The sequence below is a fragment of the Oreochromis niloticus genome, linkage group LG20 (genome assembly GCF_001858045.2).
Source record: "Oreochromis niloticus isolate F11D_XX linkage group LG20, O_niloticus_UMD_NMBU, whole genome shotgun sequence".
NCBI lineage: Eukaryota > Metazoa > Chordata > Actinopteri > Cichliformes > Cichlidae > Oreochromis > Oreochromis niloticus.
The window spans coordinates 35,488,950-35,556,736 of record NC_031984.2 but is presented as its reverse complement, the minus strand read 5'-3'; the positions used below and the strand labels follow the sequence as shown (position 1 = coordinate 35,556,736).

Sequence of the window (67,787 nt, the reverse complement as noted above, 5' to 3'; positions counted from 1 at the left end):
TAGCTAATGGTATTTTAAAACCAAAGTATTGGGTTAAAGTTACCTTGCTCCTATAAAAACTATGACCATTAAAAATCTTTTACCAATGTTAATGTCTAAAATAGGTCAGTTCTGTTAGGATGCTTGGGTCACTGACCCAGAGGCTTTGAGTTCATTATATTATTTATCATTTCTAGTCTTTGGTTTCTTTGTTAGAGTTCTGTCTTATAGTTTATGTCTCTGTGTTCTCTAGTTGCTGTCTCCCTGTGTTCAGTCAGAGTCTGTGTGTGTAGTTCAGTCTGTTATGTTTCCTGTTTTACTTTGGAGGTGCGTGTCTTATGTTAATGTGTCTGGTTTTGTTTCCCCTGTTTCATTAGGCCTGATTTGCCCCAGCTGTGTTTCCCTCCTGTTGCCCATTTCCTGATTGCTCCCTCTATGTATTTAAGCCCTGTGTTTCAGTTTGTCATTGTCGTGATCTACCCTTATATAGCTGTGTGTTTTGTCTGCCCATGTAAGTTATTTGGATTCTTACTTTTGTTCTGTTTGAGTTCACGTCTGTCTCTGGAGTCTGCACTTTGGGTCCTTTTCCTGCCTGCACACAGCCGTTCCATAACAAGTTCCTCTTTTGAATTTATTGTATAACAAAAACTGTTTTTATAGCTAATACATAACCAGAAATTGTAAAACGGTTTAGATGAGCTATTTCAAAGGTATGATATACAGAAAGATTGACCTCACTCACTCACTGAGATAAGAGAGTTTAACTATAAAATCCCTAAACCCAAAGCTAACCTAGAAAGACGACAACTTCGGAGGACATCGGACTAGGGCAGTGTGGTACAACAGCCAGGAGGCAGGAGGAAGCTTATGCAACCGAGAGATCAGCAAGCTGGCTTGATAGCCAAGCCAAAAGCTAACAGACTGATCCTGTCTCTTTTTCTGGTCCACTCACTGGACAGCAAGGTGGACAAGGGTTGGGGTTTTCAGGAAGTTGAAGAACTGTGCTGTACTTTGACTTTTGTGAACATTGCTAAACAGCACCAGATGTGGCCTTCCAGATCGATGGCATGCCACGGTTTGGTGCGTATCAAGACCATCTGGCAGGGAAATATCCAGGATGAGGACTCCTTGTGTACATAAACAAATGTTGGTTTTTGGTAAACAGTCAGGGTGTTGAGGTCCTGAGAACATTTGACTGTCCAAAGCCAGCCACACTGTTTTGCAAGTTTACAGTAGTGTTTTTCATGATTGTTTACATCTAGAAGTGGTAAAAGTAGAAGTACAGACACGTTTATTATGAAATGCTCCAGTAAAAGCTCCACTGGGTTTTCTTGTGCTGCTGCTGCTCTGAGGGTTACTGCTCTTTATGGGTTACACAACTAAATTAAATATAAATGTTGTTCATTCGTGCTGTTCAAGCTGGTAGAGGTGCTGACTGAAATCCTGTACACCTCTCTTTCATAGGAAACAGTACCTGCCTAGCTTAACCACCATAATCACCCTCATCTATATTCAATTCAATTCAATTTTCAATTCAATTTTATTTATATAGCGCCAAATCACAACAAAAGTCGCCTCAAGGCGCTTTATATTGTACAGTAGATAGCACAATAATAAATACAGAGAAAAACCCAACAATCATATGACCCCCTATGAGCAAGCACTTTGGCGACAGTGGGAAGGAAAAACTCCCTTTTAACAGGAAGAAACCTCCGGCAGAACCAGGCTCAGGGAGGGGCGGCCATCTGCTGCGACCGGTTGGGGTGAAAGAAGGAAAACAGGATGAAAGACATGCTGTGGAAGAGAGACAGAGGTTAATAACAGATATGATTCGATGCAGAGAGGTCTATTAACACATAGTGAGTGAGAAAGGTGACTGGAAGGGAAAAACTCAATGCATCATGGGAATCCCCGGCAGCCTACGTCTATTGCAGCATAACTAAGGGAGGATTCAGGGTCACCTGGTCCAGCCCTAACTATATGCTTTAGCAAAAAGGAAAGTTTTAAGCCTAATCTTGAAAGTAGAGATAGTGTCTGTCTCCCGAATCCAAACTGGAAGTTGGTTCCACAGAAGAGGGGCCTGAAAACTAAAGGCTCTGCCTCCCATTCTACTTTTAAATACTCTAGGAACAGCAAGTAGGCCTGCAGTGCAAGAGCGAAGTGCTCTAATAGGGTGATATGGTACTACAAGGTCATTAAGATAAGATGGGGCCTGATTATTTAAGACCTTGTATGTGAGGAGCAGGATTTTGAATTCAATTCTGGATTTAACAGGAAGCCAATGAAGGGAAGCCAAAACAGGAGAAATATGCTCTCTCTTTCTAGTCCCTGTCAGTACTCTTGCTGCAGCATTTTGGATTAGCTGAAGGCTTTTCAGCGAGTTTTTAGGACATCCTGATAATAAAGAATTACAGTAGTCCAGCCTGGAAGTAATAAATGCATGAACTAGTTTTTCAGCGTCACTCTGAGACAGGATATTTCTAATTTTAGAGATGTTGCGCAAATGGAAGAAAGCAGTCTTACATATTTGTTTAATATGTGCGTTGAAGGACATGTCCTGGTCAAAAATGACTCCAAGGTTTCTCACAGTGTTACTGGAGGCCAAGGTAATGCCATCCAGAGTAAGAATCTGCTTAGATACCATATTTCTAAGATTTTCAGGGCCGAGTACAATAACCTCAGTTTTATCTGAATTAAGAAGCAGAAAGTTAGCGGCCATCCAGGTCTTTATGTCTTTAAGACATTCCTGTAGTTTAACTAATTGGTGTGTGTTACCTGGCTTCATGGATAGATAGAGCTGCGTGTCATCTGCATAGCAGTGAAAATTTATGCTATGTCTTCTAATGATGCTGCCTAAGGGAAGCATGTATAATGTAAATAGAATTGGTCCTAGCACTGAACCCTGTGGAACACCATAATTGACCTTAGTGTCTGAAGAGGACTCTCCATTTACATGTACAAATTGGAGTCTGTTAGATAGATATGATACAAACCACTGCAGTGCAGTACCTGTAATACCTACAGCATGTTCTAATCGCTCTAATAGGATATTATGGTCAACAGTATCGAATGCTGCACTGAGGTCTAGCAGGACAAGCACAGAGATGAGTCCACTGTCAGAGGCCATAAGAAGATCATTTGTAACCTTCACTAAAGCTGTTTCTGTGCTGTGCTGAGCTCTGAAACCTGACTGAAACGCTTCAAATAAGCCATTCCTCTGCAGATGATCAGTTAGCTGTTTGACAACTACTCTTTCAAGGATGTTTGATATGAAAGGAAGGTTGGAGATTGGCCTATAATTAGCTAAGACTGCTGGGTCTAGAGATGCTTTTTAAGTAAAGGTTTAACTACAGCCACCTTGAAGGCCTGTGGTACATAGCCGATTATTAGAGATAGGTTGATCATATTTAAGATTGAAGCATTAATTAATGGCAGGACTTCTTTGAGCAGTTTTGTAGGAATGGGGTCTAAAAGACACGTTGATGGTTTGGAGGAAGTAATTATTGAAGTTAACTCAGAAAGATCAATTGGAGAAAAAGAGTCTAACTTAACATCGATGGTACTAAAAGTAGCTGTAGATAATATTACATCTGTGGGATGATTATTGGTAATTTTTTCTCTAATGATAAAAATTTTATTTGTGAAGAAGTTCATGAAGTCATTACTAGTTAACGTTAAAGGGATGGTTGGCTCAGTAGAGCTCTGACTGTTTGTCAGCCTGGCTACAGTGCTGAAGAGAAACCTGGGGTTGTTCTTATTTTCTTCAATCAGTGACGAATAGTAAGATGTTCTGGCTTTGCGGAGGGCTTTCTTATAAAGCAGCAAACTATTTCTCCAGGCTAAATGATGATCCTCTAAATTTGTGACACGCCATTTCCTCTCCAGCTTACGAGTTATCTGCTTTAGGCTACGTGTTTGAGAATTATACCACGGAGTCAGGGACTTTGGATTTGAGGCCTTAGTTTTCACAGGAGCTACAGTATCCAGAGTCGTACGTAGTGAGGAGGTAAAATTATTAACAAGATAATCGACCTCTGTTGGAGTAGCGTTCAGATAGCTGCTCTGCTCTATGTTGGTACAGGGCATTGAAGATGATAACAGTGGGTGGATTATATTCTTAAACTTAGTTACAGCACTTTCAGAAAGACATCTACTTTGATAAAGTCTACTCTCCACTGCTGTGTAATCAATTATTGTAAATGTAAATGTTATCAGGAAATGATCAGACAGCAGAGGGTTTTCAGGAAACACTGTTAAATGTTCAGTTTCTATGCCATATGTTAAAACAAGATCTAGAGTGTGATTAAAGTGGTGGGTGGGTTCTTTTACATTTTGAGAGAAGCCAATTGAGTCTAATAACAGATTAAATGCCATGTTGAGGCTGTCATTTTTAGCATCTACATGGATGTTAAAATCACCCACAATAATTATTTTATCTGAGCTGAGCACTAAATCAGATAAAAAGTCTGAGAAATCAGAGAGAAACTCTGTGTAAGGCCCAGGTGGACGATAGATGATAACAAGTAAGACTGGTTTCTGAGTTTTACAGCTGGGGTGGACGAGGCTAAGCATCAGGCTTTCAAATGAATTAAAAGTCTGTCTGGGTCTTTGGTTGATTAATAGGCTGGTGTGAAAAATTGCTGCCACACCGCCCCTCGGCCTGTGCTTCGAGATTTCTGGTAGTTAGAATGACTCGGGGGTGTTGATTCATTTAAACTAACATACTCATCCTGCTGCAACCAGGTTTCTGTAAGGCAGAGTAAATCGATTTGTTGATCAATTGTTAAGTCATGTACTAACAGAGACTTGGAGGAGAGAGACCTAATATTTAATAATCCACATTTCACTGTTTTACTCTTTGGTTCAGATGTGGATACTGTATTGTTCTTTCTTTGTGATTTTTTATGTTTAAGTTGTTTATTGCTGGTTTTTGGTTTGTTTTTTGTCTTTTTGGGAGCTGACACAGTCTCAATGGAGATGGGTTTTTGGGGGGGTAGCAGGAGGAGAGAAGCTGCAGAGAGGCGTGTAAGACTGCAACTCTGCTTCCTGGTCCCAACTCTGGATAGTCATATTTTGGGGGGTTTAATAAATTGGTCCATATTTCTAGAAATGAGAGCTGCTCCATCCAAAGTGGGATGGATGCCGTCTCTCCTAACAAGACCAGGTTTCCTCCAGAAGGTTTGCCAATTATCTATGAAGCCCACATCGTTTCTGGGACACCACTCAGACAGCCAGCAATTTAAGGAGAACATGCGGCTAAACATGTCAGTCCTGGTCTGATTGGGGAGGGGACCAGAGAAAACTACAGAGTCCGACATTGTTTTTGCAAAGTTACACACCGATTCAATATTGATTTTAGTGACCTCCGATTGGCGTAACCGGGTGTCATTACTGCCGACGTGAATTATGATCTTACTGTATTTACGTTTACCCTTAGCCAGCAGTTTTAAATTTCCTTCAATGTCGTCTGCTCTGGCCCCTGGAAGACAATTGACTATGGTTGCCGGTGTCTCTAGCTTCACATGTCTGAGAACAGAATCACCAATTACCAGAGTTTGACCCCCGGCGGGTGTGTCGCCGAGTGGGGAAAAACGGTTAGACACATGAACAGGTTGGTGGCGTACCTGGGGCTTCAGTTTAAGACTATGCTTCCTCCTCACCGTCACCCAGCCGCCCTCTTTCCCCAGCTGCTTGGGGTCTGCCGGGGAACAGCTAGCGGGGCCTACGCTATCTTCGGCTGCACCAGCTACGGGGGCCTGGCTAGCTACGGGTGAATGAAGGGTGCGAAGCCGAGTCTCCAATTCAGTAATCCTGGCCTCCAGAGCTGCAAATATGCTACATTTGTTACAGGTATCATTACTGCTAAAGGAGGCCGAGGAGTAACTAAACATCTGACACAATGAGCAGGAAAGTGCAGGAGGGACAGGTGAAGTAGCCATGGTGCTAACGAGTCGGCTACGAGCTAAGCTAAGCTAGCGAAACAGTAAAGAGACAGTGAGTGAATACTTTGGCTATAAATTAGGTAGTGAGTACACAGAAAGGGTGATTCAGATGAAGCACGTTAAGATTATACTATGAAAAAGGGATGTATCAAAAGATTTAAATTAAATTGCTAAGCAGAAAAGCTACTCAGAAACACCACTGTGTTTGAGCAGGAACAGGAAGTGATACTCTACCACAAAGCGAGCGAACACCAAGTGACAGCGCCACCAAGAGTCAGTAGCAGTAATGACTTACAGTAGTGAACTGGAGTCGGGACCATCAATCGGGACCTATATCATTATAGGATCTTTACCATACAGCATACAGCTTCTTGAGGTGGCTGTTGTTGTGATTTGGTGCTATAGAAGTAAAACGTGAACTGAAATTAATTTATTTTAATTGAATTCCCAAAAACGACTGAATGACTAAAAGCTTTTGGCCTCATTATCATAATGTGCTTTTAACGGCTGGTTATAGCCTCGATAAAGGACAGCGATGTCACTGTGGAGCCACACCAGTATACCTACAGGAAAAACCATGCCACAGACAATGCCATATCATCAGTAGTTCCTGCATGTTTCACAAACCTGAAAAGTAAGGACCTGTATATATGCCTGCTCTTTCTTTCTTCTATCTTCTTTCTTCCATCAAAATTCACAACATTTACTCCTCTCCCATCATCTTCAGCACTAGACCTCCCCATGCTGGAGACGAGCAGCTTTTAATGCGGGCTCCAGCTTTGGTTACCTTGGTGTACATCTTTCTGAGGACCTTACATAGAGCCACAACACTGGACCCCTGGTTAAGACGGTACTGTCTCAGGAGGCTGATGCACACCAGATGGTTGGTGGAGAGGATCCTGTCCTGTCTGGCATGGTAGCTAATATGTGGTAGAGAAGAAGGCTAAGTTGAGGGTGGTGACAGCAACATGAAGGACGTTGGCAGCAGCCTCCCCACCATCACAGACATCTACAGCAGCTTCCTGTATCTTGAAAGATGCTCCTCACCCAGAATACACACCTGTCCCCTCCCATCAAGTTGGAGGCTGTGAAGCATCAGGAGCAAAACTCGGATTTTTCCTTGTTTTGTTACTCATGTTATTTTGTACTTTGTTTTATTTTAAGCAAACCACCTTTAGTTTATTTTTAGTTTCTGAGTCCCGTTGTTTGGGTCCTACTCCAGCCTGCAACACAGCCACGCTCACAAATATGATATGGACCAAGCAGACTCATGTTTGGCTTCAGAGGAAATGTTTGCCCAGCTTCTGGAATACTGCCAGGGTGTAGTTAATGCTAAAGACATTTACAACCTGTTCCTGGACATTTCCCAACATGGAATGTTTGGCACAAACTGTAGCCAAGCTGTGAGCCAACCTCCTTCATAACCTGTTCGATAAATTCTTGAGCTAAAATGCCCAGCGACTGTAAGTCTGGCCAGGACATCCCCAGAGACAGGGCTAGAGCCCCCAGTTAACTCTGGCCCCCTGGAGAATTCAAAGCCAGAACAGCCACAGTCCCTGTCCCAAGTTAAGCTCGCTGGGTTCTCTGCTGAGCCGCCCCAAGCCACAGGTGCGCCTCCTTCGCCATCACCATTGCAGGCTGCCATCCAAGCCACTTGAGGATCTCCGTCACCATCATCAGCCACTGGCCTCCACAGTTACTCCGTCTCTGCTGATGGCCACTCAGCAAACCTCCAGAGTTTCTCCATCTCAGCTGTTGGCCTCCTGGCAGACCCCCTGAACTGTGTTGCGAGCAGTTTTGATTTTATTCCCAGTACACCCCCAAACCATCAGAGATGCAACCCTTCGAACTGAGCACTGATGACAAGATGGTCCTCTTTTCTGTAGTCTGGAGCATGCAGCATCCATGTTTCCCCTCCCCCAAATTACATTTGTCTGACCGCAGAACTCTTTTCTTCTTTGCCTCCGTCCATTTTAAATGAGCTTTGGCCCAAAGAAGACAGCAGTATATATAGTACACATGCTGCCTGTTTCAGTTGCTCCTGCTTTTTTTCTCCACACTTTAACTTTTCTTTCTCTTTTACTTATTATTTGGAGTGCTAATTTGTTTATGTTTTTCTCTTTTACGTAATTTCCTCAGGGACTAATAAAGTATTCTGATTCAGTGTGTGTGGATCATGCTTCTTCTTTGCATCATACACTATATTGCCACAAGTATTCACTCACCCATCAAAAATCAAGCACCTAGGCATGTGGAAATCTTTTACAAAGACTTGTGAAACAGTGGGTTACTCTCAGGAGCTCAGTGAATTCCAGCGTGCTAGTCAGGTCTTTGAGTCTGACGTCATCAGCTGTTTCCGGGTCCAAACTCCGCTTCAGCTCCCAAAGTCAAACTAACACTGTGGCATTACTGAGAGCTACAAACTGTCTACAAACTTTCATCTGTAATAAAATGATCAGTGTGGCTGCTTTACCGGGTGTAACAGTTAAGTTTAACATCCAGGCATGAAATCCATGAAAACAGGATTTATGAAGTTTAACAGAGAAGCTGTGCAACAATTTAATTCAGTTCATCCATTTATGAAATCTCCTAATATTCCACAGTCAGCCGTTGGTGGTATTATAACAATGCTGAAGTGAAGTCAGCCTTGAATTGAGTACTGATCTGTTGCCAGTTGAACTAATAACTTGCTAAATTTTCCCGTAGTGGCTTCTTTTTAGGACTACTCCACTTGTTTGTTCCCTCTGATGTTTTTCATGAGAGTTATATTGTCTCAGTTGAAACATTTGATATGTTTTCTGTGTTAAACAATGTGAATAAATTATCGGTTCATGAGATGTGCAAATCATTGGATTCTGTTTTATTTACATTTTACACTGTCCCAACATTTTTGGATTTGGGATGCAGATGTTATTAAAAATGTGTTAGCATAGCTACTGTATATGGTTTATACATATATGAATTTTGGGCTTTTATATTTTTATCCATCTATTGTTAAATTCTTAGACAGTTATTGGCACCATGACAGACATCAGGCAATGACTTCCCCTTCCCTTAAACTAAAACTGACAAATTACAGTTGCACGAGCTGTTTCTTTCATTCTTTCATTGCCCAGTTTTCTCATTTAAAACATAGATTGTAGTTTTAGATAATTAGATTCATGTTATGGTTATAACTCAGTTTGAAGTTTCTTTTTATGGAAAAGTATGCAAAGGAGATAGAGCTTCACTGGAACTTGGTTTGCTTGAGAAATGAATGGTCACTGTTCTGGTATCGCAAGTTAAAAATAGACACAAGCTGGTAATGTTTGAAACATTCAGTGTCTACCAACAAGTTAACGAGTTAACTGAAGCTGGCTTATTGTTTATGGAAGTGAATTTTGATGGCTATTTTTGGAATAGTTGTGAATGATTAGCAATAGGTGGAAATGACTAAGCTGTGGGCTGGAAGAAGGTCAGAAAGAAACTACAGAGTCATAAGAACAGAAAACAGAAAAAAATACATCTGTCAACAGTCAGTTTCTTTGATATCTTTAATATCTTTTTATCTTTGTGGATTTCTTGATGAGCAGAAATAAATACAATTAGTAAGTACAAAAAATGTCAACACACATGCATAATGATCTCCAAATGCAATACAAACAAAGGCATTGTGTCTTAATTAATCCACTTCTTAAACCAAGCCTGTATCTTTGATTTGGACTGGAGACTAGCTGAGGTCTTCCAACAGCAATTCAATTCAATTCAATTCAATTCTGTCACGGCCCGTGGCTCGGCATCCAGGGAGCTGTGGGAGGCTGCGTTGGCCACACCGTCGGGCTGGGCCGCCTCCAAACCACCTGCGTCCCATCTGAGGCAATCACCGGAGGACTACTTCAGCCAGCTCTGACGGCTACTCCTCGCCAGTCCGTAAGTCTCCTCCCGGTGTGACCAGCATTCGGAGTGGAAGCCTGTGGCCTGCCTGTCCTCCTGCCTGACTGCCTCCCTCGATAGGACTCCCTTCATGGGCACCTCTCCCCTCCAAGCTCCACGGTCCTGCTCTACCTGTAAGCCTCAGCAATTTATGGAGTCTAGCTGTTTCGCTCCTGGCAACCTGCTTGCTGTTAACTGTCTCCCCTTTCTGTTGCAGTTTCCCCACGGTCCCGATTACAGCACTCCTGGGCTCCACGCCCCCCCCCCGGCAGCATGAGCCTTAGTTTTTCGTTTCCTTAGCTTTGTTAAAAGATTCCTCAGTTAAATAAAACTTGTACATAGTTCTGAGCTTTGGTGTGCTGAGTCTGCTTTTGGGGTCCTGTTACCTGTACACTCCGTGTTTTGTGACAAATTCAATTCAATTCAATTCAATTCCGTTTTATCTGCATACACTGAATCACAACAAAAGTTCCCTCAAGGAGCAGTCATTCAAAGAAAACAATCAGACGACCCCCTATGAGAAACCACTTTGCGACAGTGGGAAGGAAAAATTCCCTTTTAACAAGAAGAAACTTCCAGCAGAACCAGGCTCAGGGGCAGCCTAATGCCTCAACCAGCTGAGGGTGAGGGGAGGGAGACAGTATAAAAGAGAGCAACAGATTAATAATAACTAATGGGTAAATGTTGAATGGTGTATAAACACATAGTTTTGCACATATTTCTATAAGTCATTGCATCTGCTTTCCATTTTCATAGCGTAATATAAACCAAAGGAACTTTTTTGCAATACCATAACTAGGTGTCTTCTTATGAGTGTTACGTTTCTTCATGACTCATCTTTTTTAATTCACATACATGGAAATGCAGTTATACAAGTCAAAAACAGAAATTGTACAATTCTAGCAAGCTTGAAAGTCATCTTTACTTTTCATCAGAGTCTGACCTCTCGATCCAACATTTCCTTAGTTTTCATGAAAGAGCCTCCACTGTGTTTTACAAACGGCTGTAGATGCTCACTGTTGTACCTCTTTTGTGACCTCGTGCATACCTTTTGACAACTTGGCTTCCTCACCTTGTAGGACCCGTTGCTACTAATTTTCAGTCCAGTTTATTGTAAATATTGTTTTCAGCAAACGTTGTAAAACACTTTCACATTGTAATGGTTCTGTGTATGAAACAACTGAAATGAAGCAACTTATTGCTTCATTCATTCAGCCATGTTTCAGTGGAAAAGCAGGCTCATGTGGGGTTGAGGAGCTGCTTAAAGCACACAGCTGAGAGTTGTTTCCAGCAGTGCTTTGGCAATAAGCTAAATGATGACGGGAAGTTCAGAGGATCATCCATGCCTGACTGTTTTTAGTCACATCTTGTATCAGATGCTGCGTTTCTTACTTACGACACAGCTTTGGACACTGGCTTCACTCACCACCAGCCAGTTGCAGCACATGGTTTCCTCCCCACTATCTCAGAGTGCTCCCTCATCTGATTGTTCAGGGTTTATTATTGTAGGGTCTTTACCTTACAATACCAAGTGCCTCAAGGGAAAAGTTTATGTGATTTTGGCTAATTAAATAAAACTGAATTGATTTAATGACATCCTTAGTTTTGTCATTAGCATATGTCTTTAGTGTATCTGCCTGAAGTGATGCTGTTGGGAAATGAAGGTTTAAAAGACTGCAAACAAAATGCATCATTACATGCAGTTCATGAGCTAAAGTACTGCGACACCTACACTCAGCGAGTGGCAACTGTAGTCTGTGTGTGTGTGTGTGTGTGTGTGTATGTGTGTGTGTGTGTTGGGGGGGCAGAGGTCAGCCAATATTTTTTTGGCCAGTGTTAATGACCCTCTGCACTGCCTTCCTGTTCTCAGTAATGGCCCCTGTGTACCAAACACCAGGCAGGAGGAGAGCAGAGCACGCTCTCCACGGAGGAGCGGTAGAAGGCCAGCAGCAGCTCCTGGTCCAGGTTATTCTTCCTTAGGTCACGGAGGAAGTGCAGCCACTGCTGGACCTTCCTTATCAGGGCACTTGTGTTGTGGTTCCAGGTGAGCACAGCAGATGTGGGTGCATCTCAGTCAGAGCTCCATCCAGGTTTCATCTTCACCACCATCAGCATCTAGGCTCCTGTCCTACTTCGTGTCACCATTGGGATTCTGATCTGCCACGATGGGTCATTGGAGTCATACAACATCTTTATCCCATGTTCAGTTCTTTCAAGTGATCTCCCCTTATTGAAATTCTTTCACTAGACCCACAAAGACACAGTGCAGCTACTTCTGTAATTCTCTGTACTTTTCCATCAGCACTCACACACTGCATCTGTAGTGCTCATTTCTTAGCATGAAGCCATACAGCTGCTCACTGATTCTCTTAACCTAGTTTCAACAGTTCTTTCCTACAGCTTCATAGCTCACATCCAGTTGTGATATACGCTAAACCAAACCTGAACTGATTGTAAAGTGTCATCTTTAGAAGGAGAAGGAGCCATGCGCATTAATATTATTATGGTATGTGCACACATCAGTTAAACACAGGCTAATTCATTTAATTGTTGCATGCCTGTTGTTCATAAGAGTCCATAGTCTGGGTGAAATACTGTAGAGGCATTGTGGACCACAGCCTTTTTGACCTGATGGCGCTTGCTGTCTTTCACTGGTCAAAGAACACGTCTACCTGTTCTCTTTACGTCATGCTAAGTTAGAGGTGTTTATATTTAATCATAAATGTGTAACTGTTGCTTTTTAAGGAAGAAAGAACTACTTAGCCCTGTTTGCTTTTACCTTGCAACCGAGTGCTTTTTTTTACTCTCTTATTTTTTTAAATGGTATTATTTTTGGTGTCTGTCTGAAATCCCAGTGATGTTTGATCAGTTTGATCCAGCAACCTCTAAAATCTCCTGAAATGTTGTGTGTTTCATGGCTCATGTACCTAACCTGATGTTGACGGCTTGTTTCAGTTTTGTTCTATAAAACTGCAAACTTGGATTTTTAATCTTGCACAACATGAAGGTCAAATTTTCTTTCTATGACTCAGCTTAAGGAATTCTTTCACACTTATGACTCGAGCAGCTTTAGTCCAACAGTATAAAGAAACACAAAAAATTAATAGATCGAGAAAAGATATTTAACCATTATGTTTCATCATGTTTCTTCATCAAGCATCTGCTAGTAATGAATCATACCCCATCAAGTGGCAGTGCCCAGTGACAGCACGTCATTACTGGGTGGGTCATACAGGTGCTTAAACACATGGTTGGAACAGCAGCCAGTTTGAACCTTGTCCATGAATTGTACATCTAAGACTAAAACCATCTGAAAAAGAAGATGAGATTAACATTCACTGTAGAAGCTGCCCATCAACTTAGAATAAATATACTGAACAATAAGAAACACTAAAAAACACTAAAAAACATTGCATCCATTAATGTCTGTGAGGTCAAAAACTAAGTACAAGTGCAATAAAATGTCCACAGAAAGAAGAGTTGAACAAAGACATAAAACATATTGTCAGTTTTCTACAGTAGCTCAGTAATTCGGCTGATACTAACCTGACTGAACTTCCACTGCTGAAAATGGGCCAAGAAGCAGAACACCCTCCAATAATCAGCAACTAAAGAAGGAACTAATAATGGCTGGACAAAATTTCTCAACACAGCATTAAAAAATTGCATTATATCTTTTATCATTGAATTCATCTATTGCATACAAGCCCCAAAAATTAAAGCACAGTGGTTCATATGTTTGTTTAGTATCTTAAATGCTGAGAATCATGTTGGTGAAATAACAAAGGACCTAAATGCACGTCGTCTGTCTGACAGCATCACATCTGGCATATGTATTATCTTTCTCTGTGTAACAAATTAGAAAAGCGCAGATTTCTTCCATAAAAACCATGTGAATTGTTCACTGCTGCCTGTGCCAATTTCATATGATAGCCCTCCAGCTGAGAAGCTGGTGAAATGTCAATTAGCCTCCATCCACCTCCACACGGTGCGCTCAGCTTCATGGGGTCCAGGGCTAATCGCTCATCATTTACCCCTGGTACCTGTCTGCAGGGAGGTGAGCTAGGGGCAGCGGTATGCACACATGTGGCTCATCACTTCAGATCACATTAGTTTGACTGGGGCTAAGCCAAACCTTAACCCAACTTTATTCTAATCTAAAGTTGAGGAACTTGCATTTAAAAGTACAAATATTTTTCATTTTTCTACTTTTATTGACACAGCTAAATGTCATTTATATCATTTCAAAAAATGCAAAATCACAAAATTTTCGACCCACAATCAGGTCTGAGGTCGGGGGTTAGCATTTTCTGAGACTAAAAAAACCCCCCAACAAACAAAAACTTGACAAAATTTGAGTTATTGTGTTGAAAATTTAAAATAATAAACCTGTACTTGTACCTGTGCTGTAAACATACGAACATCTGTCACACTGTAACTGACCTTTACTCTATATATCCACTTCCATCATTGAATAAATACTATTTGTGCCAATTCTATGTTTGGAATTGAGGTAGGTGATGAAAGTACGACTATGGCTCAGAAATAAAAATGAGCTAAATCAACTGAAGAGTCACTAATATGGTATTTCCAAACCAACTAATCACCATGTACTGTACTTAGAGGGCTGATAAAGTTGAGAAGCGCTTATAGGGATCAGCTATCCAAATGCCAGCTTCCGAAATCCTTTCTCATTTGTTCTTGAGTAATTACACATTTATAGCAAAGGGTGTTGATGCGTATTGTCACAAAGTTATGGCAGTGAAAGCCAAACAGATGTGATGTTCCATGTTGTGAGTAATTCAACTCTAAAATGAAGGTCTGACATTGAGCAGCAGAGAGAGCTTCAGAGGAGTTTGAACGCCTACAGCAGTCAGGTTAGACTCTATTCCCACGTGTGGGAACATTAGTCACACCTCGTTAATTTCCCCAGCACTGATGACGGAATCAGGTCGCGTATAAAAGCTGCACCTGTCCACCGTTGGACAGCCAGTGGAGCAGAGACGGACTGAGTGCGCGTACGTCAGCTGGTCCTCACAGAAAAGAGCAAGAAAAACAAAAGAAAATGAGTTTGACTGTTTCTGTTTGCGGCGTGTCTCTGCTGTTACTGCTTCATTTCGTAGGAGCCAAACACGTTTCTGACCTTCAGGTGAGTTTACCTGAGCTTTCAGCGGGTGTAAATGTCTCCTTTATAATTATGAGCTATTTATTGCTGAATCATTGCGGGTTAGTTTCTCAGCACTGTGCAGAAATGGCAACTTTATTCTAAAAGCTTCTTTATTTCATTTCTCCTCAGAGTTTCAAGCAACTTTTAGAAGAGGAGATCAACGCCTCACCGTTACTCCCCGCAGACGAGACTGAGGTGGAGGGGAAAGACCTGCACACGGGCAAGTCGGTGTTCGGAGCTCCAGAGGAACAGTCATGGGACTCCTCTGACCCCAGTAACTCCGCACTGATGGCTAAACAGAGCCTCCTTTCCCGCATCTTCAAAGACCTCGTGAGGACCTCCAAGCGCTCGTGGAGCCGGTACAAGAAGGGTGGGATGAGGAGCTGTTTCGGGGTCCGATTAGAGAGGATCGGGTCCTTCAGTGGGCTGGGATGCTAAAGGTAAGAAGCAGAAGGCTTCCCGTTTATCGCTATTTGGAATAGTTGCAAGACAGAAAAAAAGACAAAGATAATTTCGATGTCTTTCTTTTCCTTGTGAGAAACAGAAACAATGCGCGGAAAACGTAAGAGAATTTTACACCTACAGCAGTTTGCGCCATGAAATGTTACATTTTATGGAATAAATGCAGTTAAAATATTGTTTTAATGCAGAGGTATTTTGCGTTCATGTGTAACTTGATATGATTTGTTAATATGAATATAAATCGATGGTAGAACCAATATTATGGTCCCTATGAGAAAGATTTAGGTCCAACAAATATCATTTTCTATTTATGCATTTTTCATAAATTATACATCAACATTCGTTCGTATTACTGGAGATTTGGTATGTCATTGTGTGAGAACAACTGGGCAGTTCTAGCAGGTGAGGGTGGCTCTTCACTGGAACTAATAACGTGTTGTTCTGTCAGCAGGCGGGGACCTTCAGCGCATCAGTGTGACCACGCAACCAAGAGCCGAGCTCCCCTCACACCACAAGCTTTTGACTGACACTTTAAAGGGCGGTTGATTCAGACTCTGCTGTACATGGTTCCTATTTAAAACTGTGATTTCCTTTTTCAAATGTGAGCTGTTAAATTATTATAAATGTATTTATTATTTATTTTTTGCTGTTGTATAAGAGTTGCCTTGTAATAGAATGTACTGTAGTAAAACAGTTATTTTGCATAATTGCCGAGTTTTGCATTCAATTCTTTCCTGACACAACTTAAAGCAGCTCCAGACTTTCCCAGGAAATATTTTAATGAGCTATATACACGTGAAATAAAGGTGTTTGTGATATGGGGAGCCGGTACGTGAAGGATTTGTTTGGTTTGTTTCATTTGATCATGTGATCACCTGATAGGAAACAACATCACTTCTGCTGATTTTACTGCTTCCATTAGGAGCATATAGACATTTTAAAATGTCTATATTTTTAAAATATAATGAATATATTTTTTAAAATTTCCCTGAATGTGCTCTGACTCTCATCCCATGATAGCTGAGCTAGGAGCCATCCCACCCTGAACTGGTTAGCAGGAGACAGATGGATGAAAATAAAAAGCTGCTGGGTTAGGCTTCACAAGTAGTCCATAGTCAAAGCTCTCATATTTGAATATTCGAGGTACAAGATATAAATCACAGCTTTCAGAGAAACATGTGGTTCCACGTGTGACTGTGACTTTGTTTCAATGGACTGTGACGCTGTGAACACGAAGCTTTTTACACACCACCAAATGTCACAATGTCTTCTTAAAATTAAAATAGCACTTCTACCAGCAGTAGAGCAGAATGAAAAAACAAACAAACAATTAATGTTAAAATTCTAAACAAATCATAAAATGACTCAAACACAGCTGCACTGAATTTCCACAACTTTGTTGTAGTTTTCTCCACACCTCTCAGAACCAAAAAGAAACCAATAAAAATTTCTCAAATGATGAGCAAAAAATACAAAAATGAAGTATTTTTTGAAATATATTTTTTGGCTTTATTAGACAGGAACAGTGAAGGCTGACAGGAAAGTGAAGGATAGAGGGGAGGACAGGTCGGCCAAAACCCGGGCCGGCCACTCTCAGCTATGTGGCATATGGTCACCTGCTCATCCAATGAGCTAAACTGGCGCCCAAAAATGGCAAATTTTTTTTATTGTGTGACCATAGTTAGCATATATATAGTAGCATAAAAGCAAAACGTTTGACCTCCCAAACCATACAGTAAAGATAGCAAGTAAGTAAAGGTCAGAAACTTGTTAATTCATGTGTGATGTCAGTGATTATTTCACAGCTAAATTTGCTCTGTCACTGCTCTATTTCTGTACTGTTTGGATGCAAGCAAAATGTAAAATAAATTATCCGGAGATCAACCTTTTCTATCTTGTTTTAGATATTGTCAAATGGCTTTACTGCATGAAACTTCATTGTGTTTTGTCTGATACATTATATAATTTTATGTGAATCATGTAATATTCTGCTGTACAGTAACAAGTAACTACAGGGTGGGCCATTTATATGGATACAGCGTAATAACATGGGAATGGTTGGTGATATTAAAGTCCTGTTTGTGGCACATTAGTATATGTGAGGGGGAAAACTCCTCAAGATGGGTGGTGACCATGGTGGCCATTTAGAAGTCGGCCATCTTGGATACAACTTTTGTTTTTTCAATAGGAAGAGGGCCATGTGACACATCAAACTTATTGGTAATGTCACAAGAAAAACAATGGTGTGCTTGGTTTCAACGTAACTTTATTCTTTCATGAGTTATTTACAAGTTTCTGACCACTTATAAAATGTGTTCAATGTGCTGCCCATTGTGTTGGATTGTCAATGCAACCCTCTTCTCCCACTCTTCACACACTGATAGCAACACCGCAGGAGAAATGCCAGCACAGGCATCCAGTATCCGTAGTTTCAGGTGCTGCACATCTCGTATCTTCACACCATAGACAATTGCCTTCAGATGACCCCAAAGATAAAAGTCTAAGGGGGTCAGATCGGGAGACCTTGGGGGCCATTCAACTGGCCCATGACGACCAATCCACTTTCCAGGAAACTGTTCATCTTGGAATGCTGGGACCTGGCACCCATAATGTGGTGGTGCACCATCTTGCTGGAAAAACTCAGGGAACGTGCCAGCTTCAGTGCATAAAGAGGGAAACACATCATCATGTAGCAACTTCAAATATCCAGTGGCCTTGAGGTTTCCATTGATGAAGAATGGACCCACTATCGTTGTACCCCATATACCACACCAAACCATCACTTTTGTTGTTCCAACAGTCTTGGAGGGATCCATCCAATGTGGGTTAGTGTCAGACCAATAGCGGTGGTTTTGTTTGTTAACTTCACCATTCACATAAAAGTTTGCCTCATCACTGAACAAAATCTTCTGCGTGAACTGAGGGTCCTGTTCCAATTTTTGTTTTGCCCATTCTGCAAATTCTGTGCGCCGATCTGGGTCATCCTCGTTGAGATGCTGCAGTAGCTGGAGTTTGTAAGGGTGCCATTTGTGAGTAGCTAATATCCGCCGAAGGGATGTTGGACTAATGCCGCTCTCCAGTGACATGCGGCGAGTGCTACGCTGTGGGCTCTTGCTGAATGCAGCTAGGACAGCCACTGATGTTTCTTCATTAGTGACAGTTTTCTTGCGTCCACATTTTGGCAAATCCAACACTGAACCAGTTTCACGAAACTTAGCAAGCAGTTTGCTAACTGTAGCATGGGAGATGGGTGGTCTCGTAGGGTGTCTTGCATTGAAATGTGCTGCAATGACCCGGTTACTGCGTTCACCAGACATCAACACAATTTCGATCCGCTCCTCACGTGTTAACCTCTTTGACATGTCAATGGCTGTGAACAAAGAGAAACTTGTAAATAACTCATGAAAGAATAAAGTTACATTGAAACCAAGCACACCATTGTTTTTCTTGTGACATTAGCAATAAGTTTGATGTGTCACATGGCCCTCTTCCTATTGAAAAAACAAAAGTTGTATCCAAGATGGCCGACTTCTAAATGGCCACCATGGTCACCACCCATCTTGAGGAGTTTGCCCCCTCACATATACTAATGTGCCACAAACAGGACTTTAATATCACCAACCATTCCCATTTTATCATGGTGTATCCATATAAATGGCCCACCCTATATATCTTACAAAAAGAAGAAAAGAAGTGCTTCATGACTGATGGCTGATCCTGCGAGTGGGCAGGTAGAAGTACAACACACAGAAACAGTGAGACTGGTGAAATATGTGGCCTGACAAACACACAGTCAGTCAGGATTAAATGCCAGTCCCTCAGCCAACTAACATCTAACAGTTGGAACTGAATAGAATGGCATTCATATCATGCTTTCCTAACTTTTATTGACCACTCAAAGGGCTACAACCAAATATAAACAATAAAAAAGGTGCAGTTTGTTTTCACTCATTTGAATAAACATTTATGTGATATTTGTGTGATGAAACCAACTGAATGTTTACATTTACATTGTGTTGAAAACTACAATTATAAAATAAAACACCCATGAGTTGTGACAAAAAGTATTCGTTTGTGGTCAAGTATTTCTTACCAAAGAGGAAAGAAAGTACGTTGTACCTTCTTATCACTTAACACAGTTGTTGCTTGACCGTTATTAGAGCCTCACTTAAAGTTGCTACCGCAGTCAAGGGCAGAAGCTATTAGTGAAACGAAGCTAATTAGTAGTGAAGCTTGTCAGGTGGGCATGCATACACTCGTAGACTATTAAATGCATCCTTTAACTACTACTTCTCATTTTTTGGACCCACTTCCCCATGACTATTGTTCCAACACAGCACAACCACTCCGAACCATGTCAGGGCCTTTTTAAATTGTATGATTGTTTTAATCAGTTAGACACAAATACCTCAAATAATAAGAGTGAGTATCTGCTCAAACACTGGATCAACCTTCTGTTGTCATTAACTGGACGATTTGCAACAGTCAAAATTAAAGTCCACAGAATAATTATCTGTTCTTAATGCCCCCAATAACTCTCACAGACAACTGCTTTAAATCCCTCAATGCATGAGCAACAAAATTCTATCAGAAAAGCAAGAAACCCCAAATTTCCATAGCAACACTACAAAATAGTAATTGGCACGATAGATTAGAAGCACTACAAATTTGAATTACTATGTCAAAGTTACTGTAATCAACTAAAATATTTAATCAAATGGATACAAAAGGAAACCTACAATAACTCACGGATAGATGTAGATCTTAGGAAGTCAGAAATTACAAGTTGGTGACATCCTGGTGGAAAGCAAACAAAATCATTAAATTGTCACCCTCACCATGTATTATTGTCTAAAGTCTATCCTTTAAGCTCAGGTCCTCTACCAGAGGCCTGGGAGCTTGAGGGTCCTGCGCAGTATCTTAGCCGTTCCTAGGACTGCGCTATGCTGGACAGAGATCTCTGATGTTGTTCCCGGGATCTGCTGGAGTCACCGCACCTAGTGCTCCAATTACCACTGGGACCAGTGTTACCTTCACCCTCCACATCTTCTCGAGTTCTTCTCTGAGCCCTTGATGCTTCCTTTTTTCCCTAATGTTGCTGTCATTCAGTATTGCTACTTCTATTACTATGGCTGTCTTCTTCTGCTTGTCGACCACCACTATGTCCGGTTGGTGAGCCATCACCATTTTCTCGATCTGTACCTGGAAGTCCCACAGGATCTTAGCTCTGTCGTTCTCCACCACCCTAGGGGGAGTCTCCCATTTTGACCTTGGGACTTTCATTCCATACACAGCACAGATTTTCCTGTATAGTATGCCAGCCACCTGGTTATGGATCTTGAGCTGAGCGCTTGTTTCTGTGCTGCCATAATTAGTGCCTAGTTCAGCCACTGGTAGAATTTCTGGATTTCAGCCACTTCCTCTACATACCGTCTAGGGGCCTTTCCTTCCATGATGACTCTTCCTTTTGCTCCGCTTCTTTCTTGGGTTTCTGTTGCCAGAGTTATTCATTAAGCAAGTGGTCAGTTGTTCCCATCTTCCTGCAGCTTTCCTAGCAGCCTCTTCATGGTTCCTATTTGGCTCTGGGATTCCCAGGTACTTGTTCTTATTTTAGTGTCTGCAATGTTGCCTTCTGGTAGAATGATCTCCTCAGTTCTGACTACCTTCCCTCTTTTTGTTACCATCCAACTACACTTCTGCAGTCCAAACAACATCCCGATGTCATTGCTGTAGATCCTCACGGTGTGGATCAGTGAATCGATGTCTCATTCACTCTTGGCATACAGCTTAATATCATCCATGTAGAGGAGGTGGCTGACCACTGAGCATTGCTGTTATGTGTTGCATCCTTTTCCCATATGCTCTTCCAGCACTGCTCCATCTCAAGCCTTGGTGGTGGCGTTCTCATATTGTTCTCTTGCCACTGAGAGTACACCTTGGATGGTTCTGTGGAGAACAGCTGGTTTATTGTCCTGCCCTCTATCTCTCCGGTGTACCTCTTCAAGAGGCTGGCCAAGGCTGTGAGTCTTTGCTTGGCAGTTTCCATGGCCTCAGGTATGAACAGCTTGCTGTAATTCTTAGGCACCTTCTTCATCGCACCTTTCTGCAGTTCCGATAGTTGGCTAACCTCCCTCCTGGCTAACTTGATCCTAGCCTCTGTTCTATTTCTCCACGGAGGGTACTGCTCCTTGTGGCTATTCATTTTGTAGCCAAGCATCTCACTGATCACTGCTGCCGTGGTGTAGATCAGCTGGTTAGTCTCGGTAATGGTGGCAGTAGGTATCGTCCGTAGTGCTGCATTCACATCATCTAGTAGACCTTCAGAGGGTACTTCACTTAATCTCGTCAGGTTGGTACACAGCTGACAGCCCTATTTGACAACTGTTCAATTATTGTCAGACCCCTAACAAGATGGCGCCTGTTATTGGCAATGCCACTGTCAGGGTCTCTATTTTTCTGTTTTTTATGGCATTACATATTTTGCTGCTGTCTGTGTATGAGATTACAGCTACCTACGTTTAAACCTTATTTCAGATTAAGTTAGCAATGGAGTCTATGGATGAAAATGGGAAACACTTTGGAGGCTTCCCTTCACCATTTGGGCGATCAGCTGTTACCCATAACCTCCAATGGTTGCTTGTGTTATGCAGACTCTTTCCCTGACAAAGAGTCGTCAGGGGAAGTGAGGAAGGAGAGTGGGCATCCAAGTGAGATTACAGAAATACAAGAGTAGCGGTGATTTAGCGTCCTTCTTGGCGCTCCCGGTGTTGGATGTTTTAGCTAAAACGGACCTCCAGCTGAATGTATGGCTTCTCCGCAGAGGTTTTGGCAGGACACCGTGTTTGAGACCAGTTTTCCCACACCATGTGAGTGACCATTTCATTGTCCCACGGCTTATGAGAAACCATATGAAGTCCTGGGGAGTGTACAGGGCACACTTGCACCAAGCCCCTTAGGATTTAACCAGAGATGCTTCAGCCTGGCCGATTAAGACGACAATATTAAACTCCTGTTCAATCTCAGTGAATAGCATTGTCTCTCCTCCAACTCCGTGTACACCTGTCTTTTCAGATATGGATTGCAATGACTTTTAAAGATTTTTCCAAGATAAGATCAACCTTAGAGGAAACATGTCTCCCTTAGATAGCCCCTTCAACTGTGATCTCCCACACCCCATAATTATGGAATCTTTTCACCCAGTTTTGTTAAAAGATCAGAAATACTAACTCAAATGAAACCCTCAACAAGTCCAGCTGATGTCTTACCTACTTCTCTGTTTCTTAAAGTTTTTGACACCACTGGGCTCTCTCTGGTCACATTGAAAAACTGTTCCCTGCTACCTTGCTCTGTCTCCAGGTGCTTTAAACAGGTGGTTATTCAACCTCTGCTGAAAAAGCTTAACCTGGATTTGACACTTCAGACAAGCTACAGACACAGCTCAAAACTTTTTTCATTACTACAGTATCAGAAAAATCATTTGGTCACAAGTAAAGAAGGCACTGGAGAAGGATAATATTCTTGATAACTTTCAACTGGGTTTTAGAAAGTTACACTCCACAGAAACAGCTCTCATCAAAGTCACAAATTACCTTTTGATGGCCGCAGACATGGGTGACCGGTCAGTCCTTGTTTTATGGGACCTTAGCTCAGCCATTTACTGTTGATCATCAGATCATAATCTACCGCTTAAATCATATGGTAAGGATATCTGAATCTGTCCTAAAATGGTTCCCCTCATTTCTGGCGGATATAACACTTTTGGTTTCAGTAGGAAGCTTTCAGTCAGATGAAGCTGAATTTTCATGTGGAGTTCCACAAGGATCGGGTTTAAGCCCCTTGTTATTTTCATTATATATTCTGCCTTTAAGCCTTATCATTAGTAGTTCCAAAATTATTTCCTACCATCTGTATGTAGACAATATCCAACTGGACATCTCCTTTAAACCCTGTGAATTAAACAAATTAGCTGTTCTAATGGACTGTCTTAGTGCGATTGATGGTTGGATGACAAACAAAAGACTGTGTGTTTAATTCTTGCTCCAGAGATTATCAAGCCCTAAATCAGGCAACATCTGGGTTCTTTCTCATCCACGGTAAAAGCTAATGCTCGGAATCTCTAGTTAATTTTTTTTTTATCAATCTCCGTCTTTTGATATTCATATCAATTCTGTGACCTGCTCTCACTTTTTTCATTTAAGAAATATCGCCAAACTCATGAGTATTGTCTCCAAAGGTGAACTGGAGATGCTTGTTCATGCCTTCATCTCCTCCCGATTAGATTATTGTAATGCACTCGATTACTGGCTTCGCTGGCTGGCTTCGCTGCCAGCCTCTGTCACACCAGTGGCTCTGTTTAGATGATGGGCTCCTCTCCGGCCCCAGCCACTACTGGAATAGGTAATGCATGATTAAATGATGCTTGTCGGTTGTGAAGATCAGCCTCCCCTGCATCCACACCCTGAACCCGCTGCTCCACCCCACCACTGCTGGATTCACCTTCTTATTTGGATTCAGGGCTGAACCTGCTCTCATCTGCAAGGAAATTTGAGGTACCAATGGTAGACCTGCTAGTTCTAGTGTTTTCTGGGTCCATTCATGACAGTTTTGTCTGAAAAATGCACTAGTGGCTCACTGGTGGTCATTTTGTAGGACTCTGGCAGTGCTTCTCCTGCTCCACCTTGCCCCAAACCCAAATACTGTGATGATCCTTTCATTTTTTTAGAGGAGTTTATTCTGAAGTTACTTTGTTTACAAAAAAGTGAGATTTTTGTTGTTGTTGTTATTAATGAACTTATTGTTTTTCTTGTTTGTGTTCATTCAATTAATGAGGATTCTGTGACTTGGTGGTCCAAATGATACTGCTTCAATAATAAATACAGTTTTATTTATTTACACTTGCCAAAATCCCAGCAGTGAGTTTGACAGTTACTATAACTGCATGAAATATAAAAGACTTCCTGTACTTGTCTGTGTGAAAGCAGAGCTGAGCAACATCAGTCTTTTAGAGACAGTACTTCACCTAAATTCATAATCATTTAATTCACTGCTATATTTGATTAAAGTTATCACAAGGCAGTGACTTGTGAGTGATATGTGTAGTGTTTTGTTTTTCCTTTGCTTCTCACAGCAGGTCAGCAATGACAGTTCAGTTTATTCTCATACATATTCTGGATGCAACATCAATTCAAGAAAACACCGACAATTAAAAATGTTGTAATTATCCAAAGGTGACAGACTTTAAAATACGCTTTCAAGAAAAGAACATTAGGCAGTGTAAACATCACATCAGCAGATTGGACTCCTCATTTTTGCCACTATTCCTGCCACTAAAAGATGATCTCTCAGAACAATTATCAGCAGGCGACCGTACAACTATTACATATGTGTCTTCATTTAGTAACACTATCATGTTGTCACATTAGTTTACTACTTCCTGTAACTCAGTGACAACAGTGTCCCGTGTGAGGTGGGAAGGCTCTGGAGAATGTTTCTCAAGCAAAGTAGCATATGGAAGCAGCTATGTCATAAGAATACTAGCATACAATGCTTTAAAAGGAGCATTTTCCGACAGCTCGTGTTATCAGAATTAGGTGTCAGGCATGCCGGTCCAATTCCTGGCATACCTATGTGTGTTAACCTTAAGTATAAAAGAGAGTGCTGCTGTTGGCTCCAGCATCCAAACACCTACAAGTCAAAGAAGAAAAAGAGAATTTATCCATTCATCCAACTACTAACACGAACAGCAGCAACTCAGAGCATCATGCGTCTGTCTTCTATGTGGCTCTGTAGCCTCCTTCTCATTTTAAAGCTGCAGCTGACTAGCATGTATCCCATCAGTACTGGCTTGACTGACACTGACATGGACATCTTGAAGGTAAGTCTCCTCACACTAACTTTTTCTTGAAAAGGTTGAGTCTGCCTGGGAATTTTAGGCAATCTGTAGCAGCAACCAGAACAAGGAACTCAATTTTATTTATAGACTTTAATGTTAGTTATTCACGTAAGATGTTGAACAACATCCTGCATTTCCTTCCATAGCTGTTCCCAATATTTAGCCTTGATATCTCATGTGATAAAGCATAGAGTCTGATCATTTTCATCTTACCTGTGCTCCAATATTGCTTCTAATAATCTCAATAAACTGAGACATAAATTGTTGACAAATACATTTGAGTGCCTCTGTCTATCCTCATGGCATAGTTAAATTGCCATGTTTATTATTTAAGACCCAGTACAACTTTCATCTGTGTGGATCTTTAAAGGTGCTCCTCAGCAGACTGGAGGAGTCTGTTTCAGAACAAATGGCAGTGGACCAAAGTGCCCCTGGACAGAGGGATCTTCTAGACAGCCTGAGCACAGAGGACGCAGGAGATGGACCTCAGCCAGACGCTGGACTAGATGAAGCTGAAATCCGGGAGTTTCTTTCAGCCAAGAACCTCAAGAGTGTCCGCAATGATTCATCTAGGAGATCTTCTGGTTGCTTTGGGCGACGGATGGACAGAATAGGCTCCATGAGCTCTCTGGGTTGCAACACTGTGGGAAGATACAGTAAGTTACAGTAACTTCACTACAATAAGGTTAGAGTAATGTAGCACAGATTTAACTCTTACTCTCTTACTCTTCTCTTGCAGATCCAAAGCAAAGATGAAGTCTTACCATCTAAATTCCAAAACTGCAACGTCTCTACACAAAGATACTTTTATTTAAAGGCTATTTATTTACTAATATTTATTAAATACTGTTGCTCAGCAGAATATTTAAAAAAAATGGAACCAAAACTGTTCCTTGTGTACTGTTGAATGTTTTAATAAATGTTTACAAATGCAGGTCATTGGCCCTCATCACTGACCATCAGACACAGCCAGCATATTTCAAAAAGACACTAATGTACGGGAGACTTTTCCTTTGAACTGTCAAATATAAAAACACAAACTGAAACATGTAGTGTCGTCTTAATGAAGAAGCTCTTGTCATTCTGAGTAACTAGCAGGAGCAGGGAGCTCTATGCAGGACGTTTATATACAGAATTCATTTGATAACAGATTTATTTTAATGTCTTCATAAAAAAAATGATCTGACACAGACCGCGCATGAACATTAATGAATATCCTGAACTATTTATTGGTGATAATGATTTTCCATTCCCATTTATTTCACTGCCAGTGCATTACTGGTGATCAGCTGAGTAGTTTAGTGCATACGGTCTTAGCTTGGCACCTGATTGTGTCTTCGAGGTTGTTTAAAGGCTTTCTAACAAGGAAATGATGTACAGTGAATTACAGTACAGCTGAGCACTCCATCATCAGTGCTCCACTGATTAAAGCTACAATTACATCATCATCAGTGAATTTGAATTTGCTGACATTTTTAGAGGGTTCAAACCACCTTTCATGGCCACATGGTTTAGATGGCTGTTTGACTGATTGATATATTGATTGTTTCCAACAGATGTAGAGTGGCTTGCAAAAGTATTTGGCCCCCTTGAACTTTTCCACATTTTGTCACATTACAGCCACAAACATGAATCAATGTTATTGGAATTCCAGGTGAAAGACCAATACAAAGTGGTGCACACGTGAGAAGTGGAACGAAAATCATACATGATTCCAAACATTTTTTACAAATAAATAACTGCAAAGTGGGGTGTGCGTAATTATTCAGCCCCCTTTGGTCTGAGTGCAGTCAGTTGCCCATAGACATTGCCTGATGAGTGCTAATGACTAAATAGAGTGCACCTGTGTGTAATCTAATGTCAGTACAAATACAGCTGCTCTGTGACGGCCTCAGAGGTTGTCTAAGAGAATATTGGGAGCAACAACACCATGAAGTCCAAAGAACACAGCAGACAGGTCAGGGATAAAGTTATTGAGAAATTTAAAGCAGGCTTAGGCTACAAAAAGATTTCCCAAGCCTTGAACATCCCACGGAGCACTGTTCAAGCCATCATTCAGAAATGGAAGGAGTATGGCACAACTGTAAACCTACCAAGACAAGGCCGTCCACCTAAACTCACAGGCCGAACAAGGAGAGCGCTGATCAGAAATGCAGCCAAGAGGCCCATGGTGACTCTGGACGAGCTGCAGAGATCTACAGCCCAGGTGGGGGAATCTGTCCATAGGACATCTATTAGTCGTGCACTGCACAAAGTTGGCCTTTATGGAAGAGTGGCAAGAAGAAAGCCATTGTTAATAGAAAACCATAAGAAGTCCCGTTTGCAGTTTGCCACAAGCCATGTGGGGGACACAGCAAGCATGTGGAAGAAGGTGCTCTGGTCAGATGAGACCAAAATGGAACTTTTTGGCCAAAATGCAAAACGCTATGTGTGGCGGAAAACTACCACTGCACATCACTCTGAACACACCATCCCCACTGTCACATATGGTGGTGGCAGCATCATGCTCTGGGGGTGCTTCTCTTCAGCAGGGACAGGGAAGCTGGTCAGAGTTGATGGGAAGATGGATGGAGCCAAATACAGGGCAATCTTGGAAGAAAACCTCTTGGAGTCTGCAAAAGACTTGAGACTGGGGCGGAGGTTCACCTTCCAGCAGGACAACGACCCTAAACATAAAGCCAGGACAACAATGGAACGGTTTAAAACAAAACATATCCATGTGTTAGAATGGCCCAGTCAAAGTCCAGATCTAAATCCAATCCAGAATCTGTGGCAAGATCTGAAAACTGCTGTTCACAAACGCTGTCCATCTAATCTGACTGAGCTGGAGCTGTTTTGCAAAGAAGAATGGGCAAGGATTTCAGTCTGTAGATGTGCAAAGCTGGTAGAGACATACCCTAAAAGACTGGCAGCTGGAACTGCAGCAAAAGGTGGTTCTACAAAGTATTGACTCAGGGGGCTGAATAATTACGCACACCCCACTTTGCAGTTATTTATTTGTAACAAAAATGTTTGGAATCATGTATGATTTTCGTTCCACTTCTCACGTGTACACCACTTTGTGTTGGTCTTTCACCTGGAATTCCAATAACATTGATTCATGTTTGTGGCTGTAATGTGACAAAATGTGGGAAAGTTCCGAATACTTTTGCAAGCCACTGTATAACAAGTCACACTGACTCCACCACACTTTACACGTCCCCAGCTTGTTCAAATAAATTCCCCTTTTAGAGATAATAAAGGGGGAAGAAAAATCACATGTGATTTCTTGTTACAGGCACCGAACAGGAAATTAACCCTATAACGCCCTTTGTATCATATTTGATACATGAGTTTCTGAGACCTCTATCTCATCAACATGATCAATACTTGCCATAATTTCAAAATGTTATGGACAAAATTCTTTTAGTCTCTAAAATTAACATTGTTGTTAACAAAAAGTTGCCAAAACCACCAATGTATCAAATGCGATACAAAAAATATATAATAAACATATCATGCACAACATTATATAGCAAAAAAAAAAAAAAAGGATTTGTGGATTTTGTTATAAGGGTTAATAAACATCTCAGTTCCAAAAAAATCTGAATTTTGTGGCTATTTTTTGATGGGTTGGGTCTGATAACCCATCTTAAAAATCTCTTCGTCTAGAAACATACTAGACACATGCACGACTAGACGAGTAATCATTGCTATTGTAACGAGTGGGCACCAGACGTACTACTCATTTAATCTAATTGCTTTCATTTTAATGGATGCCCAATGGCAGCAACTTGAAATAAAAAACCAAGAAGCACAAGCGTCCGGATCAGTCCATAAACATAAGAAAACAGTCCAACACAAAACAAGATCATTCATGAGTCCACAATAAGGTCAGGGGGTCGACCCGGAGGTCGACAACACAAGGGCCACAACAGTTCAGGGGGCCAGCCCTGCGGACAGCAACGGCGGCAATGCAGATGAATCAAATCCAGGGGCCGACCATGCGGAATGCAGTGGCGGAGACAAAGCAGGTCCGGAGGCCGACCGCGAAGCTAGCGGTGGCGACGAACTCTCTCCAGATGCCGGCCGCGAAGCCAGCGGCGGTGACGAGCTCTCTCCGGAGGCCGACCTCGACGGCCATAACACCCAACTAGAGGCCTGGAAAGCGGCCGGCAGAGGCGAGGTGGAACAGGCCGAGCTGGACCTGATGATGGTGTGGCAACCGCGGCAGGGCCAGACGCGGCTGGGCCAGATGTGGATGAAGACACAGAGGCTGGACCAGGCGGCAGCGGAACCTGACGCCAGCGTGGCGGCTGCGGAACCAGGCGGTGATGCTGCAGTTGACGGTGTGGAAGTCGGAGGAGGTGGAGCAGGTGGTGGCTGAATGGATGACCCAGAACCATCAGCAGACATGGGGATGTGCTGGCTGGGTTCTCCCGAACCCCCAGCTGACGTGACATGAGGCTGGTCGGACTTCTCGGGCCCTCCAGCTGACGAGGCATGAGGCTGGACGGGCGACTCGGGCCCTCCAGCGGAGATAGGAGGCTGAATGGTTCCTTCTGACCCTCCAGCGGAGACAGACACTGAAGCAGCAGGTACGGAGACCTCTGGCAGTGTAGACACTGGCTGGGGCTGAGCGACTTGGCTCAGGCAGAAACAGTGGGATGCAGTCCTCAGAAGGCTGAAAGTGTTCTCCAACACCCCCAGCAGAGGACGGAGGCAGAAGGGCAAAGTCACTGGAGCTCTCAGCAGGGGATGACGGCTGAGACTGCTCAGTAAAGTTCTCAGGTGAAATTGCTGGAGCTGGTGGCTTAACCTCTAGGGGTCCAGAGTTGGCTGGTGACTGACACCAAGCCTCTGGGGAGGCCCTGGAGGGAGTTACTTCCTCGAAGATGACCAGCTTTTGAGAACCAGCAGATGTTGTGGTGAAGTATGTTCCCTGCTTAGAATAAGACGGTGAGGATGGTGACTGAATGAATGAGTGGGCAGGCTGCTGAACTAGTGGCAACTGAGCTACAGGTGGTGGAGTGGCTGACTGAACTGCGGGCAGCTGGGCTGCTGACTGAACTGATAACTGTGTTACAGACCCAACGTTTGACTGTGGTGAAGGTGTGGATGGGAGAATATGGCCAGGAAAAACTGCTTCAGTGAGGTTTACAGCTTTCCCTGAATGGACCAGTGCAGGTGAAAAAGCGTCCCAAACATTTTCATTCTCTAAATTCATAATGCTAGACTCAGTAACTCCAGGCTTAGCAACAACAGAGTTGGCACAGTCATTAACACAGAATGTGGGCTCAGAAAAGGCAGTCTTTGAGGCAATGGCCATGGATAAAACGGAGAAACCACCATTATCGCGCTGCTCTTGTGGCGACCTGCAGCAGGTGTTTATTGGCGTTTTCTTTCTCTTTTTCTTTTTCTTTTTAACTTTGTTTTAACTCTGTTCTTAACCGTGGTTTTAACTTTTTGCCGAGATGGAGATCTTCTACACCTTAGTTTTATTGTTGTTGGCGATATTCACCTGGAGTCATTCACTCTCACTGACAATCACTTATACACGCGAGGAACTACTTGGATTACGGTGGTCCTGTTTGTCTATGTACGACTCTTCTAATGCTCGGACAGATGTGATTCTTGGTGAGGATTTATTTGCCCGGTCAAAGACTAATTTTGGAAAGCCCCGCCGCTTGAGAAAACGCGGAAAGAAAGGCGGCGTGCGTCAGCGTGTAAGAAAACTTCGGAGGAAGAATCGTGTTCCTCTGCCTTCTATGATTCCGACCAGTGTCCAATCTCTTAGGAACAAAACGGATGAATTACAAGGAAATGTGCTTCATCTACGGGAATACAGTGAGGCTTGTCTGATGGCGCTTACAGAGACATGGCTGACCGATATGGACAGTGACACTTCACTGCGAATCAGCGGCTTTGGGACCCCTGTGAGATTGGATCGGAATTGTGGAGTAACACGCAAATCTCACGGAGGAGGGGTATGTTTGTATATCAACCAGGGCTGGTGTAATAATTTTACTGTGCGGGAGCGGTTGTGTCTTCCTGACATCGAGCTCCTTTCAGTATCTGTCAGGCCTTTTTACTTACCGAGGGAGTTCCCTCAAATTTTTGTCACTGTTGTTTACATTCATCCTAAAGCTGACGTTAAAACTGCTGCTGACGCCATTTTTAAAGTGGTACACAATCTGCAGACTCTTTCTCCGGATGCTCCTAATTTTATTCTTGGTGATTTTAACAATTGTAATCTTAAGAAATCACTGAACAATTTCTTTCAATATGTCACTTGTCCTACAAGGCATAACAAAACGCTGGATTTGTGTTATGGACCAATTAAGGGGGCATATAAGTCTGTAGCTGGACCGGCGCTAGGTTCTTCGGATCACAGTGTTATTCATCTCCTCCCTGCTTACAGATCTGTGATTAGGAGGGAGAAGGCCTGTGTGAAGGGGACTAATGTCTGGACAAAAGACAGTTGTGTTGCCCTTCAGAGGTGTTTTGATTGCACTGACTGACTGGTCCTTGTTTCAAGAGAGCACTTCTGATTTGGATGAACTTACCGATGTAGTGTGTAGCTACATCTCTTTTTGCAAAGACTCCATGATTCCAGTCAGAGAATCTAAGACTTTCCCTAATAACAAACCGTGGCTCTCTAAAGATATTAAGGATCTGATTCTTAAAAGGAAAACTGCTTTTATCGAGGGAGACGTTCCCACTGTGAGAATATCGAGGAAGGAGGTGAGGGCTGCAATAAAGATTGCCAAGATGAGGTACAGAAATAAGACTGAGGCAGAACTCAGCAGTAACAACCTCAAAAGAGCTTGGCTTGGTATGAAAACAATGGCAGGGCTACAGACGAAAGGTAAAAGTAGCATTACCTTAGAGGGGTTTACCTCTGACAAACATCTGGCAGACAGTCTTAACAGTTTTTACCTTCGTTTTGAGAACTATGACTGTTCTAGGCAGACCAGCACACTGAGGGGAAAGACTATCACTCCCCCATCAATTTGTATTGATGAGAGGGGGGTAGCTAATCTTTTTAGACACACCAAAAGCAAGAGTCCTGGACCTGACAACATCTGTGGACAGGTACTGAGAACTTGTGCTGATCAGCTGAGTGGGATTGTTCACCATATCTTCTCACTTTCTTTAGAGCTACAGACGGCACCTAAGATTTGGAAACATGCTGTCATTGTTCCTGTTGCTAAGGGCAGTTCTCCTAAGGTAATGATTTTAGGCCTGTGGCTCTGACTTCTTTAGTGATGAAGACATTTGAGAAGATAATTAAGAAGGAGATTTTAATGCAGGTTGAACACCATCTTGACCCCTTCCAGTTTGCCTATAGAGCAGGGAGAGGTGTGGAGGACGCTGTTGTCACACTCCTGCATCTCTTGTATAAGCATCTTGAGGACCCCCACACCCATGCAAGATTATTATTTGCTGACTTTTCATCTGCATTTAATACAATTCAACCCTTCTTACTTGCTGACAGGCTTTACAATCATTTTAAGCTTGACACTAGTCTGGTCGGCTGGGTGACAGACTTTCTGACCAATAGGTCAGAATGTGTGAGGGTGAATCATGTATTTTCTGATGTGCTCTCCTCCTCTACTGGATCATCCCAGCGTGCTGCCTCTCTCCCCTTCTGTTCATTCTGTACACAAATGAGTGTCGCAGCAATTTCACGAACAGACACATCCTGAAGTTTGCTGACGACACAGTAATCGTCAGTCTTCTAGTGGGGGATGAGTCAGGCCGTGGACAGGTTGTAGATGATTTTGTGAATTGGTGTGATGAGTCCTTCCTTTCACTTAATGTGTCAAAAACTAAAGACATGATTATTGATTTTAGGAAGTCCTCTTATAGCTCATCACCTACTATCATTAAAACTGCCGATATTGGGATAGTTGAGAGTTATAAATATCTAGGTGTGGTACTTGACCATAAACTGTGTTTTGAATCTCATGCTGATGCCACTACTAAAAAAGTTAAACAAAGACTGTTCTTTTTAAGGAAAATGAGATCTTTTAATGTCTCATCTGAGATGTTGTCTTTGTTTTATAGAAGTTTTATCGAATCTGTGACGTCTTTTTGTATCGCTGCGTGGTTTGGTAACCTGACGGTGAAGAATAAGAATCAGTTGGGACTTCTGGGCATGAAGATGAAGTTCGGGAAGAATGAAATCCTGAACGAGCGGGTGCAGTGAGTCCAATAGCCAGGGGTAACCGGAAATGAGTTGCTGTAGCCTGGCTTCCACAGCACCGAGAAATCCCTCTACCTCATGCTCCAGCCATAGGTTGACCAACCTAGAAGCAGAGTCTGTTATGAGCTCCCGAAGCTCCGTGAGTGGAGTGAATGCCACTGGATCCATATCTGGCTGGTCCGTACTGTCACGGCGAGTGAGATGAGCCGTGTGGAAATAATAGAGGAGGATGCAAACACAGGCACTATATATGTCTTTTAAACCTGAAGATGTTTCTAAGCTGCAGATTCTAAATGTGTGCTTAGAAACATTTGGGTGGCTGACAACTTCCTCCAACTTAATGAAGAAAAGACTGAAGTCCTTGTATGTGCTCCGAATAGACATGTACCTAACATAATGAACGCTCTTGGTCCTCTTTCAACATCTGTGAAATCGTCTATCAGGAACCTAGGAGTAACCTTTGATTCTGCTCTTACCCTGGATGTTCACGTCAAATCTCTGGTTCGGTCCTGCTTCTATCATTTAAGAAACATTTCTAAACTGAGCCCCATAGTATCTCATACTGAACTGGAGATTGTTATTCATGCATTCATTTCATCATGATTGGACTACTGTAATTCACTGTTTACATGTCTAAACAAAAACTCCCTGGAGCGTCTGCAGATTGTCCAAAATGCTGCAGCAAGGCTTCTGACAAGAACATCTAAGTACTCTCATGTGACACCGTTGCTTATACAGCTGCACTGGCTCCCCGTTGAATTCAGAGTCCATTTTAAGATACTGGTTCTGACATTTAAAGCTCTTCAAGGACAAGCACCAGCCTACATCATTGAACTTTTATAGCCCTATGTCCCTAGGAGGTCCCTGAAGTCATGTGATCAGGGTCTACTTGTTATTCAGCATACTAGGCTGAAAACCAAGGGTGATAGAGCTTTTGCCACTGTGGCCGCCAGACTGTGGAACTCTCTTCCTCAGAACTTAAGATCTGCAGACTCATTGATTACTTTTAAAAAACAGCTAAAAACACATCTTTTTAGAATTGCATTTTGTTAACTCTGGACTGCTTTTGTTTTATACCTTGTGAAGCACTTTGTGATCTTTTATCTAGAAATGTGCTATATAAATAAAATTTTACTTACTTTTTACTTATTTACTTATTGAACACAAAATAAAAATAGACAAACGGCAAATGGAGAATGAACTAATCTATACTGGGAACAACTAACTACTGAACACGAACCTGAACCTGAATATGAAGGAAGATAGACGATGGTATATGATGGTGACAGCAGGGAGAACACACGAATGGAACATGGTAGATACACAGACGGACCAGCGACTACAAGGACAGAAGACACGACTTAAATACACTCAGAGAAACACAGGGAGATTACACACAGGTGGGGGACACAGCTGGGAGTAATTAACGAGACAAGACAAGAGAGGTAAAACTGAACACACTCACATGAGACGCAGATCTTCACAATAAAACAGGAAACAAGAGATCACTTCACAAGGACGCAGACAGGACACAGAACTAAACCCACACAAAACATGAGAACACAAAACCTGCGAACAAAACCCCAAACCAGAACCACAGTAATATAATTTATCACAAATAATCAAAACACCAGAGAACCCCAAAACACTCCAAAATGCAAAATAAACCAAAACATAAGGAACTCAAAAATGCTGGGTCAAAACTGACCCAGAACTGTGACAGGTCTGGATTAGACCCAAGACATGCTGGAGAAATCTGTCGGCTGGCCTGGGAATGCCTTGGTGTTTCTCTGGATAAGCTGGAGGAGCTTTTTGGTGACAGGGAGGTCTTGGCTTCCCTGCTTAGGCTGCTGCCCCTACGGCCCAACTTCAAAGAAGCAGAAGAAAATGGCGGGATGGTTTATCGACTTCTTATTTTAGATTTACGGTTTTATTTAAGTGGTTGTCATGAACCATGAACCATGTGCATCATTCAAGAGTCTGGGGCTCTGAGGAAAAGTTGTGTTTTTTGGTTATAGTAAGAATATGTAATAGTTTTCATGTCATATTCAGCATTATTTTATTTTAAGTGCTGTTCTTTATTGTCTGTTTGAAGAATAATGTGCAATGATCATAATGCAACAATGTGAGGTCCCACACAAATAAGGAGCATGATTGATTATTGAAGAACATGATTATTGGTTTTAACGCCTTTGTTTAGACAGTTTTTGACTATTTAACAGTCTGAAAGGCTCATAATCAAGAAGCATGGTTCACAATCCTTCTTTAAATCACTCACCTCACCCCCGACCTGAACTAATCAATCTCTCATCTCTCTTAGAGTTACTGACTCCCCAGGTTCACTGACCACACTGTCCCTCTGACTGTTATAAGGAGTTACTCTGTAGTTAATCTGCACGATCTTGTTTGGCCAGACAGACGGTCCATGGACAAATCGATCATCCTCTCCAGCAGGCAGAGCCTTTTTTTTGGGGGCAACAAAAATTATGAAACACTCATACCGTCTATAAATCTATAGACCTTAACCAAACCGTCGTCAAGAGTAAGTATCCACAGCCTTTAATCAGCTCTGTCTTCTGATCTTTGCAACAGTATTTACTAAACTGGATTTTAAAAAATGAATTATTTGGTTAAAATCCAAAACTGAGATGAATGGAAATGCCACTGCAGAGGGATTTTAACCAATCCCCCTGCAGTGCCCCGGACCCTCATAAATGATCTCCTGAGAGACTTCTTTAGCATCTTCATCTTTGTGTTTAGATTGGGATTTTCCTCTACTTTTTTCTAAATCCTTAGAAGTCAGCTGAGCTTTACAGTGCCTTGTAGAAAACGGACTTTATGTCAAAGCAGGGGATTGCTTCTGTGACCTCTCTGGGTTTTTTGTTCGAGGGTGACAGGTGAAGACTGACCCCAGTTCAGATCCAGCTGGATCCCAGACTACAATTTCTCTCCTACCTGCAGAGTGCTATAAGTTTGAACTCCAATCTTGCATAATGGTTCTTGTTTTTTAGAAGATTCAATTTGTCCACCACGAACCGCTTTTAGCGGTGATGCAAGACTTTCCCCTTACAGCATCTTAAGGCAACTTTTATTGTATTTAGAACTTCTTTTTTTTTTTTTAAATGAACTGAAATTACCACCATGGCTTTCCTCCCCAGCTTCCACTGGGACCACACCACTAGGTTCGCCTGCTACCTTGGGGTAAGTAGAACTACTTCTTTCTTTAAACAACAATTTTTTGTCCTTCATCATGTTAAAGGATATCTTTCTGCCTCCCCCACATGTCGGGAACAAGAGTCCTTCAAAACCGCTTTCAGGTCTCCTTCACCCACTAACAATTCCAAATAGATCCTTGTCATACATCTTTTTGGATTTTATCACTGATTTGCTCCTCTCAGATGGAAAGACAGTTATCTTAACCACTGTGTACTGGTTCTCTGAGGCAGCTCACTGTGTGAAGAAGCTCCCTCAGCCTCTAATTTCAACGAAATTTAATTAAATTTTATATAGTACCAAATCATAACAAGAGTTGTCTCAGGGCACTTGAAATTGTAACATAAAAACTGTATAATAATACAAACAGCAAGTGCTTTGGATTCTACCGTCAGACAAATGGACAGATAGAAAGATGAAAGCAGGAAGTAGCAGCAGCCCGTGGTTGAATTATCCATAACAATCCATAACTTTCATGTTCATAGTTGTCTTGCGAATATGCACATAACTCACTCGGTGCTAAATCAATCACTGTTTAAAGTTTCAACCGGTTATCAGCCACCCCATTCCCATCCCATGAAGAGGAACTGGATGTGCTCTCAGCTCAGTCCCAGTGCACAGCTGCTGCATCTGGAACCAAATGAAGGCCGCCTTGCTTCGACCTGCTGACTGTAGTCACTGCCAGCTGACTGATGGAAGATCCCAGACTGATGATGTTTCGTATGGGCAACGTAAAAGTTGTGGTCTGCTCATAAAATTCAGATAAATTATCAACTATCAACTACATACAAATAAAATACAAAACTTTCAGTGACCCTTAGAACATGTTACCCTCACATCTTAAATCAAGTTCTGTTTACATTCTGTTATAGGTGGAAAACAAATAGTTGAACACTTGTGGAAATATGTTTGTTATTTTCTTCATCAAATGAGGAATTGGTAAGCTTAAGAGATGTTGGGAAGTGAGCTGTGTTTTTTGTTTTTTAAATTTTCGTTGTTTGGAGTTCTCATAACGTCAAAGCATCAAGCCATGACATTACGCTGTTTCAGGCTCTCCTGGCTCTGTTTTCATACAGAAGAAGAAAAACTTTTTATTCTCAAAGTTGGAACATTACAGTGCTAAAGCACAGGCAAAAGGTGATTCAATAAAACAAAATGAATCAACAACAGGGAGTTTTAAATGAATGCAGGTGTTGTGGCATGAGATTGAAATGAGAGAGCATGCCAAAGCTGGTTGGTCACGATCCACATCCATTCACCACAGCCACAGTCACTTGGTTAGCATCTTCCTCAAATGATGGAAAGGAGTCCAAACTGTGTTGATCTGAAGTGGATTCAAACAGCAACAACAATGATGAATTCTGGGTAATATAAATGCATTCCAACAGGTAGCAGTTCAATCATCAGGCCACAGATACACCTGCAGCAGCATGTCCAGGTTCACATTACTTTTCAATCTCACCCAGTGCAGTCCCTTTATATTCCTTCCTTACCACTCAGATTAATGTCCTGGTCTGCCCAAAGCCTGAAGGCAGGTAAAGGCACACTGTGCAAGTGTATGTGGCACATTTGTAATGCTGCAAAGCCGCATAAATCTCATCTTTTATTGCCCAAATATGTCACATTCCCCATGATCACCCAGCTCTAGCTCTGAAAGCCATCATAGGTACTACAAGGTCCTCTGGGAGCTTGATCAGCTATGGAGGATTGTCCCATGCCAAGAGTGTAAAGAAAAAGCACAAGCAGATAAAAAAAAGTTTTTGTATGTTTTAAACATGAGGTCTGTGTGTGACAATGGTATTAGTCTTCTCAGCAAAATGAAATGAATGATTCTCTAAGTATTATTTATTTATTTCAGTTGTGTTTAGTTTTGAGTAGCTTTGTGATTTTTTAAAATTGTTTTTTAATTGTCTCCAAAAGGGAAATTAAAATGACTCCTTAGAATTCAAATGTGCAGGATTATTAGGAGTCTGTGTGAAGCACATCCCTTATTACATGTGCCATTCATGTGCCTTATGAATGAGGGAACAAGACAAAGCTCCACCCATGACATGCAATCTCTTATCATAGTGCATTAAAGTCTGCACTTCCAAAATGTGCGATTGCAAAGACGAGGAGACCCTACAAACTAATAAAGACCTCAGGCTCTGGTTTGTCTGAATAATACTGTGGAGTTACAGTATAAAATGAGAACATGGTGTTTGTGTAACTCTTAACTGTGAAACACATTGAATAAACATTAAAACCCAAATATTTACTTTGTTAATATTTCTTTAAATATGTGAAAATTGTTATTTATAAAATACGTATGTATTATAATTGATTCTTGAAATTTGAGTCTATGTAATTCTTGTCTACTTTCTATTAAAGGTCACCCATTATTGAAACATATTTACAGTATACGCTTCTTCTTTTCTATAATACTCCCAGTTCATGTCTTTATCTACTGCACCTACAAGTTTAGATTATAGGCTGTATTATTCCTGCCTTACAAACTCATGACAGGAAGAAAATGCCTTCAGTTATGGTAATAAATCATATTCACAATCCTGTTTATATTCCTTTGACTATAACATTGTTTCCTTCCTGTCCTAATCTAAACCATGCAACCACAAGCAGCAGTTTTAACCTACTATGGTACGTTTCATTCTTGGGAGTGTAGACAGTGTTAAGTATATGCATAGTGAAACGACATTCTTCCCAATACACAGCTCGGAGATCCAGGATGGCTCCTTAGGTCATGCCACTGCTGGCTGGTAAGCATGATGATACACAGACACATATACTGTATACATAGACACATGCACAAACACACACACACACGCACACACACGTCACTTACCACCAAGCGCCACTTAAAGAGACATCTGACCAGTGGCCTTATCATTTAGAGGTGTCAGAATGCACTTGAGGCCGTCTACAAAATGATGGCACTGCCTGTCTGGTGCATGGTAAGTGTATGTAGATGGTTGTGTATGTGAGGCTGTCTGTATATAAAAGCTTGCAGTGCACGCTATAGTATCAGTATTAGCAGAAGAAACATAACATGAGAACTGAGGTTCTGTGGGGCGTATTGGCCCTGCTGTGTCAGCAAACACTGGTTAGCGGCCACATACTGGGGAGGCCCTCATCTGCTAATGACCTGGCTCAGCTCAAGGTAAGAAACCATGTCATACCTGTAATCAACACACCATTTGTGGAAACATTACACTGTGAAGGACCAGATACTTTGACATTCAAACAGAGAGAGGATCAAAGACAAGAAAGTAGCTGCATGAATAACATATTTCCTGTTATTAAAAATCATTCAAAGGCAGTTACACTGGTATCAGTGTCTTCTCAAATGCAGTTAGTGTACGAATACTACAAGCATTTCATAATTGCACTAATGCATCCACCCCAGTATAACTGATTTATGTTCTACTTGACAAAGTGAAGAGTTTTTTCAAATATAGTTTAAATCAGAGCACATGTTGACATGCTTTTCTATGGATTTGTGAATATTGAGAGGGAATAACAGGATGAAATGTTGACTGTTGTGATGACAACAAGAGGACACAACAACAGATCAGGCGATTACAAACAAAGCAACACAATGTGGAAAAGTAATTATCATTAGAGTGTGACCTCACATTGATCTGATCTCAAAGATATACCTGCTTTACTTTGTTCTCCTTATTTTCACTTGTAATTTTAACTTCATCACAACCTTCATCGTCATTCTTCCTTCATCTTATAATTAGCCAAGGTGAACTAGAAATTAGAGCGCTCTGCTTCCAGAATTACAAGCTGTGGTTCAGCTGTGGCTGAAGTAGACAGTTATTAAGGAGATTGCTGTGACTCTGACACAACACTGACATGACATGAACAAAACATTCACCTTTATTCCTGATATGCTGTTAATATTTGCATACCTATTAAATTAGGCAATAAAAACACCCACCATGGTTTTGAAAGTATGCAGCCTTTGGTTCATTGTGTGAACGTCACAATATCTGTGCACTGATGATAACTGTGGTATTTAAAAATTAAACATCGTGAATGATGGGTCCCTCTTGTTTGTTGTTGGCTGAGTGTTATGACTCTGTATCCAGATGGACTCTCAGACTTGGGACCCATCTGCTGACTCTGGCTACCTTGGTGGCCCCACACAACTCGTCACTGCTGTGTGTTTTTCAATTTGATTGGCACCTGAGGCATTGAGTGTGAGCATTGTTGACCAGCTGTCAGGTGTTCATGCCACAACTGTAAATTTTAAAAGCACTCTAGTGTTCATACAGTCATACTCATCCTTTACACCTCAAACTCTCACTTGCACCAACACATGCATAGGGTCTTGCAGTGCACACTATAGTATCAGTATTAGCAGAAGAAACAAAACATGAGAACTGAGATTCATTTCCTGTTCTTCTGATCTCCAGCCGCCCCCTTCTGCTCTTCAGCCACCCCCTATTTGTGTGTGTGTATATTATGGCTGGGTCTGAGTCTTTCTGAGTCTTGGCCACTGTGGGACATAGTGGTGGAGGGTGTGAGGTTGCCCTGCCCTGTCAGGTGCCAGGCAGTTCTCATCACCTGGGACCTTTCTTTTGGCTCATGCTGGGACAGCCAACCTCTTATGGGGTTGGTTACCCATTGTCTTTGGTTCTCTGGGGCCCTTGTCCTTTGGCTTTGGGGGCTCCATGTGGGGCCTCCCTCTTCCTTCACGCGGTTGTCATCGAGATGTGTGGCCTCAGGTCATCACTATTCTTGGGCGTCCGTGGACAGCCCGGGTCTCATGGTCTAATGGACCTGACTCTGGCTCCCCTGACTCTGGCTCCCAGGGGGGCGTTGTTGCAGCTTGTCACCCTCATTATCAAGTGTATTTTATGATAAACACACACACGCACTTGCACGTCCCACCTGTGATTGTGATTGTGCTCCATAAATCTGCTGGACAGGACGGGTTTATTAGGCAATAATCATGTCAAAATTGCTCATGTGATACTGATATGATATTGGTATAATTTTGAATACTTATGGTTACACTTGTATAAGCGTTAGGATTTAGTAATAGGTGAATTTGAGTTGTTACAGCTATTGTGATGCAAACTTTCCAATAAGGTATTTGAACAGACAAAAGAGGGAGGCTGTTCTCAAAAGTGTAGAAATAAATATGCAGCATAAACAGGTCTGTATTTTATATTTTTACATGATAACATCATGTTTTCAGATCATGCATGGCTGTGTGTAAACAGGAATATTTCTGGAACATCACCAGTGTCCAGGCTGCCTCTACATCCTGATTTATTAGATGCTTTATGATTTCTACAACAGTCTTTGCTGGAACGCTTTGAGGAGACATTGGATGAAGTGGTCCAGAAAGAAGACTTGGAAGCTTATTATGAAGACATGAACCAAGATCCCAAAAGCAGCCAGACCAGCCAAGGATGGGACCAAGAGGGGAACCAAGAACCTCTGATATCTGAAAAAGCCCAACCACTAACTGAGGGCAAGACTGTGAATCAGAGGAGCCGCCTCCAGGACCTGCTGATGGCCACCAGGAAACGCACCTCTGGCTGTTTTGGAGCCAGGATGGATCGAATAGGAAATGCCAGTGGCTTGGGATGCAACAGTGGAAGAGGTAGGACTGCAGTCGGAGACGCAAGACACAAATTTGAATTAAATGAGTTAAATAAATACAGAGCATTAGAACATGTCAACCCTTAGAAACATGCATGCAGTTGGATTTTGACTAAATGTGCAATCACATATTCTACAAGTTCTTAACTTAACTTGATGTGTTTTCTCACTTGTTATTCTTTCGGGCTGCTGCCTTTAGGGGTTCGCTCAGCATCAAGCCATCATCTGCCTCCATCACACCAGCCTTCCTCTGCACATGTACAAACTATCTCAGCTTTGCCTCTCTAACCTTAAACGTTGACCTTCCTTACACTTTTCATTGTAAACATGTTTTGGACAGTCCCCTTTTGTTCATACTATAAAGTACGTCAAGTAATAATTTGCAGAACACATTTATGTCGACTGACAGTTTTATTTATTTTTTAAATGAAATCTAAATACTTCAAGTTTAAGTAGAAGTTGGAAATAAATGCATTTGGTACCAGAATTGCAACAGGACCAGTTATATAACAGTACTGTCTTCTTTTTGTGTTTGTGTCATTGTCCTCCTAGGATAGTCCAGCCTTTTCCTGGGGCGCTTGATGGATTCTGCTGTTGGAACTGAAATTATATCCATAGAGTTTGGACAAATATGGTTTTGTATTAGTTGCATTTCAACTTTGTGTATCTATTTTGCATGTTTCTGTGTCAGAGATAACAAACTGGCTGTTTTTCAAGTATGTAATTAATTCTATAAAGATCATTGTAGATGAGCAACATAAACACTTTAATGGAAAAAAGTTAAACAACTGCTGTAACTGCATGTGGGGGTCTAACAAAAATAAACATATTTTTTTCTTACATAAAGGATTCTCTCTATTTTATAGACAGAATAAAAATAAAATTTAAATAGTATTTGAGATTTTGATACAGTGAAGTAGAGTGTGGACATTGAGGAGCAGAGTGACTGATGCTGCTATAAACAGGGGTGCACATAGGTGGTCCACAGGTGTGCATTCGCTGTCAAAATAAAAGACGCGCACCAGATAAGAAGTTGCAACGCACGTTTGCGTACATATACTAGGCACTGTTTTTGTCCGCTAGAGTGGGATTTTCACGGCATATTCTGCACCACATCTCTGTGCGTTCATCATTTGTTTGAAGCCAGCTCACCTCCTGCAACCACTTTTCCGAGAATACACGCTTGTTTTGCGGTTCGGACTCCTTCTGACATTTCTTTGGAGGTGGAGGAACACCAAAGTAATGTCAGAAGGAGCTTGCTTCTTCAACATCTTTAAGAGTTCTAAACAAATGTCTGTCCTCCTCCAGAAAATCTTATGTACGTAAACGTGCATTGCAACTTCTTATCTTGTGCGCGTCTTTTATTTTGACAGCGAATGCGCACCAGCGGACCACTTATGTGCACCCCTGGCTATAAACAAAGAATACGGCTCTCACAACAACAAAGTGGTAAAGTATGTGAAACATTTTACTCCCTATATGACACACTGAAGGAGGACAGTTTGTCCAGGTGCACACGGAGGATTCTAATAAAAAGGGAAATAGCAGTTCTGTGTTACCGTCAGCTTCCATCGCCATGACATACTTAATATTTGAACAAACATTTTACAAATTTTCTGACAATTTGCTAATTTTGAAATAGGCTGATAATTACCAATAGAGCTGTCAACAAGGTTAGGTTTCTTCAAGGCACCGGACAACCAAACCTCGGGATTTCTGCAGTCATCCTGCTTTTCCATGGAAACATTGAAGGCCACAAGTTTTATTAGGTAACCAGGGTGAGTGGAAATTGACAGAGCAAGGGCCACTTTGTGAGGAGTGACCTGATTGAGAATGGCAAAGAAGTGTTTATTAAAAGAAATACACTTTGATCATTATCAACCTTAAAAGAGCTGTGAAAGATCAAACAGATCATAAAAATGTCTTTTCTAAAGCTTACAGCTGTTCCACTTCCTTTCTCAAAGGTCTGAGGCTCACAGAAAAATGAACAGTCTCTAGAACATAGTTTTAAAAAATACCACACTTTATTATCATGCTGCCAGGCCTAAGAGATTAACATTAAATCCTGATTCTCATTATAGAACAAGTCCTTTAAAATATAAGACTACAAATTGAGTGGCTATTCATTACAAGTTTTTTTTTGATGGAGTAAGCTACACAGAAAATCAGGGTTCCTGCTGTGTTGGGCCCTAGCTTATCCCAAGCAAAGGCAGGCTGACCATCAAAAGTGGAAGTTTGCAGTGGTGGAAAGAACCCAGTTTCCTTGACTCTGGAAATTATACATAAGAGATTTGAGGGCCAGCAGGCAGATAATGCCAGACAAAATGTAGTTCAAATATGAGCACAACATGTAAAACAAACAAGAGGCAGAAGCGCCAGAATCAGCAAAAAATGATCCAAAGAGTATATGTGATAGAGGTAATCTTGTGTGTGGTTTCACAGTGAATGGGGGTTTGAGATAAGGACAAACAGTATGTATTTTCCATCTGGAAAAATCTGCATCTAACAGTATGAGACATAACAAATTAAGAAGACACTTGGGGACATTACACCCCAATTTTATTTATATCGTGTCAAATCATTACTCACAAATTATTATACTATTATTATTATACTCATAATTTATTATTATGAATAACTTACATTTGTATAGTGCCTTTAAAAAAAAGGTTGACTCATCAGAGTAGCCTCCTTTGGCAGATGTAACAGCTGAACACAGCCGTGACATTCTTTCTACAATAGAATCAAATATTCTCCCATATCTGTAGCAGAAGTTCCCATAAATGTGGACCTTGTAGGCTGCTTTGCTTTCACTCTTCTGTCCAGTTCATCCCAAACCAGCTCGTTGGGGTTTAAGTCTGGAGACTGTGCTGGACACTCCATGTTTCCAAGCTCATCATTTTATGTTTTGGGTCATTATCTTGCTGTAGGATGAACCCCTGACCAACCAGAGGGTGCTGCATGGTGCTGCAGAACGCTGTGGTTTTAGTTCAGGGTGTCTCTCACTCTGTACAAGTCACCGACCCTGGATCCAGTAAAACAGGCCCAGACCATCACACTTCCTCCTCCATGTTTGACAGTCGATGCCACACACTGTGGAATCATCCTTTCACCTTCTCAAAGTCGTACAAAGATCCTGTGTGATGAACCGAGGACTTCAAATGTTGATTTATCAGTCTAGTTTTCCAGTCTTCAGAGACTGTTTCATGGCCCAGACAAGCCTCTTTGTCTTATTCTGACGTCTGGCTTTCTTGCTGCAACTGTCAAACCTGCAGCTCAAAGTCTTCTCTTCACAGTAGAAACTGAGACTTTCTTACTACGACCCCTACTGAGCTGTGCTTGAAGCTGTTGTCCTGTGAGCCGCCGATCACACAAGCTGTTAACTCTCAGAAACTTGTCGTCTGATTCAGGTGTGTCTTTGGGTCTGCAGACCTCTTCCTGTCACAGTTTGTTTCTGAGCCTTTGGATGGTGAAGGAAACTGTACTCACTGACACTTTGACTTTCTTTGCAGTTTCTCTGTAGGACAGACCGACATTTATAAGTGTTATGATGGTCTGTCTCTCTTCCATTGTTAATCACCTTTTTCTGATCATTTTTGTACCAACACACTACTTTCTGCAGTACAATACAGCAGTGTCAGACAGATACTGAGGGCCCAGAGCATCAAGGGATTTGTAAGTGAGAAGAAGGATCTTGTAAGTAATGTGTGACTTGTCTGGGAGTCAACTGAGAGTCAGTGGAAGTGATTTTTTCCAGAGATAAGTGCATGTTATGCCTGTCTAGATCTTTGCTGTAATCCTGAACAGCAGTAATCCAGCCAGATGGTGAGAAAGACTTGGATAAGGGTTTCCGCTACAGCGGATAGCCAAAATCGAAAGGTAGGACTGGAACTTGAAGAGTATAGTAACAGTGAGGCCAAGATAGAGGGATAGTGTGAGACACCATTTCCTCTCCAGCTTATGAGTTACCTGCTTTAAGGTATGCATTTCACAGTTAGACCAGGAATTCAAGTACTTCTGAGTTTAGTTTAGTTTTTTTTATTTTAATAATGATTTTATCTGAACTGAGCACTAAACTGGATAAAAAGTTTGAAAAGTCAAATGAAAACTCAGAGTAAGGGCCAGGTGGACAATAGATAACAACAAATAGAACTGTTTTTTCAGTTTGGGGGAACAATGCAAAGAGTTAGATGGTAAACAGGCGCATTCTATTTTTTAGCACTTTTCTACTCTCCCAGAGCACTCGAAGTTCCACATTCACCCATTAACACAAACAGTTTCTTCTGTGCTTTTCAGTGCTTCCTAGCTAACACCCACATTCTGATGGATCCATCAGAGAGCAACTTGGGGTTAGTATCTTGTCAAATGATATTTGGCATGCAGACTGGGGGAGCCAGGGATCGAACCACTAACCTTCCGATTAGTAGATGAGCTGCATTTAAACTAACATGATCATCCTGCTGTAACCAGCTTTCTGTAAGGCAGAATAAATCAATATGTTGATCAATTATTAATTGCTATACTAATAATTATTAAGTACTAACAGGCAATTAGAAGAGATAGAAATGACAGCTACTTCATCCAAAGTGGGATAGATGCCACATCTTCTAAAAACACAAGGTTTTCCTCATTTTGACAAAGACAGACACAGATTCAACATTACACATTGTCACATTTCTCCAAACACAATCACCAATAGCCAGAGTGGGGAAAAGCTATTTGAAACGTGAATCATGGGCTTCTGTTTAGGATTATGCTTCCTCCTCACCATTACCAAGCCAGCCTGTTTTCCTGGTTGCTTGGCAAAATCTGCTAAGGGAAAGGTAACTGTGGCTTACAGGTCAACTAGGCTACAGACAGAAATAAAGGATGTCTATTCATTGCTTACACTCACTTTGTCACCAAAGAGTCACTGCATGAGGATTTTCACAGTTAAAAGTATGTCACAAATAGATGAGCTCATGAGCTCTTTATGCTTCTTGTTTCTTACATTACAAAATATAATCTGAAATGGGACACACACAAGGTTTGTGTGAGTGTGTGCATGTTTGCATAAATGTTGCACAGACTATAGAAGAGAAAAAGGCAAGTGATGAAGTGATGAAGCTGGCTTATAACAGCAATATATTTGGGAAGTGAAATGAAATCTTCAGCCTTGAAGCAGAGAAAAACCTCTTGGCAGACAAAAATCTGTGCATTCACTCAGCAGGAAACTTTATGAAGGAAATGTAATTTCCTGTCAGTCATGTCATCTGGGTAAATTTGCTGAAACCAATGAGTTGGGAGGTGGCACATGTCTTAAGAGACACAGCTCTTCTCCTAAGAGCATTTTTCCAGAAATGCTCTCGGTGAAACAACGGTGCCCAGTATGACTAAATGAGAGATCCATTTATTGTAGCTGCACCTGCTGATTTTACTTCTGCTGAAGAAGACCAGTTCATCGATATGACATCTGATTCCATCCTCCGGCTGAGGTTTGCAGCACAAACACTGAGTAAATTCCGGCTTGGTGTAATTAGGAGAGGATGGACAGCTGTTGGCATTCGACTTCCCTTTGCCACATCTTTCATCTGTGAGAAGAAGTTTTCTGCTGTTGCCTCAGTGAAAACAAAGTGCAGATTTTGGCTAAATGATTTTGGTTAGGGTGAGGCCTTCAACACCTCTTTGAGAAAGAGTGCAGTGAAAAACAGGCTCAGTGCAGCTACCAATGGTGATGTGGATGGTGAATCAGCTTCGGATGTGGAGAGTACTGTGGCGTGTCAGATGCTGCTGTGCACATTGGCATATTTCCCTGTTGCTTATCTTGTGTTTCATGGTGTTACGGTGTGAAGATACATGTGCTTTGTTGTGCTGAGGAGGTTTTGTTTTCTGTTCTCATACTGATTGCCTACACTGTAAAAAAAGATTCCGTAGAAAAACGGAAAATGTCCTGGTAATTTTCTGCCAGTACATTTTCTGTTTTTTTACAGAAGTTTGACGGACTTTTCTGTAAATAATAAAACGGAAAATTCTGTAGATTTACAGTATATTCTCTGTACTATTTACGGACATTTCCTTCAGCTATTAAACGGAAAATTCCGTTTATTCACAGTATATTTTCTGTATCATTAACTGATATTTTCCGTTAATAGAAAAATTGAAATTTCTGTTTATATTACTATTTCCAAGCACTTCTTTTCACTGTAACTCATTAAATATAGTTCTTTATATTCTTAAATGTACATTTCTATGCAATTACAACCTAGTACCTAGTATTTTGGACAGAGAGGACAGATGGTTTGAAAGAGGAGTGAAAGAGGCCATCTATGTCCACTGTGAGCGACCATCTTTGAACAGAGGCGGTGGTTTACGACATGTTACGGGTCCGAAATTGAGGACGAGAGTAAAACAATGATGGTCCAAACGAGGTCAGTCAAACAATTGATTTTAATGAATGCACGCAGCGTGGGGAGATGTAAACTGCAAACCATCAGTTGTAAATCCCCACCCAAAAATACACTTCAGATTGTTTTTATATTGTCAGGGTATTATAACGCCCCCTCTTGCGTTTACAAGCACATAATTTGCATCTTAAGAACATTCTTTGCCCCTTGTACAGACAATGATCTATTCTAAGAAATAAATGCAGACACAGAAGTTCCCCTTTCTGGCATCCTCTTTCAAATATGGTGATGATCTCAGGCCTTTGAGGTCCCCATGGACTTGTCCTCCTCTTTGCGTCACCTGTTGCTAGGCAAACTCAAATGCAACAAGAAGCTGAATCCATTCAGGCCTTCACTCAAGCCTGCTTCTTGATTATATGTATTATTACAAATGCTTATTATGTGGTTTAATGCAATGTTAATTAATACAATGATAATGCCAATAATAAATATAAGTAGCAGTAAAATATTCCTTATTCCACAGACACCAACTGTCTGACATCTATAATCCAGTTTTGAGTTCCCTCCCCAGACGCCTTAACGCCCACTCACATCCTGGGCCATCTGACCTCAGGAATTCACATGACAAGGTGAGGCCAGGTTTCACAATGAGCTCACCCGAAACCCTGGCTGATTAGGTCCCACACCCGCTTTCACACCTTGGCTCATGTGATTAGAGGATCACCAGGGGGTCCTTTGTCCCTCTTTGGGGGGATACTCCCACTGGGTTTAAATCTGGGACTCTCGGCCATTTTACCTTAGAACTGAAGAAGCTTCTCGGATGAGAGGTGAAACGTCTTCAAGCAACTTAAAGAAGTCCAGACGCTTTTCTTTGCAAACTCCTTAGTCTACGATGACCTGGATGACTGAGAACCTTCACAGACAACCTAGTACACCATATGCTCAAAAATTCATAAATTAAAACTTTTTAAATTAATTTGTGCTTCGTACACAACAACATTGGTACAATTAATGTTAAATATTCTTTTATTCTCCTTAACTCAAACACTATACTAAAATATAACGACAGCATCCATCTTGTCATAAAACGACTAAACAGCTGATACATGAACAAAATAACTCACAAACTTTCAAATTTAAGCATTTTTATTTCCTTGAAATCAGGTTGTCCTCATGTAAATGTGCTTATTTACATTAGTAGTAATATACCTACAGCTTTTTTGCCCCCCCCCCACCCCACACCCCTACCCACCCCCCCCCCCCCACCTATCCCCCTCCGCGTCCATGTGCGCGCGAACGGACCTTGCGCGTGAACGGACTTTGCGCGTGAACGGACTTGCGAGTTCAGAGGTCATATGAGTTTACATGTGTTTAATAGCGTTTTATTTAATGAAACCATTATGTGTTTTAATTAAACTCTTTTTTTAAAGGATTGTATAGGTCTCAGAGTTCTGTTATTTAGACATAGATGATTTAATTTAACTAGTTAAGGGGTATTTTTCTTTAGGGCTCTGAAACACACAGAGGCTAATAGTTTTTAAACAGAAAGTTTTTTCCACCTTCTAAAAACACATATTCACACACAGCATTTAATTTAACTAGTTTTAGGGGTATTTTTCTTTAGGGCTCTGAAACACACAGGGGTGTAATAGTTTCAAACAGAATACCACAAACAGCATGCATTCCTTTAGAAATGGGATTCTTAATTCTGCAACTGCTAGACAGAGGGGGGTTACAGTTAGACCCCCTACAGTCAGCAGAAGAGGTCATCCTTATCAAGAGCATCTCAATTGTACTGCCATAGTTTTCAATACAAACAGTCTCCTTTATCTTATGGCAGAGTGCCGGCGGTGCCAGGTCCATCGGTGCCACCATACCTTTTATCATGCCATTACACTTTCTACTGACCATCCTCCAAACAGGCATCACCTTTTGTTTACACCTGAAACCAACCCCAACCCCAAGGGACTGTAATGACACCTCCTAGAGGACTGCTCCAATACATATAAAAACGGTCTCTTTCACCATTTGGAACATCAACAGCGCAACCTAAAGAACACCTCTAACTAGCTAACTAAGGAGTGCAGGATGACGTCGGCATCAACCATGACGAACAGCCAGAACATCACCCAAGCCACAGAAGCTCTAGGTACGTGTACAGGTGTATGTACCCGATGCCCCCTCATCGTAAAAAGCAACGCTGTAAAAACGTCGTAGATGGGTCTAAATTTAAGTTAGAATAGCAAGGCAGTAATAGGTATGTGTATACCGTTAAATATAACAGCGGAGCAGTTATACTTCGCGTAGTTTGTGGTGAGGGAGTGTTTGCGCTGTCTTGGACAATGTAGTCATCCCAGAGATGCTGTATGTTTCCCAGTGGAACAGTCCAACAGGCCCTGAGCTTTACAGTGCGAGGCTGATCGTTTTAACCGTAGACCCGATGACTTTATTATTCTCAGGGTATGTGATGACAGGGAAAGTCTTGTTGGTGCCAGAGGGGTTGAAAACTGGAGGTTAAATCCTTACCCTCTGAGCATAGAAGAGCCGCACTACATGGTTTAAGGATATGGTTTTTATACAGTGGCATAAATGTGTGTGCGTGTGTGTGTGTGTGTGTGTGTGTGTCTATGCAACAAAATATAAAATCTTTTTTATTGTTCCCATTTTCAGAGCGAGACATGCAAGCGTGGGACCTCTCAGACTCCCCACCGCCTGCGCTGCTAATCCAGACCCCACCACATCCTCCCCCCTCTCCTCAGCTGCTGCAGGATCCTACAGGATCGGGTCTGTGTGAGGAAACCATTATCGACATCAAGCTTGCAACCCATCACATGGTGATGTTGGCATTAAACGCCTTTCTACAGGAAACATGCGGATGTCGAACAGCTCAACCCAGTCAGGTGCAACACAGTTGTTTGCTCGAACTGCCCGAGTATTACTTTGACACCTACTACGACGATGTGATGCTGAGGCTCAAGACAGACCGATTCATCCGCGCCATACGCCTGTTTGTGCGCTCGTACACAGTCGATGGGACTGGAACACAATTCAGCAGAATTGCAGAACACACCATGACTGAACTGAGATCATCACAACATATAGTATGCGCAATTAACGACAATATTGCACAGCTGCTAGAAGCAAGTCGTTATGCCCGTCGTGTTAAACCAGCCATGCTTCGCATGATTGGTAACTACTGGGCTGGGAGACACCTGGTTTAATGTATGTTGTTCAGTATTCATTGTCTGTGTGAATGAAATAAAAAGACATGTCAACACCGACATCTTAGTCATTTGCGGTCGATTTTGCTTATACAATAGAGAAAAGCAACAATACAGAGTGTTTCTCTGCTCCAAGACATCGGTGGGGCCTTTCACACGGTAAGCATGTCTGTTATACCCAGCGCATAAATGTCTGTATGTCAGTGCTGATTATTCAAACCCTGTTTAAAATGTGACACATATGTTGTCCGAAAACAAATCCTCTAAATTTGCAAAGTTACTGATTTAAAAATATATTTACGAATTTTTAGTTGCATGACAAACATACGATAGACTCTTGAGTGTATTTATTTATATAGCTACATTCACAACGGTATAAACGTGCTAAATAAAAGAGGCCCAAGCACCAAAGCACTCTAATGCAAGCCTCTAAACTGTATGTTGATAAGTGCATGAAGTTAACCTCTGCAGTTGAAAACAGTTTGTATCCGCACTCCGAGGGTCTGCTGAATTGTTTTTAATATTGTGCTTTTTTTTCACGAACTGCAGATGATGAATTCCTCTTTATTGGACGTAGTGTCCTTAAGCTATTGTTGCTCATACTTACAGAGTTCCCTAGCTACTTCTTTACTATGTCAGTAAACTTTTCGAAAAGGAAGGCGTTGTAGATTTAAAGAAACATCCTAATTGAAGCAAAGGCAAAAAATTGGAATGAATTTTATGTGACTGTTCATAAAGCCAACAACAAGTGAAAATCCAAAACCGACTCCAATGCTTTGTATTAATGATCTCCCCCTCTCTCTCTCTCTCTCTCTCTCTCTCTCTGGGTGTGTGTGTGTGTGTGTGTGTGTGTGCGTGTGTGAGTGTGTGTGTGTGTGTGTGTGTGTGTGTGTGCGTGTGTGTGTGTGTGTGTGTGTGTATGTGTGAGTGTGAGTGTGTGTGCCCTCACAGAAGGAAGGTCACAGCAGGAGCTTTTTCAAACGCGTTTCCAATCATTTTTACAAGAAGTGTAGCTCATACAATGGTATTATTGTATTATTTGCGATACTTTATAAATATGAAACTCTAAAGATTTGGAGTTCATGCAAATTGTGAAACAAGAATCTAAATATTTGTGTCACAGTGATTTCTATAAAAGCATGTTGTTTATGGGGATAATGTAACAAATCTTTTGTGGCCCTATTAATGATCAATGGTAATTGAAGAGGAAGCTGAACCCCGGCTCTGGACATTTTCATGACAAGCGACAGCGCAGACATCTACTAATGAGAGAACATGTTTTATCATCATAAACACTGTGATATGAAGTATCGTTAAAGTGTCACTTCAGTAATGTTTTTAATAGATGACTTTAAAACACTAAACTCTAATTTCTGTGGTTTATTTTAAGTTTACAGAATATAACATGTGGTAAGACGATGAGTTTTACTTCTCACAAGTTGTGATATGTGTATCTATTATCATGTATGCTACTTTGCTCTGTGGACTGTAAAATGTTTCATTGTGTTCATGAAATAAACCAGACTTTCACCGTCTGCATCTTTTACTGTTTTTTCTGCTTTTGTACACTCCAAGTTTGACAAACCCACAGACATCCAGAGTTAACTTGCTAACAATGTGGAGCAGTCTCAGTGTATTTAGCAGCTTTTCCCCTAAACACAACCAACTGAGAGAAACGCTTGTAGTCCTCACTTTGGTCATTTTGAACGTTGAAGGAGATTTGTTCCATAGACACCTTATACTAGTGTTTCCTGCACTTAATCCATCACTACTATGTTCTATTTAAATTCAGATTCCTTTTATAGTTTGCAGTTTCTTTACTAACACATTTGTAGATAAGTTTATTGCTGAACCACACAGCTAGCAGTCTCACTCACTCTCTAGGTTTTGAAGTTTTGTGTGTAATGGTTTTAGTCTATCAAACCTTATCCTTTTCTCCCCAGTATCACAACAGTATGACTCCCAAAGTACGGATCAGTAAACAACCAATGATTCTAAAGCCAGAACAGAAAGATACAGTTGGAAGATGCATGATTGCGTTTTTATGAAGCGTAGTAAAACTGGCCCCTCTTCTTCTTCTCTGTGTTGTTGTTGTTGTTCTTGTGTGTGTGTGTGCCTTAGAAGTCAAATAATACATTAGCCACACTTAAAAAAACAAAAAACATTTGAATTTCATTTAGAACTGAGATTCTAAGTTGTAAGCAGAAATCTTGTGCTCAGCCACAAACATGTTTCCCCCACTTTCACAATGCTGAGGTGTCAAATCCACAACCCCCAACAAATGGTTTGTTACACGCGGGTGTGAAGGGCAAGCTTTACTTACACAGCCTCACACACAGTAGATTTTTAAAGTTTTTGGGTACAGTGGTTTAGCCACAGATGTAACTTCTACTTTTGATAAAGATCACTCCACCTGCATATTTCTTAAGAAATTAAGCATCTTTATTAAGCTCTTATTTATACATGTCTACACAATAATAGACACCGTGTGCTCTGTGACATTATAGTCTTCTACTGCTGCTTCCATTGGTTTGCATTTTAAACTCCCAACCTTTCAGGTTGTTATGAACGACTTATATTTCTAACATTTTGTGATATAAAAGTGAACCATGCGGGTTTTTTTAATTTTCTGTGTGATGGAAGGACTTAAGACACGAGTTATTTAAACAATTCTAAATGAAAGTGTGATGGCCATAGTACTTAGTGTGGGCCAAATATGTTAAGGATAATGTTTATCAATGTAAAATTGCAAAGAACCTTTGAATAGATTATAACATTTTGTAAACAGTTACCTCAGAACCTGTACTGTCAGCCCTATGTATGTAAGGTGAAACTTTCCACAGTACTTACACTTAAGTAACTAAACACATAAAGTCACCCTTTACCAATAATCCACTGCTCCTTGAAAAAAGTAGCACAAACAGACAACTGACTCAGCAATGATGAGTAGAGCTACCCGAGGCCGAGACTCAAGCAGAAGAAAATTAAAAGTTTTGGTTTTTGCGGCTCGAAAAATTAAAGAAAGTATGTTTAATAATTCAACAAGACCTACACTTTCAACACACGTACATTCAAATTTTGGATCAGACTAACATCGATGTTGTTCAATAGTTTTTATCCGTTCAAAAAAGCCATTTTACGGCTTTAATGTTTCCAGCTGATAAGGAGAATGAGTGCATTTCATCAAATGGGCGTCCAAAGGCTTTAAACATCCGCTTTGTCTGTAAAGACAGTATCAAACTACAGAGCATTGTTTTTACTAAAATTCAACATTTTCAGATGAAAATTTGGCTGCTTTTTTTCACTGTAACACCCCCCTCAATGCCATTTGTAGGATATTCTCGGTGATCCCATTTTTATCATATTTATGCTTTTGGGACTGAGGGTATCTAATACGTACATCGTCACAGTGTATTGTACTACCAACTGTGAGGGCTCTGCTTTTGCTTTGAGCAGACTGTTTTTTATTTTGTCTCAGACAGATACTGTATGAGTGTGTGTTTTTCAAACGAGATCCTCCTCCTCAGTTTGATTTTGTTACCACAAACTTTGTGTAAAGTTCACAACAGAGGTAAAGAGATTTAAACACCCCAGTTTGAGGAGGCAGGGGTTGGACCAGCTGCACAGGGCAGGTGAAACAGAGAGTGTCAGGGGAGATGTGCAACAGAAGCAGAGGGAACATTTTACAAGATGATAAATGCCACATTTAGGTGATTAAGGATTTGTTGACAAGATTAAAAGACACGGCAGTCAGAGTTCAACAACATTACAGTTTGATTAAATAAAAAGTTTTAAACTACACAAGGTTCATTTTCTCCTCTGATAGTAATCATATTAAACATGTCAAGAAAGAAAGAGTACAAAGAAAAATAGTAAAGGTGTGTCTAATTCAACTCTTCCTGTGAACCTTATATGGTGAACCTTATACGGTGATGGCCAGAGGGGCCGATGGCGCGATATGGCAGCCTAGCCTCTGTCAGCCTCCCCCAGGGCATCTGTGGCTACAACAGTAGCTTGCCGCCACCTGTGTGTGAATGTGAGACTGAATGAATAGTGGAATTGTAAAGCAATTTGGGTGCCTTGAAAAGCGCTATATGAAACCCAATCCATTATTATTATTATTATTATCATTATTATATCATCCCTTAATATGTTCGGTGTTACAAACTTGAAGAATCAGAGAAAAGATCATCAGACATTAATCTAATCAGTTTTCAGCCTTCATTCATTCATATTGAAAAGTTGGAAATCTTCCCTGCTAGACCAAAGTGCAGCGTTTAACACCGTTGGCCATAACATTTTATTACAGCTATTATTAAATGGAGAGGCCTCTTCACACACCGAGGTTAATTATGAAGCTCCACAGGCTTCTGTGCAAAGACCAGTTCTGTTTACATTATACGTGCTTTAGAAGACATAGCGTACATTTTCACTGCTATGCATATGATACCCACTTTTATTGGTTAAACTGCTGGGATGTCTTAAGACACATAATGAGCTTTAATTTTCTGCTTCTAAGTTCAGATAAAACTGAGGTTATCGTAACGGGGCGTAAAAATCTTAGAAACACTGGCTAACAAAATCCTTACTCTGGACGGCATTGCCTCGAGTAGTCTGTTGTAGTCATTTGACGCATTATAAGTAAAATTGAAACATACAATCCCATAGCACCACATCAACATTTATTTATATACAAAAATAAAAATGCTTTTTACAGAAAAGCATTGTAACTTCATATTTTATCAACGATTACGCGGGTACATGTTTTAAAAATGCACTAAATGTTGGATACATTGTTTGGTAAAATGCAGGTTACACGTTTTAAGAAAGAAAAATAAGTCTTTCAAAGAAAACATTAGCAGCCTCCTTTGTAACACTCTGCGACCAGCCGTAGCTGTCTGATTTTCACCATGTCCAACCCCACCAGATTGGTGTATGCCTCGGCTATGGCGTCAAAGACTTTCCTTTCCGATTTCAGTTCGTGCAAGAGAGTTTCCGCCACCATGCGGACTTTGACGTCGTCCATTTTGATGTTGCGAGCAATCAGAAGCCTGTGGAGCTTCATAATTAACCTCGGTGTGTGAAGAGGCCTCTCCATTTAATAATAGCTGTAATAAAATGTTATGGCCAACGGTGTTAAACGCTACACTTTGGTCTAGCAGGGAAGATTTCCAACTTTTCAATATGAATGAATGAAGGCTGAAAACTGATTAGATTAATGTCTGATGATCTTTTCTCTGATTCTTCAAGTTTGTAACACCGAACATATTAAGGGATGATATAATAATAATAATGGATTGGGTTTCATATAGCGCTTTTCAAGGCACCCAAATTGCTTTACAATTCCACTATTCATTCAGTCTCACATTCACACACAGGTGGAGGCAAGCTACTGTTGTAGCCACAGATGCCCTGGGGGAGGCTGACAGAGGCTAGGCTGCCATATCGCGCCATCGGCCCCTCTGGCCATCACCGTATAAGGTTCACCATATAAGGTTCACAGGAAGAGTTGAATTAGACACACCTTTACTATTTTCTTTGTACTCTTTCTTTCTTGACATGTTTAATATGATTACTATCAGAGGAGAAAATGAACCTTGTGTAGTTTAAAACTTTTTATTTAATCAAACTGTAATGTTGTTGAACTCTGACTGCCGTGTCTTTTAATCTTGTCAACAAATCCTTAATCACCTAAATGTGCCATTTATCATCTTGTAAAATGTTCCCTCTGCTTCTGTTGTACATCTCCCCAGACACTCTCTGTTTCACCTGCCCTGCGCAGCTGGTCCAACCCCTGCCTCCTCAAACTGGGGTGTTTAAATCTCTTTACCTCTGTTGTGAACTTTACACAAAGTTTGTGGTAACAAAATCAAACTGAGGAGGAGGATCTCGTTTGAAAAACACACACTCAGACAGTGGGTATCTGTCTGAGACAAAATAAAAAACAGTCTGCTCAAAGCAAAAGCAGAGCCCTCACAGTTGGTAGTACAATACACTGTGACGATGTACGTATTAGATACCCTCAGTCCCAAAAGCATAAATATGATAAAAATGGGATCACCGAGAATATCCTACAAATGGCATTGAGGGGGGTGTTACAGTGAAAAAAAAGCAGCCAAATTTTCATCTGAAAATGTTGAATTTTAGTAAAAACAATGCTCTGTAGTTTGATACTGTCTTTACAGACAAAGCGGATGTTTAAAGCCTTTGGACGCCCATTTGATGAAATGCACTCATTCTCCTTATCAGCTGGAAACATTAAAGCCGTAAAATGGCTTTTTTGAACGGATAAAAACTATTGAACAACATCGATGTTAGTCTGATCCAAAATTTGAATGTACGTGTGTTGAAAGTGTAGGTCTTGTTGAATTATTAAACATACTTTCTTTAATTTTTCGAGCCGCAAAAACCAAAACTTTTAATTTTCTTCTGCTTGAGTCTCGGCCTCAGGGTAGCTCTACTCATCATTGCTGAGTCAGTTGTCTGTTTGTGCTACTTTTTTCAAGGAGCAGTGGATTATTGGTAAAGGGTGACTTTATGTGTTTAGTTACTTAAGTGTAAGTACTGTGGAAAGTTTCACCTTACATACATAGGGCTGACAGTACAGGTTCTGAGGTAACTGTTTACAAAATGTTATAATCTATTCAAAGGTTCTTTGCAATTTTACGTTGATAAACATTATCCTTAACATATTTGGTCCACACTAAGTACTATGGCCATCACACTTTCATTTAGAATTGTTTAAATAACTCGTGTCTTAAGTCCTTCCATCACACAGAAAATTAAAAAAACCCGCATGGTTCACTTTTATATCACAAAATGTTAGAAATATAAGTCGTTCATAACAACCTGAAAGGTTGGGAGTTTAAAATGCAAACCAATGGAAGCAGCAGTAGAAGACTATAATGTCACAGAGCACACGGTGTCTATTATTGTGTAGACATGTATAAATAAGAGCTTAATAAAGATGCTTAATTTCTTAAGAAATATGCAGGTGGAGTGATCTTTATCAAAAGTAGAAGTTACATCTGTGGCTAAACCACTGTACCCAAAAACTTTAAAAATCTACTGTGTGTGAGGCTGTGTAAGTAAAGCTTGCCCTTCACACCCGCGTGTAACAAACCATTTGTTGGGGGTTGTGGATTTGACACCTCAGCATTGTGAAAGTGGGGGAAACATGTTTGTGGCTGAGCACAAGATTTCTGCTTACAACTTAGAATCTCAGTTCTAAATGAAATTCAAATGTTTTTTGTTTTTTTAAGTGTGGCTAATGTATTATTTGACTTCTAAGGCACACACACACACAAGAACAACAACAACAACACAGAGAAGAAGAAGAGGGGCCAGTTTTACTACGCTTCATAAAAACGCAATCATGCATCTTCCAACTGTATCTTTCTGTTCTGGCTTTAGAATCATTGGTTGTTTACTGATCCGTACTTTGGGAGTCATACTGTTGTGATACTGGGGAGAAAAGGATAAGGTTTGATAGACTAAAACCATTACACACAAAACTTCAAAACCTAGAGAGTGAGTGAGACTGCTAGCTGTGTGGTTCAGCAATAAACTTATCTACAAATGTGTTAGTAAAGAAACTGCAAACTATAAAAGGAATCTGAATTTAAATAGAACATAGTAGTGATGGATTAAGTGCAGGAAACACTAGTATAAGGTGTCTATGGAACAAATCTCCTTCAACGTTCAAAATGACCAAAGTGAGGACTACAAGCGTTTCTCTCAGTTGGTTGTGTTTAGGGGAAAAGCTGCTAAATACACTGAGACTGCTCCACATTGTTAGCAAGTTAACTCTGGATGTCTGTGGGTTTGTCAAACTTGGAGTGTACAAAAGCAGAAAAAACAGTAAAAGATGCAGACGGTGAAAGTCTGGTTTATTTCATGAACACAATGAAACATTTTACAGTCCACAGAGCAAAGTAGCATACATGATAATAGATACACATATCACAACTTGTGAGAAGTAAAACTCATCGTCTTACCACATGTTATATTCTGTAAACTTAAAATAAACCACAGAAATTAGAGTTTAGTGTTTTAAAGTCATCTATTAAAAACATTACTGAAGTGACACTTTAACGATACTTCATATCACGGTGTTTATGATGATAAAACATGTTCTCTCATTAGTAGATGTCTGCGCTGTCGCTTGTCATGAAAATGTCCAGAGCCGGGGTTCAGCTTCCTCTTCAATTACCATTGATCATTAATAGGGCCACAAAAGATTTGTTACATTATCCCCATAAACAACATGCTTTTATAGAAATCACTGTGACACAAATATTTAGATTCTTGTTTCACAATTTGCATGAACTCCAAATCTTTAGAGTTTCATATTTATAAAGTATCGCAAATAATACAATAATACCATTGTATGAGCTACACTTCTTGTAAAAATGATTGGAAACGCGTTTGAAAAAGCTCCTGCTGTGACCTTCCTTCTGTGAGGGCACACACACTCACACTCACACATACACACACACACACACACACACACACACACACACACACACACACACACACACACTCACACACGCGCACACACACACACACACACACACACACCCAGAGAGAGAGAGAGAGAGAGAGAGAGAGAGAGGGGGAGATCATTAATACAAAGCATTGGAGTCGGTTTTGGATTTTCACTTGTTGTTGGCTTTATGAACAGTCACATAAAATTCATTCCAATTTTTTGCCTTTGCTTCAATTAGGATGTTTCTTTAAATCTACAACGCCTTCCTTTTCGAAAAGTTTACTGACATAGTAAAGAAGTAGCTAGGGAACTCTGTAAGTATGAGCAACAATAGCTTAAGGACACTACGTCCAATAAAGAGGAATTCATCATCTGCAGTTCGTGAAAAAAAAGCACAATATTAAAAACAATTCAGCAGACCCTCGGAGTGCGGATACAAACTGTTTTCAACTGCAGAGGTTAACTTCATGCACTTATCAACATACAGTTTAGAGGCTTGCATTAGAGTGCTTTGGTGCTTGGGCCTCTTTTATTTAGCACGTTTATACCGTTGTGAATGTAGCTATATAAATAAATACACTCAAGAGTCTATCGTATGTTTGTCATGCAACTAAAAATTCGTAAATATATTTTTAAATCAGTAACTTTGCAAATTTAGAGGATTTGTTTTCGGACAACATATGTGTCACATTTTAAACAGGGTTTGAATAATCAGCACTGACATACAGACATTTATGCGCTGGGTATAACAGACATGCTTACCGTGTGAAAGGCCCCACCGATGTCTTGGAGCAGAGAAACACTCTGTATTGTTGCTTTTCTCTATTGTATAAGCAAAATCGACCGCAAATGACTAAGATGTCGGTGTTGACATGTCTTTTTATTTCATTCACACAGACAATGAATACTGAACAACATACATTAAACCAGGTGTCTCCCAGCCCAGTAGTTACCAATCATGCGAAGCATGGCTGGTTTAACACGACGGGCATAACGACTTGCTTCTAGCAGCTGTGCAATATTGTCGTTAATTGCGCATACTATATGTTGTGATGATCTCAGTTCAGTCATGGTGTGTTCTGCAATTCTGCTGAATTGTGTTCCAGTCCCATCGACTGTGTACGAGCGCACAAACAGGCGTATGGCGCGGATGAATCGGTCTGTCTTGAGCCTCAGCATCACATCGTCGTAGTAGGTGTCAAAGTAATACTCGGGCAGTTCGAGCAAACAACTGTGTTGCACCTGACTGGGTTGAGCTGTTCGACATCCGCATGTTTCCTGTAGAAAGGCGTTTAATGCCAACATCACCATGTGATGGGTTGCAAGCTTGATGTCGATAATGGTTTCCTCACACAGACCCGATCCTGTAGGATCCTGCAGCAGCTGAGGAGAGGGGGAGGATGTGGTGGGGTCTGGATTAGCAGCGCAGGCGGTGGGGAGTCTGAGAGGTCCCACGCTTGCATGTCTCGCTCTGAAAATGGGAACAATAAAAAAGATTTTATATTTTGTTGCATAGACACACACACACACACACACACACACGCACACACATTTATGCCACTGTATAAAAACCATATCCTTAAACCATGTAGTGCGGCTCTTCTATGCTCAGAGGGTAAGGATTTAACCTCCAGTTTTCAACCCCTCTGGCACCAACAAGACTTTCCCTGTCATCACATACCCTGAGAATAATAAAGTCATCGGGTCTACGGTTAAAACGATCAGCCTCGCACTGTAAAGCTCAGGGCCTGCTGGACTGTTCCACTGGGAAACATACAGCATCTCTGGGATGACTACATTGTCCAAGACAGCGCAAACACTCCCTCACCACAAACTACGCGAAGTATAACTGCTCCGCTGTTATATTTAACGGTATACACATACCTATTACTGCCTTGCTATTCTAACTTAAATTTAGACCCATCTACGACGTTTTTACAGCGTTGCTTTTTACGATGAGGGGGCATCGGGTACATACACCTGTACACGTACCTAGAGCTTCTGTGGCTTGGGTGATGTTCTGGCTGTTCGTCATGGTTGATGCCGACGTCATCCTGCACTCCTTAGTTAGCTAGTTAGAGGTGTTCTTTAGGTTGCGCTGTTGATGTTCCAAATGGTGAAAGAGACCGTTTTTATATGTATTGGAGCAGTCCTCTAGGAGGTGTCATTACAGTCCCTTGGGGTTGGGGTTGGTTTCAGGTGTAAACAAAAGGTGATGCCTGTTTGGAGGATGGTCAGTAGAAAGTGTAATGGCATGATAAAAGGTATGGTGGCACCGATGGACCTGGCACCGCCGGCACTCTGCCATAAGATAAAGGAGACTGTTTGTATTGAAAACTATGGCAGTACAATTGAGATGCTCTTGATAAGGATGACCTCTTCTGCTGACTGTAGGGGGTCTAACTGTAACCCCCCTCTGTCTAGCAGTTGCAGAATTAAGAATCCCATTTCTAAAGGAATGCATGCTGTTTGTGGTATTCTGTTTGAAACTATTACACCCCTGTGTGTTTCAGAGCCCTAAAGAAAAATACCCCTAAAACTAGTTAAATTAAATGCTGTGTGTGAATATGTGTTTTTAGAAGGTGGAAAAAACTTTCTGTTTAAAAACTATTAGCCTCTGTGTGTTTCAGAGCCCTAAAGAAAAATACCCCTTAACTAGTTAAATTAAATCATCTATGTCTAAATAACAGAACTCTGAGACCTATACAATCCTTTAAAAAAAGAGTTTAATTAAAACACATAATGGTTTCATTAAATAAAACGCTATTAAACACATGTAAACTCATATGACCTCTGAACTCGCAAGTCCGTTCACGCGCAAAGTCCGTTCACGCGCAAGGTCCGTTCGCGCGCACATGGACGCGGAGGGGGATAGGTGAGGGGGGGGGGGGGGGTGTGGGTAGGGGGTGTGGGGTGGGGGTGTGGGGGGGCAAAAAAGCTGTAGGTATATTACTACTTACATTCATTCAAGTGCCTACCAAGTGTTTTCTTCAAACAGGACACCTGACAAACAAAAAATCTCATATTTAACGATATGTTCACATTTAATAATATCCAGAGTACCTTTTAGTTAGAATCACTGCCTTGTGGTAGTTTTGCCTCAGCCAAATGGTTAAGGTGTGGTTTACATCCATGTCTGTCCACTTATGGTACAGTATACACATGTAGTCAGTTATAGCCAAACACATTTGATTACTGAATTGCATTTACTTCATTAATGAAGTGAATGTAATTCACATTTGTGTGAACATTTGTCCGAGATTAACTCTTTGGGGTCTTTACTTTACAATATAACATACTTGACTGTTTAAGTCGTGCCACATGAATAAAACTGAACAGATCTAAAGAAGATGTTCCTGAACTTCGGGTTTATGTGAACAGGACGGATAGATAACCACAGAACCTTTCCCCATATGATAACTAAAGCACAAAATAAATTAAGACAGATTACTGTCCCAAACTTGAAGATAAAAGTGCATTTACTGGACTTGTTTTGTCAGTGAGGAGCAAAGTACAATTAGAAGTGCTCGTTCTGATGAAAAGTTAAACTGTAAACAGCAGCGTAGTGAATAAGGATCCTCAGCAGTGACAACACTTAAACATCATAGTTCAAAATCCTTAATGCACACCTTTTTCTCCACTGTGTTTAAATGCTCTTAGCTGTTTAAGTAGAGGAAAAAGTCTGACATATTTCACGACCATTAAATGTTAGACAAGGCTCTGAAAACGAGGTTACGGTTACAAACAAAAACCTCTGCTTGTGCGCACACACCCTAAATCACAACAAATAAGACAATAGTAAGACTAATTACTACAAAGTGACACCAGAGGCTGGAGAAGAGCAAGTATAAAGTGACACGTTGTGTGTGCACAATTTCTCTTGTTACCACTCTTCATATACCAGTGTGACAAAGTCCTGAATGCAGCAAGGTCCATCTGAGCTTTAAATAAAATACACTCAGCTTTTCCTTGGATTTTTAGAGTTGCTCAGTTCATACAGGAACTGCAGCAGTCGGGTTAACGTGTCGCTGTGTTCCTCCTCCATCTCAGCCATTGAGACTAGTCGCAATTTATTCTGAGGAAAAAAAGAGAAACAAGAAGACATTTTTAAAAAGTTTGTATTTTTATAATTTTTTTTACCTTGAACATAAATGTCATGAGCATTTTGTTTCAGTAAGTAAGGAAAGAGACAACAAGCTTGTTTAAGGCATGTACATGGGTGAGAGCTCTGAGTGAGACTCACACACAACTGTAGTCCGCCTTCTTTATTTATACACTCAATGTATAGTTTACACAATGTATAGTTTCATAACTCTGTTAAGGGTAAAGGCGTGCTTCCCCTTTCGACAACTCTACTGCACGTCTTCGCCCTCATGCATATGGCATAATCTTCTCGTTTCAAGTTCCTTAGGCGTTTCCTGTTTTTCTCTAAAAGTAGTTGAAACAGGTTTCACAAGCGGTTACACAAAAGTGGTTATTTTCCACTGCAGCAGTATGTATGCTAAAGACGTAAAACATAGACTTTATAAAAAGGTATAATAAAACAGTAAAATCTCTTAACATATTCCCTCCTGTTTTTACGAATTTAGCAGTGTACATAATCATGGTTTTACACATATCAGAATATGACCTCTTGTTTTCACATTTTCGATCACTTCGTCATTAGAACCATAGTTTATGAATAATTACAACACTTTACACAAAATCATCATCTCCATCGGGATAATCCTCATCATTGTGTTCATTCATTGATACTGAAACGTAAGCCGTTAATGATGTAAAAATCATCTTAGTAATCATTTTCCTTAAACATGGAAGAATGCATGTTGAAAATACACAAAATAACAGGAGTAAAATTCCTACGACTATTAGACCCTTGTATAACAAAACAGTCCATGAGCCACTTAATAACCATCTCAGCCAGTCAGTGCCTCCATCCACATATTCCTTTGACTGCACGTTCTGGAGCTGTTTTAAAATTTTTAAAGCATCTGTCATGTTACTAGAATGTATGTTATCAGGTATGTACGTACAACAAGTAGTATTAAAAAGTACACATAAACCTCCCTTTTCTGCTAACACAATATCAAGCGCCACCTGATGTTGCATAACCATTATCCTGAGAGCGTCTATTTCTTCGTTCTGTTCGCTGTTGACTTTGCAGGAAGCATTCAGAAACAGTCCGAAACGGTAATTTAGAGTCTCTATTCTTAAAGCGTGTTTTCCTACTCCCACCCATGGGAAAAGTGCGTGAGCAACCTTTTGTCTTTCAGTCCAAAGTTTAAATTCCTCTGGGACATCGGAACCCCATATGGAATCATGCAGCTTGGGGTCTGAGGTGCTTCGTCTTTTCCTTGTTATCGACGTGGCGTCTACGGTTATTTTAAAAGTGTGGTCAGATATGAAAATGGGAGCGCACTGACCTGTCCAATTCTTAGGAAGAATAAAATAGGCTCGTTGGCCACAGAGCCAGGCCATTCCTTGCACCCAATAAGTGCCATTCGAGATGTTGCTGCTCTTCACTGGTCCTCCAGGAGCGTGTGTCTGTACTGCTTTGCAGTTGGTGGTGTTTCCCATTGGCGTGGATCCGTTCTCTTGGCGGTAGCATAGGGTGTGGTTCCAATTCCCATTGTTTTCGAGAAAGACTGGGAATGATCCAGCCTTACTCCTGTGCTTCACTTTCAAGTCAACCCAGAACCATTCGTCACATGTGCCATTTCGTAATCCTATCTGGAAAGGTTCACCATGGTTGATCACAATTCCCTGGTATTGATACCCAAGGCTGGCATAACTTGCGGCACACTTTGCCTGAGTTATGTTCATTGCCTTCGCGTACAAGGTGGCATATTGTGTCGTTGGGGGCATATGGGAGCAAACATAGCAATCTTTCCTGGGTGTGCTGTCATGTATATATCGATACCATGCGTTGTTCATCCAGGGGTGGATGTTATCCTGTGTCATAGCATAATGATGTGAATTATCATGTGTCCAGGCTCTTTTCTTGCGAGGTCCATCGTTCTTCTTGAGCAGTATTAGACATCCTGCGACCAGGGCTGCCAATGTCAATGAGATCAAAAGCAGCTTCATGATGACCTGATACACCTAGCTCCTCTGGTGAGTAGACCACAAGCAAGAAGTAAAGGGCGGGGTATACCCAATCGGCCCTTTCTCCACTTTATGGATCACCAGAAGGTAGGGGAATCGGCGTCTATTAGTCTATGCTCTCACTCACTTTCTTACAGTGGCTTTGATGTATCCAGGATGGTCGCTCCGCGATCTTACATGCTGTGGGAGTGGTTAGAAGCACTTGGTATGGTCCTTCCCAACGGGGTGAACTCCAATTTTTCCTCTGGAGCACCTTGATTAGGATCCAATCACCTGGTTTCAACCTGCAAGACACTGGAGAAAAGTCCTCTGGCAGTTTATTATTCAGAACAATTTCTTTGTTTTCTAGCAGTTTAGTCATCCATTCTGCTAATGTGGTTTCTCTAGAAGATTTAGTTAAAGGTTCACTCGTTATAGGTAGTGGAAATGGTCTACCATGGATGATCTCAAACGGTGTGAGCTTCTGAGATCCTTGTGTTAATCTCATCCACATTTTTACCAGGCCTACACATTCAGGCCACGGTCTTCCTGTTTCTTCCATACACTTCCTAAGTCTCTGCTTGATTGTGCCATTTGTTCTTTCTACTAATCCTGCACTTTGTGGATGATAGGCACAGTGGTTTTTGATATTAAATCCTAGTGCTTCTGAGACTTTTTTAATTACATCATTTACAAAATGGGTCCCATTGTCTGATCTTATCAGAGTTGGGATGCCATAGGTTGGAATGAAGTGATTACACAGACATTTAGCAACTGAAATGGCATCTGCTTTCTTTACTGGATAGATTTCAGGCCATTTTGAAAATACATCTATGATCACTAATGCGTATTTTGAGCCTTGACATTCATTTAGTTCAATGAAATCCATGTGTATTGTATGAAAAGGATGAGGTGGTGTAGGGAAATGACCTCTTCTGGGTCTTAAATTCCCTTGTGAGTTATGTCTTTGACAGGTCATGCATGTTCTTACAAATTCTTTTGCTGAAGTTTCAAAATTTATAGTGTAGAAGTGTTTAGTGACTATAGTTACTATCCCTCCTGTTGACACATGAGTAGCTCCATGTGTCACCAGGGCCGCTGTTTTATGTAACGACTTCGGTAGTATTGGTTTTCCGTCGCACATCATTAGGTCATCTTGTAAAATTGCTCCGCATTTTAACCATTTCTTTTGTTCATTTAATGGAGCTGCTTTTTGTTCATTTTTCAGTATGTCTAT

General features: G+C 41.2%; 4 protein-coding genes and 1 long non-coding RNA gene across 7 annotated transcripts; 4 read left to right on the top strand and 1 right to left on the bottom strand.

The window, feature by feature from the left end:
- Positions 1-14,805: 14,805 nt before the first annotated feature.
- On the top strand, positions 14,806-17,346 carry nppal (natriuretic peptide A-like). Of its 2 annotated transcripts, none has more exons than XM_003454266.5 (3): positions 14,806-14,982; positions 15,130-15,440; positions 15,914-17,346. In XM_003454266.5, the coding sequence occupies exons 1-2, from the start codon at positions 14,899-14,901 to the stop codon at positions 15,436-15,438; spliced, it is 393 nt and encodes a 130-aa protein (XP_003454314.1). In that variant the 5' UTR covers positions 14,806-14,898; the 3' UTR covers positions 15,439-15,440; positions 15,914-17,346. The 2 variants fall into 2 exon arrangements, with proteins under 2 accessions (XP_003454314.1, XP_005458847.1); XM_005458790.4 differs by having other exon boundaries at positions 15,911-17,346.
- Positions 17,347-25,130: 7,784 nt separating this feature from the next.
- nppb (natriuretic peptide B) lies at positions 25,131-26,288 on the top strand. The gene is made up of 3 exons (XM_003454242.4): positions 25,131-25,336; positions 25,725-26,010; positions 26,094-26,288. Exons 1-3 carry the CDS (start codon positions 25,223-25,225, stop codon positions 26,108-26,110), a joined length of 417 nt encoding a protein of 138 aa, XP_003454290.3. The 5' UTR covers positions 25,131-25,222; the 3' UTR covers positions 26,111-26,288.
- A 13,416-nt stretch (positions 26,289-39,704) lies between these two features.
- nppa (natriuretic peptide A) lies at positions 39,705-43,220 on the top strand. Of its 2 annotated transcripts, XM_025901360.1 has the most exons (4): positions 39,705-39,912; positions 42,069-42,375; positions 42,574-42,632; positions 42,927-43,220. In XM_025901360.1, exons 1-4 carry the CDS (start codon positions 39,802-39,804, stop codon positions 42,954-42,956), a joined length of 507 nt encoding a protein of 168 aa, XP_025757145.1. In that variant the 5' UTR covers positions 39,705-39,801; the 3' UTR covers positions 42,957-43,220. The 2 variants fall into 2 exon arrangements, with proteins under 2 accessions (XP_025757145.1, XP_003454313.1); XM_003454265.5 differs by lacking the exon at positions 42,574-42,632 and having other exon boundaries at positions 39,707-39,912.
- Positions 43,221-48,465: 5,245 nt separating this feature from the next.
- On the bottom strand, positions 48,466-49,938 carry LOC109200137 (uncharacterized). Its single transcript, XR_002060353.2, has 2 exons — positions 49,691-49,938; positions 48,466-48,622 (listed from the first exon to the last, which is right to left on the bottom strand). It is a non-coding gene; the product is annotated as an uncharacterized LOC109200137 (long non-coding RNA).
- Positions 49,939-50,375: 437 nt separating this feature from the next.
- Positions 50,376-52,038, top strand: LOC109200136 (uncharacterized). Its single transcript, XM_019355598.2, has 2 exons — positions 50,376-50,906; positions 51,428-52,038. The coding sequence occupies exons 1-2, from the start codon at positions 50,846-50,848 to the stop codon at positions 51,976-51,978; spliced, it is 612 nt and encodes a 203-aa protein (XP_019211143.1). The 5' UTR covers positions 50,376-50,845; the 3' UTR covers positions 51,979-52,038.
- Positions 52,039-67,787: the final 15,749 nt, after the last annotated feature.

What these genes read in the sequence shown, in the direction of transcription:
- nppal (XM_003454266.5), top strand. Translation starts at nt 14,899, where the DNA reads ATGAGTTTGACTGTTTCTGTTTGCGGCGTGTCTCTGCTGTTACTGCTT. An exon ending in AACACGTTTCTGACCTTCAG is followed by an intron (nt 14,983 to 15,129) that starts GTGAGTTTACCT and finishes ATTTCTCCTCAG; the next exon opens with AGTTTCAAGCAACTTTTAGA.
- LOC109200136 (XM_019355598.2), top strand. Translation starts at nt 50,846, where the DNA reads ATGACGTCGGCATCAACCATGACGAACAGCCAGAACATCACCCAAGCC. An exon ending in CCAAGCCACAGAAGCTCTAG is followed by an intron (nt 50,907 to 51,427) that starts GTACGTGTACAG and finishes TCCCATTTTCAG; the next exon opens with AGCGAGACATGCAAGCGTGG.
- nppb (XM_003454242.4), top strand. Translation starts at nt 25,223, where the DNA reads ATGCGTCTGTCTTCTATGTGGCTCTGTAGCCTCCTTCTCATTTTAAAG. An exon ending in CTGACATGGACATCTTGAAG is followed by an intron (nt 25,337 to 25,724) that starts GTAAGTCTCCTC and finishes GGATCTTTAAAG; the next exon opens with GTGCTCCTCAGCAGACTGGA.
- nppa (XM_025901360.1), top strand. Translation starts at nt 39,802, where the DNA reads ATGAGAACTGAGGTTCTGTGGGGCGTATTGGCCCTGCTGTGTCAGCAA. An exon ending in ATGACCTGGCTCAGCTCAAG is followed by an intron (nt 39,913 to 42,068) that starts GTAAGAAACCAT and finishes TTTCTACAACAG; the next exon opens with TCTTTGCTGGAACGCTTTGA. An exon ending in ACCAGCCTTCCTCTGCACAT is followed by an intron (nt 42,633 to 42,926) that starts GTACAAACTATC and finishes TTGTCCTCCTAG; the next exon opens with GATAGTCCAGCCTTTTCCTG.